The sequence below is a fragment of the Rhopalosiphum padi genome, chromosome 4 (genome assembly GCF_020882245.1).
Source record: "Rhopalosiphum padi isolate XX-2018 chromosome 4, ASM2088224v1, whole genome shotgun sequence".
Classification (NCBI taxonomy): Eukaryota; Metazoa; Arthropoda; class Insecta; order Hemiptera; family Aphididae; genus Rhopalosiphum; species Rhopalosiphum padi.
Genome location: NC_083600.1, coordinates 46,149,945 through 46,207,358, shown reverse-complemented (window position 1 = coordinate 46,207,358; position 57,414 = coordinate 46,149,945). Strand labels below are relative to the sequence as shown.

The 57,414-nt window shown below is 26.4% G+C and overlaps 3 protein-coding genes across 4 annotated transcripts; 2 read left to right on the top strand and 1 right to left on the bottom strand.

Moving 5' to 3' along the window:
- Positions 1–7,680: 7,680 nt before the first annotated feature.
- Positions 7,681–12,953, top strand: LOC132929887 (protein Lilipod). Its single transcript, XM_060995519.1, has 12 exons — positions 7,681–8,124; positions 8,215–8,339; positions 8,428–8,567; positions 8,642–8,745; positions 8,808–8,934; positions 9,026–9,094; positions 9,167–9,296; positions 9,419–9,594; positions 9,665–9,819; positions 9,963–10,194; positions 10,254–10,410; positions 12,219–12,953. The coding sequence occupies exons 1-12, from the start codon at positions 8,059–8,061 to the stop codon at positions 12,325–12,327; spliced, it is 1,590 nt and encodes a 529-aa protein (XP_060851502.1). The 5' UTR covers positions 7,681–8,058; the 3' UTR covers positions 12,328–12,953.
- Positions 12,954–27,453: 14,500 nt separating this feature from the next.
- LOC132930965 (prominin-like protein) lies at positions 27,454–53,927 on the top strand. Of its 2 annotated transcripts, XM_060997091.1 has the most exons (19): positions 27,454–28,538; positions 45,235–45,505; positions 46,605–46,725; positions 46,839–46,905; positions 46,980–47,144; positions 47,220–47,344; positions 47,446–47,469; positions 47,763–48,055; positions 48,121–48,276; positions 48,358–48,603; positions 48,689–48,926; positions 48,999–49,088; positions 49,160–49,387; positions 49,565–49,723; positions 50,301–50,422; positions 50,488–50,538; positions 50,608–50,865; positions 51,694–51,804; positions 52,654–53,927. In XM_060997091.1, the coding sequence occupies exons 1-19, from the start codon at positions 28,241–28,243 to the stop codon at positions 52,679–52,681; spliced, it is 3,051 nt and encodes a 1,016-aa protein (XP_060853074.1). In that variant the 5' UTR covers positions 27,454–28,240; the 3' UTR covers positions 52,682–53,927. The 2 variants fall into 2 exon arrangements, with proteins under 2 accessions (XP_060853074.1, XP_060853077.1); XM_060997094.1 differs by lacking the exon at positions 47,446–47,469 and having other exon boundaries at positions 27,455–28,538.
- LOC132930966 (glycerol kinase-like) lies at positions 31,084–33,539 on the bottom strand. Its single transcript, XM_060997095.1, has one exon. It carries the CDS (start codon positions 32,830–32,832, stop codon positions 31,231–31,233), a length of 1,602 nt encoding a protein of 533 aa, XP_060853078.1. The 5' UTR covers positions 32,833–33,539; the 3' UTR covers positions 31,084–31,230.
- Positions 53,928–57,414: the final 3,487 nt, after the last annotated feature.

Genomic DNA, 57,414 nt, shown 5'->3' with positions numbered 1-57,414 from the left:
ATGCATTTTATGGTCGTTGAACTTATATGTATTTGTATTCAAATCATTTTAACTTTTAACTAAGTAGATCATAAAAATAATTATTATACACACACATTTTTATAAAAATGTATACAATTTTAAAACTAAATAAACTACTTTTTTTTTTATATACTAATTATACGAACATTTATTTGCAAATAAATTCTTAAGTTGTTAAATTATATACTTACTGCTCCTAATATGATCATATTATACTTACAACAGACCAAGTAGATTGGGAAAAGTCTGTTAGTGAGCTATTAAAGAATCTGGGAGTAAGAGGAACTTTTGATCAAATGTGTAGTTAATATTTCATAAGTATCTTGAAGTTTTTAAGCATAAATGAAAATTACGATGTATTTATCAATAGAAAAACGTAATTAATATTAAATATATTACCAATGTACATAAATAAGTAGTTATAACAAACTTACAGTTTCCAATATTATTCTTATATAATATGCACTGTTTATTTAACTCTTCTTTGGGCTGTAATTCTAACTGACAAACTTTTATAATAAAACAATCTTTATTATTATTATTATTTTAAATATGTTTTAGTACTTAGTTTCTATACATAATTATAGGAAATATTATCTTTATAATATATTGAATATGTAAAGTTTTATTATAATATTTTCAAAGTGTTTAAAAAAATAACTTTGCTTAGTTTATATTTCTTCAAGAGTATATTATACAGCATAATAATAAGTAGCCAAGTAGGTATGGGAAAATTGGATAAATGCCGGGTAAGAACGAAAGTATACGCAGTTGTAGAAAATATAGGTACATAGGCACTGCTGCAGACAATAAATGTCTAGATAGTAAATACTATAAGTATAGTTTTAAAGAATAAACATTTTTAAAACAATGAAATTTACATATTAAATTGTAAATATAGGTATATTATATAATTTCGAACATTAATTAGCATGAACTTATATAGATATATTATGTTTATACAGATAACTGGATGATCAAATAAAAAACACACTCATTCTTTCAATAAAACAGTAACACAAAAACACGATTTTGAAAACCCTTATTTTGTATAATTTTAATTCGTCACAAATAACATTTTTGGAAAAAATTATGTATTTTACAATTTTTATCGTTATCATTTTTTAAATTGTTTACTAATTTTTACCCATAGTACTTCGTTGTACAAAAATCGAATTTTGTATTATATATAAATGAGTAAGTTTTTATGAGTGGAGAGGTACACAGGAGTGCCCTGCATGCCAAAATGTTGGTTCACTACTTCGCTTGTCAAAACGTTTAATACTTATAACAGTTATAACTAATAAATTGATTGTCCGAAATTACATTTTTATAGATAAAATAAAACCAAATAATATTCAGCCGGAATAAAGTGTAAAAAATTTAAAACCCATACCAATAAAAATATCATTTATTTTACAAAAACATTGGTATTTTCAAAAATAATGAGTATCTTACGTTAAATGGATCACACAATTTAATACTCCATATTTAACCTGTTTTTATACTATAAGATATAAGTAGCCAAGAAATAAATTTCATTTAATATGATAACATTATAATAATAAATAATACAATCTCACTCAAAAATATAATGCATTAACTCATAATATACTTGAAAAAGTTAAAGTAATAAAAATACTGAACTATTGAGCTGTATAAAACTTTAACAACGAAGTTTTCAAGACTACTCAAATCTCGATTAAGACACATAATAAAACACTCCTTTTATTGAATTCTATATAGATCCACAAATCCTTCGAAAGGATCTTTATCGTAGTTTATGAAAATTTAGAATATTTTATTTTCTTTAGTAATAAAAAAAAACTCATACTTAAACTCATAACTCACAAAACAATACAGTTTCAGTGTAGGTAATCGAACTCAGCGTAAATATTACAATTACCTATATCCTTTATATTGATTGTGTAAATACTAGAAACTTGAAACATTACACTATATAACTTAAATTACCATTTTCTATACGCAATGAAATTTTCAAAATAATACAAAGACTAATAATTGATTATAAGCTATTTATAGCCTAGATATTTGAAACATTTTATATTACATTATTTTTTATTCTAGTCTTCTATAAAATGTTGATAAAAATTGTATGCTCGATCAAATATTTTAAAAATTTAAAACGAAATCACTTATAAGTTTTGATCATAGCAATTTAAAAATATCATATCACGAACATTTCCAAACTTATAAAAATGTATAATTTCAATTTTATTAATTTAAGTTTAAAAATTTGCTACATAGTTCCTCTCATTAATTTTCTTAAAAAACTTAAGAATCTCTCTCAAAAATAAATATGCACATTGCATATATTTTTATAAAATGTTTAGTTATTTTCTTGTAATTCTAAAAATATTTTTCATAAGGACTACAAATTTACGTCGGTATTGACTTAAAAGATAAAATAATATTAAATAGTTAGTAATGTCACAACTTACAATATTAAATAAATAATATTATAATATGCGATTTGTATTTTGGAAAAATTAGGTCAGGCCACCGTATACCTACATAAGTAAACATCTCTTTGAATATCATGAATTGGTTCCGACTGTATCACTTGTCCCAGTACAGATATTATAATATTTGTTCCTAAATAATTAAATAGATATCTCGTAGGCCATAATATCAAACAAATAAAATATGTTGGTATAAGTAATTGTTACTATTCGGTATAAATTTTCACACTGCGCTTAATTTACTTTACCCAATCGAATCAGGGCAGTGTACACGTTACACAGACACTATTATACAATGCCCGGTCAATATATGAAAAATTGGAGTATTAAAAAAAAAAATTTACATTAGCCAAAATATTCAGACATTGTGCATATGCATTTTTAATATTCTTAGTTATTTACTATAAGTTGACTTATTAGTTATTAGTTTATTACTAATGGGAAAAAATATGATTCATTATTAGTAAATTGAATAAATGCACAAATCGTATTTAATATTTATTCAACGTAACTGTTTTTAGAACATAACTCTGTACAGTGTACATAATATCATAAAAATGATTTATTATGTCTAGCTCCTACTTTAATTATATTTATTCCTGAATTTTTGGCTGTTAGACATTATATTTCATGTATATTTATATTTTACATTATTTAAATCTTATATAATAAGTAATAACTGACGTTTTTGTTTTTAGTTTTCAGGGAATAAACACAATACTATTTATTTTATTATAAGATATTAATATATTATACCATATTTTCTGGATTTATCATGATATGTTTGAATACATTTTTTACCCAAAATAATTTTATCTTAATTAATTATAGTGTTTTATCTTTTATAATTTACAAAAATATAAAACAATTGATTGATTCTATGAAACTGAGCCACAAATATACATGATAATAAAATTAAAACTACAAGCACGAGAAAAATAATATCGTTGGGATTTTTTTTCGACATCAAATGGGTTAGAATTAAGTAACCTTTAACTAAGTATGCACTCGGGACAAAAAAGAATAAAATATTTGAATTTTTATACCGTAAACAGCTAGTGATGTATAATGATGCAACACCTGAAAACTATTTAAAATCTTGCGTATACATGTATTAATCTTTATAAAATATATAATTTTTATACCTACACAATTTAATTAAATGACAATCTTTTAAGGATTTGTAAATTACTAGAAAATATTATGTTCATTTAGAGACGATAAATAATAATATAACACAATAGTTATTTTGTGGTAGTCGCATAATATGAATAATATGATGTTAGTACAGTATAACAAAGCCAATAACCTAAGGACGAATAGCACTACAATGTATATCAAGTATATTAGTATCTTCTGTATATCGTGCTATCGTACATACCATATATCATTATAGACAGTGACATAGCAAACGATAATTTCAGAGGCAAATGCCCAAATGATCTTTTTTTTTAATAGAAGAATCTAGAGGGGGGTAGTGGTTGATGGGTTCCCTAATTGTAAATATAATATATGATACTCAATAGGTAGTCAGTAGTCAATACTGATATAATTAGTTATATTATATTAGTATACGTTAATTATATCAATTTATGTTAGACATACTCTCCCCACTATTATTGCATCTATAGTGGTGGGTAGATTCTTAATATAATTTTCTTTAACTCTGGAAAATTTTCATTTCGCCATGCCATAGAATAGATATACTGTATATTTTAGAAGTACTTACTTACTTACTTAATATAACATATTTTTTTACTTTTAAACAAACGTATTTATCTTATTAAAGGTGCCCAACTTATTCCAATCGGATGTCACGTGACTAAAAGCGTCCCCGGACAAGTTGAAATTATTTACAATGAATAGTGATGTTGATATAAAATCAACATCACTATTGTGTAGTAAGAAAAGAGATCTCCTTTTAAAAACCATTGTAATCCGAGTTAAATAATTCAAAAACGACAAAAACTATTCGTTCGTATTTTGGTTTTGGTATGTCAGAAATCAGATTTTTCATTAAAATGTAGGCATGTCGCATGTACTTAAACTGATATAAGAAACATTGATCTAATGTATGGATAATTATTAACGCAGAAAATTTCACAAAATACATATTAGTAAACCATATTACAACTTTGTAAACTATTTAGAATTTAAATAATAAATGTACAACTAAACTATAATACTAAGTAATTAATCAAACAAGCTAACCACCATTTCAGTGGCGTTATTGCCGGTGGGAGGTCGTACTCCCTCCATAAACTTTTTTTTAAAGACTGGTTAATTCCATTTATTTACTGACTCAATACATATTATTGAATATTTTGTAATTATTTGTTTCCGTGTGGCCCGTGTCACATGTGTACATTAATTTATTATACTGAAAGACGAGATGCTTATGATTAGAAGGAACGGATTTAAATGAAAAATGAATTTTTTCTGAATATCCTATAGTATTGCTTTCCAACCACTAATTTCATTTCATCTAACAATGAATTAAAAAATTTAACTTTTTTTTTGCATTTTTTGATATTTTTAGTGCATTTTTTATGTTTTTAAGTAATTTTTATTAAGGAATTGATAAAATTCGATAAAAATTAAGCAATGCCTGATTATACAGTGCTTTTATGACAAAAGTAAAACGAATGTATCTATATAAATTATAAATTAATTTTTTGGAGTTTTTTTCCAGAGTAAAAGGAAGATAGGAAAACCTGAAGATGATGAAAATGCTACGAATAATTAATACCTAATAATAAAATTTTGTATAATTAAACAAATTTTTTGAATGTCTAAAATAATTTTAAAAGTATTTCCACAAACATGACCAAATTACGTCACTACACAGAGTAATGAATATGTATTGATTTTACAGTAATGTGTGTTTTTTTTTTTGTGTCTATTATCACATTTTGGAGTATTAATAATGCTTTGATTTTTAACTTCAGTCCCTCTTTGAAAAGGAAAATGAATCTAGTTAGTACTTTGAGGGAGTCAAAAGTAAAAAAATTCCAGTAGTTTTCTAAAGTGTCAGGGAAAATTCTAAAAAAATAACGGAAAAACGGGAATTTTTATGCATAACCATTTTTTAACAAAATCGATTTTTTTTTTATTTTGCTGTAACTCAAAATCTAATCATTATAAATTCTTGAAATTTTCGCCAGATGTTTAAATTCGCGTTATCTATTTAAGATTAAATTTTCAAAATATTTTGACTTTTTTAAGCTATTTGCAGACAATTGACATTTTCGATTTTTTTAAATTTTTTTTCTTGAAATCCCGATAAAAAAAATTGGTTTTCAAAAAATCTTTAAAATTTAATAGAAGGTTTATTATAAGTTGTATTTGTTGTAGTAAAAAAAATCAAAAATCGTTAATCACAATTTTTATATATAAGCATTTAAAATTCAAATTTTTACGAAATATGTCAAAATTGCGAAAATTTGCAACTAATTTTGAAGTTAAAAATTCGTAACATTTTTGTGATTTATACCTAAGGTTATAAAAAACTCAATACAAAGTTGTCCATAACTTTTTCTTCAAATAACTCAACAAAAAAATTCTAGCGCGTCAATATAGAAAAAATTTTATGAGCGCATAAAATTTAATTTTTTATGAAATCGTGTAATATATTACAATTTAATTATATAGGTAATAATATAATATATCCTACTAATTTATCCTAGACTGACAAATTATCTCTGTTCAGAATCGTTTTTTGTATACAATGATACCTATCTATCATTGCAATCAAATTAAACAATTCCATTATAGTGACCTACTCTCCATATTTCTACTATACAGCAGAACAATACCCACTTGCTCACCATTTTTTTTATTTTAGCTTACACCTTAGGTTTGGGTGAGCGTATTAATTTTTAAAATGTTTTTTTTTTAGTGTGCCTATCTATATAAACTGGTGTTTAAATACCATTTTTTTGACAAAATCTAGTCTTGGTATTTTATTATTTTGAAATTGTTTTATATTGTCTTCGATGTATGAAATTTTCTTGCATATACCTACCTATTTATTCCTTTTTGTTTTCTTGTTTTTTTTCTTTGTGGACGTTTGAATTGCTACTTTACTGAATTTTTTTTAATATTTCCAAAAATGTATATATATATATATATATAGATTGTGTTAATAAAAAATAGGTACCTATGGTATGCTGTGAACCGAAGACACCCTCTGGTTATTCAATATAATTTGTCGATAATACTGCGGGCGCAGCCGAGCTATGAAAAAGGTAAAAATTCAAAACAAGACGCAACTGGAGTAGGTACACGGAATATCCCCTCATTTTGTATACCATTATTAAAACAGTCTAGTATGTCGTAACAAACGTATTCTTTTCAAAAGAAAAACCTCCTTTTTCGTTTTAAATTATTAATAAGATTATTTTTTGAAAAATTGTATGTATCTAAATCGATATTCAAATTTCAAATTCAATTAGTTTTTGAGATATTTAAATTTTTTACCTAATACACAATTACTAAGGAATAAGGATAATAAATCCTTGGTAAAACCATGATCTGCTTAACAAATTACAATAACCAAAAAGAGATGTTACTATAATCATCGAGATAAAAATAGTATCTCTCCAAATATAAAATAAGGGCTATTCTAATTTGAAAAAAAAGACATTCTTTTAATAGTATAAAATAATAATTATAGTTGTTATATTACCTACTATTTTAGAGCATTTTAACTTTCAATTAACTCATTTCAAATTTGGCATTTGATTATTTCAAATTTAACAGTTGTCTTATCCGTTTTTTGAAATTGAAGCTCTCATTGAAATCTTGAAAGAATTTTTAAAATTGACTCTAATAACTTCAAGTTCTCCGTGATACAGCTTATAACTTACATGATATTGTACAATACTGATAATACGTCATCATGAAGATGTATTTAATTTCGATGACTGTATCTAATTTGCAATATAAAATAAAACTACCATGATATGTTTAAGCACTTAGGTCAGACCTAATTACAAATTATTACTTCTAAAAGTATTATCCGAAAATTCAAAATAATATGAAACAAAAAGTGAAAACACCGAGAAGAATAAAAATGTGTTTGTATACGTGTCACGTCATCTAGTGGCCTAAATACATTAACCCGGTATCAAGTTTCATTAGATATCTGTGTTTACTGTTAACTGTATATTGTGGTCGTTTACTCGTATAGGTAGTCGTTTCAGATTTAGTCATACATCGTCATCTACTGCAGAACCTTGTGTTGTGGAAATTGTTTATTTGATTTGTCGTTATTAATATTGTCAGTTTTCTAACGATCTGTTTATTTTTGTAAATAACTGAATAATTTTCGCCGTGTCACCACCAAGGCTGTTCTAAATAGTATTCATAATTATTATTGACTGTTTTTGTATCAATCATTTTGTGACTAAATTTGCGTACCAAAACCTACTAATGAAAATTTCCATCACGTATTCGACAACGACAAATCAAGATTAGATTGGTGAGCATGAACCACACACAGTACACCGACAGCAGTGTGCAAATATTGTACGCAACATAATTATTACAAAGTATGGACGATGTAGATGAGCCAGATGAACGAGAAGAACTGTTCTATAATAATGTTAGGGAAAAAATAGTGAGTACTACCCCATTTTTTTTTTTATTATTTTTTTTTTTAAAGAAAATTCATAAAAATCCTAGCTTTATTTTAATTTTTTGATTTCAGATTTTTCTCTTGCTGTTTGTTTTGTTGCTAGCGCTCAGTTACGCCATTATTAATCAATACAGAAAACGAGACAATATTGCCGTGTCTGTTCAAGATGAGGATGATATTACAGTTTATAAATATAGGTGTGCATTCTGAGTGATGTTACTTGCTAAAATGATTTATATAAAGTGATATCTGTTATATACCAACTTTTATTTTTTTAATTTTCAGTTTGTTACTTTGCACTATCGCACTGGCAGTTGCTGTTGGAGCAGCCCTATTATTACCTATTTCAATAGCTAGTAATGAAGTGCTGTCTTTGTATCCTTCTAGTTATTATGTTCAGTGGTTAAATCATTCACTTATACACGGTAAATTATTTAACTATTGCTTAATATTTGTTTATTATTATTAATGGAATTTTGTACTTATTCTTTTAATTTAGGTCTATGGAGTTTGGTATTTTTATTTTCAAATCTATCTTTATTTGTGTTCTTGCCATTTGCGTTTCTATTCATTGAATCTGAAGGATTCCCTGGTCATCGAAAAGTAATTACAACTACTATTTTTTAAAACAATGTTAAATATATTAAAGAAATATTTTTCCACAGTGTTTAAAAGCCAGAGTATATGAAACATGTACGGTGCTTTTATTACTTTCGATATTTGTTCTTGTGTTAACATATTTGCTGTACACAATTTTTTATACTGAGCAATCTCTTTTTTACATGCTGTTTAGTAAGTTCATATTTATGTGTACTATACAGTAGGTGTTTCACATTTATTATTTTTATGATTGTATTATTATTTTATGACTTTTATCTTACAGATTTATGGAACAACTATTTACCATTCTTATATTCTTGCATTTCATTCATCGGTGTACTTATGTTATTAAGTAATTATATTTTTTTAATCTTAGATTCATTTTATTTTGTTAATATTTTTCAATATTGTTACTCTGATTTAGTATGTACTCCAGTTGGATTTGCTACATTATTTACCATTTTAAGTCGGTTCATGATTAAACCACAACTACAAAAAACTACAGATGAAGAAATTAGCATTTTAAGACTTGAAGTAGATTGTCTTGCTAGAAGGTCTTTACATGTTTTTGAATAGATAATTCTTTATTTTTTTGCATAACTTTTAGGTTAATATATTTAAGTTTTGTTAAAGAAATTTCATAAAAACATCAACAAAAAAATTAAACATTGTTTAGATTGGACCAAGTTACTATAAATGGTTTAACATACATGTCACCAGAACCCATGTTAGAAGGAAAGAAACAAAATATAACTCATACCGAAAAGGAGTTATGGACATTGCAAAATGGAAAGCTAAAACGTGGACTAACTGATAGATTGTCAATTTATCAAGAAAGACTTAGTGTACTTGGTAATTTTTTTTTTACAAATCCTAGTTTTACATGTGTATATAGTATATATTATTTGATTATATATTATAGAAAAACAAAGGAAAGTATCGGTATTCCGTAAGTTATTTTTATATCCAACATTCATGCTATTGTTGTTAGCACTTACTGTTGTCACAGTTTTATTAGTTGTCCAAAACTTGCTTTTGATACTCATTGGCATAAAAGCATTACCTCTTAATACTAGAGTAAGTAGATAATTTTAATATTAATAATTCATCTAAATAAATCCAATTAAATAAAATTAAATTGAATAATAAATGAATTGATTCACAACATTAAAAAAAAATTTTTGTTTTTGTTGATTTAAAAATGTTTATCTTTTCCCTAGCAATTTACTTTAGGTGTGAGTTCACTATCCAAATTAGGACCATTTGGGGCTGGTTTGGAAATAGTCATTATTTTATATATGTTAGTGGCCTCAAGTGTTGGTTTATATTCATTGCCTGTAGTGTCTACATACCGTCCACATATTAAACAAACACCATTGACACACATAGTAGGCAATTGTACTTTGTTGCTTATATTAAGCTCTGCATTACCATTATTATCTAGAATTCTAGGTAAGTATTATCAATATTTAAGATAATAAATATAATAACTTTTTTAATGGTTTATTTAGGAATTACAGACTTTGATTTATTAGCTGATTATGGAAGAATTGAATGGCTTGGAAATTTCACAATTGTTGCTTTGTACAATTTTGTATTTGCTTCTGCTGCCACACTTTGTTTATTTAACAAATTTACTTCAGCTGTACGAAAAGAATTATTATCAAGGTAACATATTAAAATGTATTGAAATAATACACAAGTGTTGGGCATTAATTCTACTATGTTCATCTTAATGCAAAATTATGGTCTTATTTATGAAATCATAACATTCAAAATAAAACTTGGTTTACTAAACTGTTTATATATATACATAATATACATATTACAAAATTAATTTAATGTAAAACAAAATATATTAATGTATTTAATATGCTAGAAAATTATGAATATTAGATATACAAATAGTATTTAACAAAATACAAAACTTAATTGCAATTTTTGTCATAAAATCTAAAACAAATATTTTTGAAAAAAAAAAATAAAAATTGAGTATTTTAAATGTTAAATAAATGAAATTACAACTCATTTAGGTTTTTCCAATCTTCTATAAAACTACTTTTATAACAAAAATAAAAATTATGCATTCATAAATAATATATACATATAAAATATACTTTAGCTTAAGTGGCGGTCAAATGATTTTATAATAGGTGTGAGGGGAACTAATTTTTTAACATGCACTATTTGATCATTTAAAACCTAATTTATGGTTAAGCAACATTTATAAGCATTAAATTAACATTCCAAACATGATTATGATTTAACTATAAAAGAAATAAACAAAACCTAAAAGTTATAATTTCAATCTCAAATATAGTGTTTTATGTTAGAACTGTTAATTTAAAACTTATTCCAATTTTAAAAATATTTACTTCCAATAATAAGTATAAGTAGTATACTTACCTTTATTATAGTATTTCTTAAATATGATTTCAACCATTCTATGTATGAATACTTAGCTTAATAGCATTAAATAATGCTTTTAGAGATTATATGCAAAAGTTTTGTTTTCCATAGTCATTTTCACTTTTACAATTTGAATATGGTTGGAAGGAAGGTGTTGTTTTTGAACATTCTCCATTATCAAACAGAATAATTCCTATATATGAGTTTAAATAATAATATATTATACAATATACACAGTTACATAATGTACAAGAATATAGTCATAAAAATATATTTTGTGAACATTTACTATAGTTGATTATTTATGTTATTAGAAAAAGAAAATTTGAACAAAATTTAATACATTACATAATATACATATTATAAGTACTGTATTGAAAAAAAAAGTGCATTTGGGAGATCTATGACTAAATACTAAATAAATAGGTATGAATGTAAGATCATACCAATACATGTTCTTATCCATTTTATCGTACTATGCCTACTGACTACTGTAGTTCTCGTTATTTCATTGGTCGTAGTAATTTTGACACTAATATTTTATACGTGAATATTGCATAATACTGTGATGTACCATCACAATATATTTACATCTTTCATTTTTTTATTTAACATTGTAACTTTTTTCCTTTTTTTTATATCAATTATAATCGCTTTTGTTGACTTGATAATGCTTCAATGCATCAGCAAATCGCTGATGCACTGTTTTATAAATTGTCTTAGTGGAAATAAAAATATCAAGGAAACTACTGTTAAACGACCTAATACACTACATCGATTTCCAAAAGACCCCCTTTTTTATAAATCATATCATAAGAAAAAATAATTCAAAAATAAAAATTTTTAAAAATATGATCTATTGTTGATAATATGAATAGCCAATGAGAAGCCGAAAACTGAATAATAGGCTGAGTCTAAAGAGGAATGTGCGTAACAATAAAAATGTGATCATACATATCTTTAATCATGAGGAGATATATCCCTCTATTCGGCCGTCATTGTACAACTTTCTCAGCTTAAAAATAAAAATATTTTTTTATTAAAATTTAATTTTTTTTTTTTTTTAGACTCAAAAGTTTTTGGAAATGGATAATGGGACGTGACTACAGTATTACACACATTAATTCTAGTTTTTCAGTAGAAAATTCACCTACTATTTCTAAAAAAAACAGTTAAGTCATTTTATTCCACTTTAAATTATTTGTCATTTACACTGCTGTTTTATTTTTTAATTGTTTTGATATTTTTAAAAAAAAAAAAATAATCTATAATGTCTAATAAATTTACTAAATTTTACCTTTGTGAATACTAATTAGTAATATACATCATCAATTACAATTTATCTATATTAGATATAAATTACAACTGACTGATGCGAATTAATGAATGCTGATTGACAGACTGATGATAAGTTTATACTTTTTGTTTCATAAACAAAAAATAAATACTTTAAAAAATGTTGAAGCGTTGATTTTTAATGTTTTTAAACAACTAAGGATAATTGAAAAAAAAGCAACTGACAAAAAAGCAATACATTAAATATGAAAAACAACAATTTGATTTAATTGTTCAATATAATACAATATTTTTTTTTTAGTTTTTACTAAATCATCTTTAATAAAAATTCTTTTAGATTATACACAAGTTATTAAAATGCACATTTAGTTATTTTGTGACTTAGCATGGGGAAGGGAGGCATTTCTGTTTGAAAACTACTATTTTTTTTCCACTTGAAATTTAGAATGTATATAAAAATATCCTAAAAAATATTGAATGTACTATCAAACTGAGGGGCTTAATAATAGATTTTCAAAGTTGGTTAGTCATAAACAACATATTTTGAACTTCATAAAAAATGGTACTAGAATTTGAAGTTGACGAAACAAAATTTCTTCGACGATTATTAGGAACTATTTAATGAAAAAATTAAGGAATAAAGAGTCAACATATAAACTACCTAAATTTTTACTAGCTATATCTTATATTATCATAATATTCAGATAACCAAGTGCAACATAGTTACCAATAACATGATTTTGTTTTTTAATTAATTAAATAAATCTTGACTATAATAAAATAAAAAAAAATAAAAATAATAAATAATAATAATAAAATAATTAAATCTTTTTCAATTTTAAAGATGATAAACATGACCTATCTCATTTTTATTAGCTTTATCTGTATTGCTCTTTTGTCATTTGCTATTTTTCCTTTTATTTTTTTTTCCTAAATTTCAACTATAAGTAACTTAAAACCCAATTTATATTTTAAAATAATATTATGCTGCATTTATAACAAAAATGAATGGTCCATTATTAAAAATTAAGCATTCCATGAATGGATATTAAACATTATGTTTTTATAATTTAGAATGTGAGTAATGTGACCCGATTATTTTTTGTATTTTATTACTGAAATTATATTTCTCTTTATTTCCCAATTTATTTTCTGACAATTGTATGCTTTAATTAGTCATAAATCGTAATCAATCAATTAATAGTAAGTGATTAATAGTCAATTTTCATGTGTTATTGAGAAGCACAAAGTATTATGTCTGAACCAAATATAGTGCTTGAATATTTTACATGTATAATAAGTCCAAAAAGTTTAAAATTCTTTCCAAAGAAAATTATTCTATTTATTTATTAGTTTGCTTGGAATTGTCAATTGAGTACCTATTATTTTTATTTATTTATTCACTAGATCAAAATCAAATGTATTAATAATAATAATCCAATATTGAATGTTATTAATTTTTAAATAAATTTGTGATACTTAGTACTAAAATTATGTATACTGATATATTTAATGATGAATTAAGAAAGTATTTATTGTAATTTTTTTTTTCGTGTAGATGGTGATTTTGTTAAAGTTAAATTGGGAAATATTTGTTTGTTCTCCCAAAAAAAATTTAAGATACTTACTCTAAATTATTTTTTAATTAAAAAATATCCCGGTTCCTTATTTGAAATAACAGTAAAGAACCAATTGGCAATCTTTAATTTTAATTTTAAAAATCTATAAACAAAATAATATGCTTATCTATTAATTATTAAATATCTAAAAAGCTACAATCTATTAATAGTACTTTATTTAAGAATTTAATATTTGATTGTTTCCTTAAAATTTAGATTGCTATTTGTTAAGATAAACTGTATACTGTCAAAAAACAAGGTAGAATGATAATTGTAAAAAATACAATTATTATTATATATAAGTATTTCTCAAGATATGATCTTTAAATATTACCCGGTTTAACTTTCACACAAAATGTTGTATATTTGTCTTTCTAAGGTTCCTATGTTCTTGTGAATTTTTTTCTAATTAGAACTTTATTTAAAACTTTTTGGACATTTGCTGTTAATGTTTTATTTTTATGCCATTTGTTTTGTTTTTATATTTTTTTTCCTTTTGTTTTTCATTTATTTTATGTTTAATTAATCAACAAATAAAAAAAATGTCGATAAAAAAAATTGTTATTTTTTTAATTTATACCTATTTGTTTTTTATTTAATATTATGTTTACAAAAATGATATATTAAAATAAAATATTAAATATTATATATATCATAATATTATGTATATTGTACATATATTTATGCTCTATTTAAGATTTAACCATTTAAGTTTACTTTTCAATACCTTTTAAGTTTTAACTTAATAAAAATTGTACTCGATATCAATGATAGTAAAATTCTTTTTAAATTATTTCTTCAGATACTTTAAATTTATTATTTTTTTCACAATATAGCTATGCACATTACACACTCCCTCTAACAGTATCTATCCCAGATTTCCAAAACTTGTTAAGAAAAGGTCAAGCTCAAAAATTGTATTAGATAATCATAATTTATATTAAAAATTATTCATAAAGAAAATGATTATATAAAAATAAGTTAATAAACTGTAAAGCGAAAGTAATAAACATTGTTTTAGAAATATCATTATTCATTATTTAATTTATTTAATGTCTAAAATGTGTAAAGTGACCCTTATACAATTGTTCATTAGCAAAAAAAGTTTCTAAAATCAAGGGGGTCTGTGGCCTATCAAAAGTTCTCTTAAGTGATGTCTCTAGTGATAATCTCTAAAAGATTGGGAAATACTGTTCTTGAATGATAGTTATTACTTTCTAATAAATATAATTTTATTAAATGTCATTTTCCAATAAAACGGATAATGATTATTTACATTTTTCTGTATATTATTATAACTAACAGTATCTATAGTGTGGCCAGCAAAACTATAAGTGTGACCGTCACGCTCCCGATGACCATTTTTTATTAGGGTTTCGAAGAATGCTTTCCGCGTAAAATAATTTCAAACACGCGTTAAATAGGCCCGTTTATAACCAGAAATATTCAAAGACCCTGGTTTTCACGAAAATGGTCATTAGGTGTGTGACGATCACACTTCTAGTTTCGTTGGCCTCACTATAGATTATTGAACCATTGTTAAAATACAATATGTATGGATAATCTTCAAGATGGGGTAAAAATGTTTAAACTGAAAAAGTGAGTACCGTTTCGCTGTATATTATTATTATATTAGAGTGGGTTGCTATTATTATAGGTGTGTTAAATTTGAATTCAATGATCATTAATTGTATATAGGAAAACAGTTCTGAGCGAATATGGTCAATCAGCTTATATCATCAAGTGATATATTTTTTTTATATTTTAATAATATTAGCTATTAAGTATTAACTATTAAGTTCATTTATTTTACCTTTAATATTACAGTAACAGAAGGTTGGTATAATTTTTTCGAAAAAAATTGCATTTAACATACCTATATTGGCTATTGTTAGTAGGTACTCAATTAATAATTTTAACTCAAAATGTAATAGCATCTTCCTGTAAATACCGTAAAACAGATCCGTAAAAATAAATTCATAGTACTTATAAATAAATAGTATTTTAAAATAAATCAAGAATATTATATGACGTAGTAAAGTTCCCGCGAATATTATTTTTAAATTAACATATCGTTATTTATCGTTTAAATAATTTCATCCTTATTAGAATTTAAAATATCTATTAAAAAAGCAACTGTCTTTATACATTTTTTAGATTTAATTGTTTCATTATGAAGAATCTTGTATTAAATTTAAAATACAAAAAGATAAGTTTTTATAAATATTTAACTACATATTGAAAACTAATATTTTAAAAACAATTTTAAATGTCTTATGCTGTCTATAAATAGCTCAGAAATAATCGAGATAACTTAACCTAACCTTTGAAAATTTTATCGTAAATAAACCTAACCAAACGATGACATTTGGTGAATATGTCAAGTTTCTACAGTTATTCGTTTTCGAGTTACATCAAAAAAACAAAATCGGTTAATTTATTGAATTTGTGTAAAAAATCACGTTTTTTTTTTTAATTTTTACCGATTTTAATCAGGAATTTTTAAATTTGATCTCTCCAAATATAAACTAGATCTAATTTGATATCCAAAACCGCACCAATTTTTGAAAATCGAAACATTTTATCGACAACTTATTGTGTACTCGTCCACAAAAAAAAACACATCACTGTAAAATCAATACATCCATCGCTTCGCGCAGAATCTAAAAGAAAAATAAATTACATTAAATATTACCATTGATTATAAATAGTAATTGTAATCAATGATATTACTTACTTTTAATACAACTGTAACAAAATATATTACAATATGTATATGAAGAAGAACCAAGGAGTAGAAAATATTTTTTCATAAGAATAATGCTAATGATACCTAATTAATTATAATAAATAATAATATTATTAATATCTATTTTTTGAAATTATTTTTTTTTACGTACTATTTATAATTGAACAGAATATTTTTATAATAATAAATATGAAATTACGATGATGTTATAATATTAGACAATAATATTTTTTAGATTCTCAGTGAGACGATTAATATATTAATATTTTACAACCATGTGTTTTTTTTATTTTTATGTCTGTCGTTGCCGTTTGGGGCAAGAAAAATACTTTGATTTTCAAATTAAAGGATAATATTATAGTAAAAGTAATTACTAATAAGTTATTACTTATACACTATAGCAAATAGATAATGAAGATAGGAATAGTATGTATTTAACTGGGTGGCTAGATCGTATATCGTATATTTAGATTTGTTACATTATGACAATATGAGTAATATGACATTATATTTTGTTATATATCCTCATCCATGAAATAATTAAAAATATAAATATCTAATAGGTAGGTATGTTGATAGTTGTTATTTGGTAGTTACCAGTTGGTACATACTACACACAAGGCCGAATTAAGATATTTTGCGCCCCGGGGCAAACCTACCAAAAATTAAGAACTACTTTTTTATAAACATAACATTGTTTTACTATAATTTGGCATTTATTAAATAATATTAGAAATATATTGAAATGATATGTTAACAATCTTTTTAATATTACTATATACCTAAACAATAAACAATGTAAATACATTTATTAAAATAACAATTTTGTAAACACGATTTAATTTAATTTTAAAAATATTAAAATGATATTTAAAATACTGGGATTAATTATGTGAGTAAATTATTTTATTTTTATTATTTATAATATTTTTATAAAAACGCTTTTGTTGATTTCTGTTTAGCGAATTGGTCAATACATTCATCCCATGACATAGATTCAAGTAAAACATTTTAAATATTAAGAATAGCAAATGAATTTAATTTTTCTCTTGAAAGAGTAGATCGCAAATAGCTCTTGACCCTTTTTAATGCCGAAAACTATACGTATCTATACGTTTGAATAATCGGTCGAAGTTGTCGGTGGAAATGTTATCTATATTATATTGTCGTTTAATTATTATTATTACGTTGACACTGTGACTGTAGTTATTACTTGTAATTCCTCAGATATCGGTAAATTCATAGAAACGCGTATGTGAGTTTGCGCGCCGTGTATACACTGTCGTAATCGCTAATAGTTTTTTCACTCTAAATGGTACCTACAATATTTCAAAACTTTGAGCCTTTAAAATCTTGCGCTCGGCGGCAGATGCCCCCTCTGCCCCCCCCCTTTAATCCGGCTCTGACTACACATATATCTAATAATTAACTGATAAAAGTACTTTATTAACTTAGTACTTAGTAACTTTACTATTGTCTTGAGAAGACACCACAATCTTATGATGATGTATATTTTATGGTTTTTTTTGTCGTTCGTTAAGCATTATACATTTTTGCTATTTGCATTTCTTATTATATATTTTTTTAAATTGCATGTTAATATTTCAACTATTTACTTATGTTTGAACGTTGACTGGAGCTACCAGTCCGTACTTTCAATAAATAAATAATTATTAATTACTGATTGAAATGTTTGCGTATTCGGCTATTCGAGGACTCGAGGTTATTACAAATAGATACATTATCTAACTGTGAAGAGGAAACAATTTTCATTGTCATTTAGGCTATCGTCTATACTGTACATTATTATAATACACGCGTACACTATACAGATTGTGTTGTTCAATGCTGTTTTTTGTTTGATATTGACCTTAGAATAAATGCTTTTTAGTCATGACTTTCAATTGATTGACATACAAATTATTTGAACCCTATTTGAAAATCATTACCTAATGACTATAGACTGGCTATATTCATTATTATACATATTAATACCTATATTATTATAATTACTTACCTATAAGAAAGTTCGTGTAACTTTTATTACGTATACGACGTTGATTGTTGATACCTACCTAGAACCTAATTTTAACCACATAAACTACATATATTGGCATATCATTATGTTATATTTCTTACTATATAAATGTTCGCACAATATTTCAATTTTACCAGTGTGTATAGGTGCTTCCGTCCCGATATATCGGGCCTGTCACCGATATTGAGCTCTTCTGTCCTGACATCCCGACGAAAGACCAAAATGTCCCGATTGAAACTGTGTATTGCAAATTATATAATAGAAAACAATATAATATACTTAAATTTCTCTCTGTACCTATTATATATAGGTTAGCCCGGTATAGGTAATTAAGAACTATCTCAAAAATGCCCATGCTAGTTGTTACATAATCCTGTATCAGTTAAATTTATATTATCGCCATTTGCATTATGTATTATTGTAACTGTTCAAACAAACAGTTAAATTAAATAACTTAATTAACATTTAAGAAATTATTAAAAAGTCCTACAATTATTATATTATATCATTATAATGATGAATGTGTATATGAATAATGACTATAATAAGGTATTAACTAGTGACGATATCGTCCATATTATTCAATATCATATATAATAATTATTATTATTAATTAATATTTATATAGCTTGTAGTGTTAAATAATATTATATTTTGTTTTTGTTGGACTATATGCCTACATAACCGTTTCTATGTATGGTGGATTATATTTAAAGTTCCTAGAATATCGAGAAAATGATTATAGGCTATAGCCAACGAACCGCGGAAAAAATACGGTCGATAAAAAAAAACCAAATTCGTACATTTTATTAGATATTAGTTCTAGTTAAAAATTCAATTATAATCGTAATTAAAATTATAATTTTATTTTTTTTCGTAAAAATTGCCTATATTAGTAAGATTTTCGGTGTTAGAAAATTCTATAGGTATACCTACTACCTAGTAATTAGTATGCTAGGTAATTTGATAATGTGCGTGCATGTGTAAAAATGATTGACATCTTATATCTTTGTATACATAATATAGGTGATATTTTATATACTATATAACTTGAACTATACGTTATTCATTACATTATTGTATATAATAGTATTATAGTATAATACCTTTGTATGTAATGACTAATGAATACATGAATGGCATACGTAATATTGACAATTTCTTGACTGCATAATATGCAATAAAATATCGGTAATATTAGAGTGATACTATAAGAAAAATAATGACCTAAATATACTATAAAAGCAAAATAAATGATAAAACATATAATATTTTATAACAATTAATAACTTATATTGAATAAAGAAGTGTATTTTTTTTATAAAATTTGGTTTGCTTTCCGGGCGGCGGGCCGCGGGCACCATAACCAACGTCTACTGTCAATCTATTTACCTAAATATAAATCAGTGTGGTTGGTAAATCTTTTTAAAGGAGGAACAAAAACAAAATGTTCTAAATAATACTACAGGAGCTGGGTACATGCGAACGTGACAGGACATCATTTTGAGTAAGTAAATTTGAGTTGGATATTCATTATGAATAAATCTCATAATATTCGCTTTCAAAAACGATTCTGAGCAAACAACTTTTTTAGACTTTTTTCATATTTTCCACGGGTCATTATCGTTAATTTCCCATTGTCCTAAAGCGGGAAACTTCTGAAAAAGTCGAAAGATAACTTCATTATCTAATGATACTAATACTACACTGTGTCACTGTATACACCACTTACGATATCGATAACCATAATTATTTTCTACTTAAAATAATAGTCATCGCAGAAAAAAAGTACGATAAAAAAACCATCATAATTATTAAATTATGTAAGTCTAATATTATAATAATATTATAATTTATAATTTATAATGTTAACTATCCATTCCGAACGCATCGTATTATATTATTTCATGTTAGACATTTACACCTTAAATATATTAAGTAAGGCACCTAATGTTATCGTTATCTTTGAATACAAAATAATATGATAAACCGTTAAGGCGATAACCTGATGAAGTGTATGAAATAGGTAGGTGTTTTGTGGTAGGTAGGCCTACAGGCTTTAGTAATATAATTATTATTTATTAACTATACATGCATTTTAATAGATAATATAATAATATTATATACATATACACTATACGTCTATACATCATCATATTCAGGTATTTTACTTTCTAATAATACATGTAATACTTACCTATAATATTGGAGTAAAATAAATAATGTACCGCGTCCATACACAGTTTTAAGTAGGTATTTCATTTATATAAATAATTCTAAAAGTCTAAAGCAAATTCAACTGATATTATTAAATAAACATTTTCACATTGACATTTTAATAAGCAATACAGTTGTTTTTTGACTGATTATTATAAGTTATAAGGTAACACCGATATTTTCCGGTTCTGATATAAAGTTTATTGTATACAAACATGATTGGTTATAACTAACTATATTATGACATTGTTACACTGAATTATTTTTATAAAATTATTTTCAAGATCAAATAACAAAGTAGGATACCGTACAACAGGAATTCAATACAAAAAAAAAATAATAATAACTGTAATACTGATACTGAATAATACTATAATTGACCGTATACATTTTTTTTTCATTATTAAATGTCTTCGTTTTTGTATAAAATAAATACGTAACTATGCGGTATAATCTCAGTGTATTTATATTTTTTATAATAAACATAGAAAATATTGCTTTATAGGTTTGTCTGATTTGCCAGTTTATGCAGAACAGATTCTTACTTAATATAGACAATAGACATGTATAATTATAGTGGAAAACATGTGAATTGTGATTTGTGATTACCTGTATATGAATTAAAACGGTTTAATAATTTTGTATATATACAAACATAATATATATGTACAATTTATTACCTACGGTATACCTGCATATTATTACGTATAGTAATACATATTTTATGGCTTTTATGCGATACAAATGTTTTTATAAATAAAACTTTTTTTTAAGACTTTTAATATGAGAGTTAATATTAATACTTATTGACACTGATTTAATTCTTCATAAGACTACAAAATATATTTTTTCTCGATGAGACCTATATCGGGTTACATTGATTTAACTTATATAGTTAGGTACAGTGGCGTAGCCAAAAGGGGACTAAAGGGGCTAAAGCCTCCCCCATTGGCCGTATTTTTCTATTGTTTTGTAATATTTAAATTTAAATATTGAAATTTTCTTACAAATTTTAAAATAGTAAATACATTAACGGCAAATTAACGTTAATATATATCTTTTTTTTTTTTTTTTTTTTTAACATTTATTTGAAAATATACAATCTGTAAGGTTATTTACAATAGGCATATATGCGGTATTTATAATTTTAACGTGAGTTGACATGATTCTAAGGAACTACCCAACAGTAGTACTTATGGCTTGAGGGAATATATATCTAATCAGTATTTTTGTTTTGTTTTGTTTTTGATTTTCAATAATTCAACTATTCAAGTTAAAAGTATTTAGCCCTCCCCATAAAAAAATCCTGGCTAGGTACGCCTCTGGTTAGGTAAGTATACCTGCAGTCCTATACCTTTGAAAACATAATGTCAACGATTTTATTTAAAAAAATAATAAACATATTACACTTAAATTTATTAAAATATTTACAAAGTTATTAATTTATTATTGTTATAAAAAGTAATTTCCTATTACCAATATATTATAAATGACACTATGACAAAGTTGATCAACTAAATTATTTAGCCTTGAACATTCATTAATATCTAGGTATTTAATATATTTTTATTAATAATAATAATGCATATCACAATTCAAAGAACTGTATAGATTGACATTTAAATATATTAGTAAGCAATGTTAATAAATTTCAGTTGTTATGTCTTATGTACTATATATAATATGCCATCATATCGATGCGCATGTAAAAAATAAAATAATAAACGCATCATTATATAAATTATAATTTATGTAAATATAATTATTAATAATAATTAATAAACCTACTTAGAATGCTGTAATATCCTAGTATTGATATATATATATATATGTGTGTGTGTGTGTATGTTTGTGTGTGTGTGTGTGTGTGTGTGTGTGTGTGTGTGTGTGTGTGTGTGTGTGTGATGATAATAAAGTAAAAAAAAAACAATTCTTGATCATTTTTGTCTAAACATTATAATATTATTAAAAGCTATATATTATCAGTCTTTGTAAAAATATGATCATAGTTCAAAAGACGTTTTCAAGGACATTTTATATTATATGAAGTAGTTTTATGTATTTGGCTTCTTTGTCTTTATTATCAACATCAAACGTCCTGACACAATAGTACAAATAATATAATAGATAGATTTCTTTGACACGAACAATAGTATATGGTGGACATGCTATAGATGTAGAATCGTTTTATCATAACTTGAAATTAGTGGTGTCAGTGGTGTCACTAATATCCGGATTCCAATACTATTCAAACAATCCGGAAATCCAAATCCAAATCATATGACAGATAAAATCCAAATTATTCGATATCCAAAAATCCGCATTTTTGACATCACTACGTTGAAACCTAAACATTTAGATTCAGATTAAAGCTGGAATGCTACATGACAACTATGAATTAGGTTGTATTATATTCAAATTCAAAATTATCTTTAATATAATAATAGTAACTAAAAGTACATTTTAATAAGCACACTAAAGAGAAGCACTCAATTCTAAAAAAAATAATGTCTTTAAATTTAAAATAATTAAATTATAAATAATTTGTTCGTTAAGCAAATTCAATGCTGGCCGTTCTTATTTTACGAACAAATCCCTATTTTTTGTTTAATTAACTATTTTTAATTCGTTCTGGCTTAAGAAATTTACTTAATCAAAAGTCATTTGACTTTTTAACTTTTATCCTACCTTTAAAAGTTTAATTTTATTAAAAAAAAAATAAAATTTGATGAATTTTTAATAATGATATTGAAGTAGACATTAGAATTGAAAAAAATAATGGGATGATCGATTTAAAATAAACTTCATTAGTCAAGACGATTTTAAATATGTTTCCGATTTCTTATAACATTACCGTCATAACTATTTTTTTCTAAATAGTACAGGCTTTTTTCTTTTTTAGTCAAAAATATTAGGTACTCGAGTACCTCGTTAACCACATATACAGATTGAAGACATATGTGTATTGTGTATGCATGTGTTATTTTTGTCTACACTACTAAGAGTCACTTAGTCAATAGTACATTTAATTTTCACATAAATGTTAATTTTATCATTTATAGGTAAGTACTATACGCGTGTGCTTAGAAAATTACCTATATTGAACTTCTAAAAAATGGTTGGTATCAAATCTTTTTGGCAGTAATTTACAGCCGTAAAAGATTAATATATTAAGATACATATAATATGAGTGGTATAAACTACTATAGGTATACGGTATGTCGGACTATTGTCGGTATAAATATATAATAAAGTATTATTATTTTTAATTCATAATACACTCGACAATCTATTACATACAGAGCCATTTTTATCCTGAAGCAGAACTCTAGTAATGCATCACCTGGATGAGGGGGGGGGGGGGGGTAACACACTCGCAGTTTTTAATATTATTCTTTATAAATAATAAGAGTAGGAAATATCTGAAAATTAGAAATTAGGTTTCGAGCAAAACAAGAAATGCAATTTTTAGCCACAAGTACCTATGTAATTCTCAACATTATATCTACGGATCGGTGGAAAATTTTTAATTTATTGTCAATAATATTTTTTCTTAAGTTAATCATTTAATATTTTTACGCCTCCCCCCCCCCAACATCAGACGCCCAAGGCAAGCGCCTCGCTCACCTCACCCTAGTTACGGTTCTGATTAGATATAAGTTACATTTAGTGTAAGTGCATTTACAGTGCGATTATATTTTTAAACAATGGCCTCCCTGAACATCTGGGCCCGATGAGTATTACTGCAACTTCTGATCCCCTTTAGTTACGCCACAGTTGATATGATAAGGTTATATAAGAGGGAGTGAAGAAGACGAAATCAATAATTCAAGGATAAGAGATTTTTAAGTAAATGTCGAGACCCGCAGTGATGCCTAGTCACCTAGGCCTAAATATGTAGCGAATGCATTACGTGGTTGGCAAAGTTTGTTAGTGTACCTAGTAGGTAAACATTTTTCTTTCCTAAGAATTAAGGTGCGGTACATGGATTTAGGCTCGTTTATTTTCACTTCCTATCATTCCTTGTACCGTTTTTCGTAACGGAAGATTTATTCTGCATTTCTGCGAAGATATAATGTGCGAAGAAGCAATACAAATAGTTGCAGGATTATGATTTATTGACCATAAGAGTATTTTTTTCTCGATAAAGTTACCTTATTGGTGAATATATATAGTCTTATATTGACTATATTGTGTAGCGTGTGTTGATCGGATATAAAAATATAAAACAGTAACCTTGAGGAAATTCTACGTTAGTTGGTTTTGGCGAAGAAATGGGTAAACCGTAACGTATAATAACTTCAATTTATTAAACTGTTTCATGTTTAATAATTAGCTTTAAATATAGGTAACTTGATGAATTATATAATGAAACAATTTTTATTTTAAAAATATCTTACAAGACACTAATAATATTTTTTTATATACATTTTCGTGGTAAATTATTTAATATTTAAAATTTAAATAGATATCAATGACTCAATATATATTATATAACATTTAACGATTTAAGTCGTTGATACATAAACTGAATATTGAAATTATTGTAGCCTGTGGAGTGTGGAGTACAATTTATTGTAGAAATAAATCAGGGATGAGCAAATCTTTCTCCTTCTCGGCTCCTCCATAACATCTGTCTAAGTTAGGATTAATAACTTAAAACTTAGTCCTAACTTCCTAAGACCTAAGTATTAATACGTCAATACGTGTACCGCGTACTTATTGGTGTATTAATTATATACATGTTTAGAAGTATGAAATATATATATATATACCTACAAATACATTGTTATGACATTAATTATCAATTTCTTGATGGTTCACTAGCAGTTTGAAAGTTAAATTCGATATATTATTTTGTTAAAAAATTATAATAATGTATGATTATGAATTATATTATGAAGTAAAAAACAATGCAGTATTATAAAAAGTTTAATTTATAATGAAATAGTCATTTTTTATTATCGTGGTTACCTAATTGTTATTTTTTGTAATTGTACATGTTTAGATGTAACATATTACTACAGAATGTTCGAATAGTAAATATTTAAAAATATATATTTTATTATGACTATGTCGTATTTATATAGATATATAGTATAGCAAGTATATTAGTAAACTATATGGTAATATGGTATTAGTAAATACCATATTCGTGTCCTACTGTCCTATAACTACTTTAATAAAACACTACCTAAACCTAATTTGCATTTGTATATAGTTATTGCCGCATAGTACGCATAACTCACGCATATATTATAGTACATTATTATTATATTAATTGTCATGTTACCGGTGAAGCAGTTTAAATTAAGTAGGTAATGTGTGAAAATTATATTTTATGTTTTTACTTACACATATTATAATGCTATTGCAATACAGTAACGTCCAATTGTGTGGTGGGGACTAGGGGAGGGTGGCGTGTTACCGATTAAACGCGTTTATGTACCTGTTGTGTAATGTATCATATAAATTATAATAATTATAATAGCTTTTATTTATACTAAGCTTACTTGGATTTTTTATTAAACAGACATGTTTTTTTATATCCCTATATAGGTTGCTGTTATCTATATTGAAATTAGAATTGCAAGAGGGCGAGCAGGGGCTTTACACCAATAATTAATATGTATTATTGAACTTTAAGTCAGCGGACATCCCTGCGCAGGGTGCTAATGTGCTATGCAGATTTAAAACGGTGCACTTGGGCAAAACTCGTACATTGTGTACTCGGTCGGTGGCCTACTGCTGCAGGCAGTCGAATAGGATATGAGTGATTGGGATTTGGGAAGTAGGATAGTAAATATATATAGTTAATATTATCGTGTGTCGTAGGTATGCGCGCGAACGTACGTTTCTAAATTCTTCGGATTGGCCCAGATCGTACGAGGGGGACACGCATTTGGACACACAGGTAGAGTTGTAGGTACATGTATTACAATATACGCGCGCGCATCATCGATTGCATCCGACAAGTACGACGACGTAGACGACTGAAACATAGTTGGTTAGTATATATATATATATATTTGAAGTCGGGTCGACCTGCGTGCGCCTCGCGCTCCCGATTCGCGAGACCCGTGAAAGCGTCGGCGGGGTGTGCGTGTGGGCTACGGGAGAAAAACACGATCCTCCGGTCTCAGTGCTCCTGTACGCGGACGACGACAGCAATAATAATACAACCTTGGCCCATTTCGCACGGCCAAGACCGCGCGCGTGTGTGTAGTCGGCCGAGGGGGAAATTCGGCCGTCGGTGAGACTGCGGGTCGTGTACCCGTTTGACGGCGGCGGCTGACCGCTACGCGGCGCTCCGGTCGTGCGTATCGATCTGGGGGGGCCCTCCTCATCCCTACCAGACGACCGCCGACAACCTGTTCCGCAGCGGCGACGTCGGGCGTACCGCGTACGGGTAACCGGGGGACACGGCTGTGCTATAGACCTTATTGTCGTCGGCCCCGTCGTTCGATTGCTTGACGCTTCCGTCGTCGTACAGTACACGGTACGCACAGCGTACGCGATTCGCCGCCGTAGTGCCCCGTACAACGTGCCACTGTGCCAGCGTACGCCGCGCGCCATTGCAGCAGTGTTGTGTACGATCGTGTCTGGAAACCGGCGAAACGTTATTTTCAAAACTCGTCAATCGTTTTCCGTCTACGACACTGACGTTTTTTTTCATTAGTTTTAAACAATTTCAATATTGATACTAGGTGGCGGTGTCGTTGTTGTTGCTGTTCAAATACAAAAATAATATAAATCCGTCGGCTCCCGCGCGGTGTCCGCTAGAGTGCGTGTAACATAATTCCTTTGTTTACCTGTTTACCTGTTCGCTATCCCCTGCCGACCCTGCAAGCCGGAGCCCTCAGCAGCTGATATCCCAGGAGTTTGTGATTTGTATCAATATTTTGCCAATAATAACTAATAATAATATTCGAAAATATAATAATTTGAGACGTTTAAGCGCGCACCTAAATCTGCGGCATATAATCAACGGCCGGGGTCTCATCCTCCGACCACCACGGTCCGTGTACTCGCGTGAGTCGTAGGCAGACAGAGACAACTCCTCGAACTCGACGTCGTCGGTCCGACATGTATCCGCTAGTGTAACGACCGACGGGGATACCCGCGAGTATATCTTCGTAGCGCGTGTGTCTGTCGTGTTCGTCGGCCACGATGTCCGTTGGCGGCCGGTGGGTGGTGTGCGTGGCCCTGCTATTGCAGTTGGCCGCGCGGTCCGAGGGCAACTGGCTCAAGAACTTTGCCAAGCCAAAGCCGCAGCTCAGGCTCATGGAAGGCGTCACCGAACATTTGCACAACGTCATGCCGTACGAACAGGTGCAGTTCAGTAGCCCCAACGTGTCTACAGCGTACGTCAGCTCCACCAAGTTCCAAGCGGCCGGCATGGGACATTTGTACTTCATCACCAACAAGTTTATCCAGTACATACTGAGCGACCAGGCTTTCCCCGAAGGTATGTTTTACTTGGTCGCCATCAACACCGCCTTAACGTAAAGCCAGGTTCATCACACCGAGTTGTTGTGTCGTGTAGAGATAAATAATCTATGCGACTTGTAGGCGGGTAACTCGATACCAACGTTGTAGGTATTGCCCGTCTACATATCTGTCTATGCATTAAAAATAAAACAGAACACGACACGACTTGATGGTTGCGTGAACCTGGTTCATCTGTTTGTCTTTTCTGTCCGTCGATCAAATTTATTTAAGCACATTTAAAATGTTTTCAAAAAATTAAGTGATACTTATATTGTTTATGTATACAGAACTGTTGTCTTACACTTATCTGAAGTGCAATCTTAAAACTTTGTGGGGGAGGGGGAATAAGATAAAGTCTGCCAAGAATAACTATCCAATGGTCAATGAAAGTCTACAATATTACCAACGGAATTAAATGTTTACATTTTTTATACTATATGTCTATATGTTATAAATGACAAGAGTATTAAAATTAATAATTCTGTATTGTATTAGCTTAGATTAGAATTCTAGCACTTATACAGTTAAAAGTCATTACTTAAATAACATATTTTTATATGTAAGTAGTTGTTAGAACTGTAAAAGATCATAGTTTCTTACTGTAAATGTTATCAAAAAATTAAAAAATAGAATATATTCATTATAACATTATTTGACAAATGATTGAGTTGTGTTTCATTAGCTTTATTAAATATGTATTTATTAGAATTTATTCAAGTATCTAGTTATTGAACCATTAATAATATTAAGTTGGTGTTTTCATACTGATGAAGCCCACATAAAAATGTACAGCCACAAAAGACATATTTTATTAAAATCATTCAAATTTACTAAAAAATATTTAACTAAGTATGTTTAGAATCTGTACAGAAATATCTCTAGAAATATGTTGTAAAATAAGTACCTAAATTCAATTAATTAAATATAATATATTATAGCTACAGCGTAGGTATTGCTATTTAAGTACCTTGGAGATATTAATATTATCATTTTTTTATGAACTCCTCAGAACAGAAATAATTGAAATATGATACAGTATCAGTTTACATAACATTAATTTTATGGTTGAGAAATTACTATGGTCGTCTGAACTAGACCTTGGCATTACTTCTTTTTTTAATAACATTTATAAATCAAAATCTTTATTTTAATTATTATTTATACTTTGTATTAAAATACCAAGTAAATAAACAAGTAGTAGGTATGTCATATTAATTAAAAATTGAAAAAAAGAATTATTTTAATACGTACCTTATTTTGATACTTCTTGATGAATCATAGTAAAAGTAGGTTAGGTAGGTTTAATGTTTATTTATTATATTATTTAGATATGTATTTTTTATTTTTTTTATTATAATACTCGCAAGATAATTAGGTTTAAAATTAAGGTTTTTTAAATAAAAAATCTTAATAAATGTAATTAAAAATAATTAGATTAGGTTCTTAAACCTACTTTTTAGACATTTTGATATCTGATTATTAAACTATTTCATATTGTATTATTTAAGTATAGTAGGTATTATACAAAATTTTACAGTATTTTTATACTTACAAATTCTATGCACTGTAATCTATATTCCTAAAAGACAAATATTAGAAGTATGTAAATAATATGATTCCTGAATTTCCGTGTCATTATTTGATAATTATATATATTTAGGTTGATCATGTTTAAATTTTTTTTCTTGTAAATATGCCTATCATTATTTTGATTAACAAAAGTATACAGTCCTCATTATGTGATATTATATAAAACATATTTTTTACTTGTATGCTTACTATAATTACTGCTCCAACTAATTTTTGTTATTGATTAAAAAAAATGATTAAATTACTTGATTTTAGAAATTTTTCAAAATGAATTATTTTTTGGTTATTATCAGTATAATACTATTATACAACATCGATTAAATATTTTGGTTGATACTATCTTTAACAATAGCTGATGCACACTGGCTAGTAATTTACCCATTTTCAAATCAAGCAGTTATAGCATAACTGCGAGATAACTGTTCTGTTACTAGTTTAATAATACATATTAATAGTATAACAATATTAATTATATCATTTCAGTGTCTACTGTACAGTAATTTGTTATGAACTACAGTTATAAATGTATTAAACTTATAACTGAAAAGTAGATAGTGAAACTAAAGATTATTCAAATAATTAAATATATGATTGTGGTATTTGTATTCTATGGATAAAAAAAAGTATTTTTTTTTCAATTTTCTAAAGAAGTAGTATATATTACATTATTTACATTTCACATTTTTTTTAATTTTATCTACATTATACATTATACAAGCTAATTAAGTATAATTGTATTACTATTTTTTATAATATTACAATGGCTTTTAAATTTAAATAACAATTAATTAATAGTAATTTAAAATGTATTATAATATAATTTGTGTACTACCACCTACATTTAACATATATTTCTATTTACACTATTTAATTTACTATGATATATAATATAATATATACTATATATTTTGTATTTTTTTGTACATTAAAAATATTCTAAAATAAATAAGTACATATTATCAAAATTTAATCTACTAAAGGTATTCACTAAAATATAATAGTTTTAATACAATAGTTCATATTTAGGTAACTTCATTTGCTTTTATATCAATAATCGAAACTTTTTTTTAAATAATATATCAGTTCTTATCAGAAAAAACCATCATACCCATCATAGCTATTAAGTATGCTGTAGATAAAAAGTTTGAACTAAAATTATTATAATTATCAGCTATTGTTTGATTTGGTTGTGGTTTTGTTATCCCAGTACTACGTCTTATAGCTTTTAACCATTTTGAATACCGATTTTTTTGTTCTTCTTCTGTCGTTGTTGGTTTTGAAATGTTAAGTGACCACTCATGACTTCCAAGTTCAATATTTATGACTTTTGCTGCTGCTTTAGCTGAGCCATATATAGCCATGTCGTCAGTCATTTGTGAGCTTATTACATCTATTCCCATGATATCAGCTTGATAACTTAATATATTATTATAAATAGAATAAAGACCATCTACAAACAACTGAGATGGAACTATATTTGTGTCCTTTTCAAATGCAACACATACATCTTTGGTATGAAAGCAAAATGCTTCTAATGCAGCTCGAAGTATATGTTTTTTGTTAGTAAAATGAGTCATACCACATATTATACCCTTGGCATCTGGTTTCCAATGTGGTGCTGCTAATCCGTTAAAAGCTGGGACAAAATATACATCACTTGCATCTATGTTTAATAATTCTATTTTTTCATCACTGTCTACAATTTTCATATTATTCTTTAGCCATTCTATTGCTTTTCCGCCGACTGATGTCCAACCTTCAAAAGCATAAACTGCTGGTTCTTTATCAATTTTGTATGCTACTGTTGTGATTAATCCATTATTAGATCTTTTAAATTCTGTTCCTATTATACAAGACACTGCACAACTATCACCATAATTACTCATTATTTGACCAGGTTTATCAAAATGTAATCCATAAAGTGCAGCTTGATGATCAGCAAATATTGATCCAATTGATATACCTTTTAAATTTGTTTCTTCTATAGTTCCATAATATTCAGAAGAACTTTTAATTGTTGGCAATAATGAAATTGGAACATCAAAAAATTGACAAGCATCTGGAGACCACTCCAAAGTTTTTAAATTCATTAATAATGTCCGAGAAGCATTGGTAATGTCTGTCACATATAGATTACCTTTAGTAAGCTTCCAAACTATCCAAGTATCCAATGTTCCAAATTTAATATTTTCCATTGAAGCCGGTTGTTTTATAATATATTTATTATTAATTATCCATTTTAATTTAATTCCACTGAACATTGATGTTACTTTTGAGCCAGTTGCATCTTCAATGTTATCAAGTGCTTTTGGACAATTTTGTATACAGTCTTGAATGATTTTGTCTGTACGAGTATCGGTGTAATGAATTGCATTACAAAGTGGTTTACTTGATTCTAAATCCCATGCTAATACAGTATCTCTTTCATTTATAATCCCAATTATCTTAATGTTATCTTTAGATAAATTTTCTAACTCTAGTTTAACTATTACCTCATTAATAGTTATACATACCGCATTCCAAATATTTTCAGCATCTACTTCAACCCAACCAGGGTATGGTTTTATGAGTTCGATAGGCCTGTATGAATCCAACAAAATATTTCCACTATGATTGAGTACGGAGAATTTGACTATTTCGGATTCAACATCAATTACTCCAATTAATTGTTCATTCGTCATTTTGGCTGTGTGAGATGAATGAGATGATGTCTTCTTCAAAGCTAATAGTTGACTACACTCCACAAATTTTTGTATCACTATTATATAGGTACAATTTTCTACTGATTATACGGATACAGCTGATATCTGTTCTAACTAATGGGTTGAATAGGTCGTATTGTGCAATATTATTTATATATTTCTAAAGTTATTTGGTTAAAAATTGTGTTAATTAACAGTGCTATACTCTATTTGTTTGATTTTATATATTGAAAGTTTATTTTATTCTTTTTTTTTTGAACTTTAGACTTCCATTACAACAGAAAATAAGAATAAAAATTGCTTAAAATAACTCGAATAAAGTTCACAGTGTTATGAAAATGCGCTGATATCGTTGTTGTGTGATATTAGTAATACCAAAGATTATATCTGAATTCTGGACTATATTAGTAATTTATAAAATACGATTATCTACATTTACTGACCTATTTCTTATATTATATTATATTATATTATGAAAAACAATGGCAGTCAAAATAACTCGTAAAAAACTAAATAATATTATTAAATTGATAAAGGCGGGGTTGAAAATGTGTTGCGTATGTTGCGATTTTATTTGTATGTTGATAAGAATTTTACTCATAAATTGCGTAATAGATAAACATAATTAAAACAATTATAAATCAATTTGAATAAAAAAAACTTATTATCAGACTGCGGATAAATAATTTATCAGTAATAAATAATGATAATGATCCACTGGAAATGTAATTTTCAAAACGTTGCCACGTCGGAACTCGGAATGGAATCATAAGAATGATGACCGTACGTCATCAGTTTCGTACGAATCTGACTTGGTGTGTTTATAATATATGCTTACTGGTAACACTGCGAGGAAAATTATCCACGATAAAATATAGACGCCGACCTTTGCAACTTGATTTTGTCTAAAAAGATTTTATAAAAATGTTATATGACCGTTTTGTTGTTTAGCCGAAGTCAATAAAGCCGATAAAGGTCAAAGGATAACAGATAATGTGTAATATTTCAATATTGTATGAAACTAAAAAAATTAACCATGGAATCAACATCGGATGTGTTGCCTTTATGATTTATGATCAAATTATTTGAATGACCATCCATAAATTTTAAAATTTTCATTTTAATTTGATCGTTGAATCGATGAATCGTTCTAATTTAAATTTCATATTACTGTGTATACGAATAGAACTACTTATGGTATACGTGCGTCATTTTCTATAGATACAATTGTAAAAGAAAAAGCCGGACAGGATATGGTGAACAGGTATTGGGCACTGGTCCCGCTTCACTCACCTCGCCACAGTATCGTGCATTCGTGATGTATTATTATCATCGAAAAAATTGAAAGCAATGATGCAAATCACCGAGACACCGAGTTCGAAAAACGATTCCGAATAAAGCTAGCTGACTCGTTAGTTTAAATCCGCGCTTGTTATTGACATTTAAAACAATAACAAAAATTTAATATATTATAATAGGTTTTCTGTATTCTTAATTAACACTTTGGGAAATTACTATAGAAAATTGAATAATTGTCCCTTTCAGGTATCTTAAATTTATTAATTTTTCATTTATATATAGCAGGCTGTACAAAAATGTTGATATACGGAAAAAAACAAAAATAATTAAATCTGAATAATTATAATTTATAATAACTAATAAGGTACACTCGTACACTATAAACAATATGTAATACAATCAAATACATTTTTATAATAAAACTTAGTACACAATACATCATTCTTTATTTAAAATATATTTCATTCAGATTGTTTAAATATATAGTTTAAACTTCAAATAATCAATAATTTATGTAAAACCCACTAATACTTGTAAAATCTTAAAGGAAAAATAAGAGTAATAATTATAATTTAAAATACTAAGAGGACCTGTATTCGAGTGCGTGTTGTCTCAGTGTAACTAAATCATAACATTAATTTTACATTCAAATGAATACATTTTACTGATTTTTTTTTTAAATTGTCAATTTTTAAGGTAAGAATATTATCCAAGTCCATGTCTATATTATAATTTAAAGGAAAGTTATGATTTTAAAATTGTATATTTATTTGAAAACAATTTTAGTATAGGCAATAGGCGCATAAGATGTTTGTAATTGTTTAAAGCTTTATATTCCACTTACCTAATATAATAATATTATAATTATTGGTATTACATCTTACGATGATCTTTCATAGATAATTAATTGATCGTCAACATTTTATTTTATTTTTTTTTAGTTAAATATTAATATTATTAGAAATAACATTATTTTTTATTAACTTATTACGCGTATTTAAACAAATAAATTAAATTTGTTTACGTCATCTTCATCGTGAATCTAATATGACGTCATACACAAGCTAAAGACGTCTCTATCTCACGTGTATTTAATTAAATGGATATGCGTGTTTTAAGAAAACCTTGTAAAAGTTAAGACCGTGTAAAATAAACAAAATAAAAAATGAACTTTAAACTTCTTGTACCCGTGCGTATTTGCACCCATTTGTCACTTGTGAACCCATGTATCAAATATTAATTGCGTTCATATTTATATATATATACATTTCCGGTTATATTTCCTTATTATTTATTATTTACTCTCGATAAGTTATTTAAACATAACTATGCTATCAATGAATGGATATTTTTCATGTTATTTCTACTACTGTAAATGTACAGAAATCAAATCTGTGCTGTGGCTTCGCTATTATATGACTGAAACTGCACCGTAGAATCATTTATTTATTTTTTACTTCAATACAGTATTAAAACTTTTTATAGCCCACCCACAATGTTTTGGACTGCAGATTGATTGATTTGTGTAGTTGACTTTCTAACGAATATTTTCCATAACTCGACTGCCTTATATTTTAAATTGTTGTATCTATAGAATCAAAAAATGAAACAACTTAATTAACAATAGAAAAACGTAACATTTTAAAATACTTAATTTTTAACTGAACTTTAAGTATAATTTAAAAAATTAAATATTGTCTGCTGAACATTTTTGTTTATACTTGTTTACGATCCATGAGTTAAAACCAAATCATGCGTTGGCCCCCCTTCAAAATAATTATAACCAATTTAGATTGTATAGTTGAATTCTATTTAATGTATCTGCAGTAAATGTATAATATGCAATTATAAATACTTTTGAAGTTATGAATTGTGTCAATTGTAATAATAATTACAATTGTTTTTTGTTTATTAATTTTTGAAAATTACTGTATATTATGTTTCGTTTAAATAAACAGATATACCTTATAAATAAATTCAACCAATAACAGTACATTTAAAAAAAAAAAATGGTTAAATAGGTTTTATTAAAAACGTATTATTTATTCAACTTTTTAAATGATTTTTTTACAGCTTTCAAATAGGTATATCTAAATAATTTAGATTATATTATTGTATAGACGTTATACGCTAGAATTAAGTAATAAACTAATAAATATAATTATGTATTTACGATTCAGTTTGATACTTTGATATAACACAATATGATCTTGTTAAAAAAATGAATAGTTAAAAAATATGTACGTAGTTATTATTGTAAATGTAACTATTTAAATTATAGACCTAAATAATATAAGTGAAATTCTCATTATTGTTTCCTAAAAATCTTGTCTTTTCACACGCCAAGTGTATACAGACAATGCGAATGATGATGACTAATGATAATACGTTTGTTCCAATCTGTTAATGATAAGCAACAGGTCGGTAGTAAAAATATTGCGTTGTCACAGATTTACACAAGACTATGGTAAATTTTCTATGTCATGAATAGGGTTTGATTTATTTTTTACTTTTACTAGGATTATCACAGTACATTTAACTAGACTTGCTGATAAATTGTAATTGTAATGTTTCGATTACTATTTACCACGTTCGTCTGCTTTCAACAATATTGTCATACAAATACCTAAGTAAATAGTAAATACTCGAAATTATTTAATTTTCAATATGCCGGTCGTTAATTTTACATGTATCTTATTTATGTATATAATAGATAAATAATTAATCTTCTTCCTATAATATTAAAATATTACGAATAACGATAGTGTTCAAAATTAAATAACGATAAACATTTCTAGATTCCTGTAATTTATTGATTAAATTATTATTCATTAAGGCCGGGAATCTAACTTCTGTTTTCTGTTTATATACATTAACATTATTATAGCTTTTCAATCTTTTCATGTGATTATCTTATTTCATATAGGACATGTAGTTTATATTATGTACAGTATCGGTAGCGCGTATGTTTAGAAAACCGGATTTGCCCGACACGACCAATTTATAACAGCAGACAACTATAATAATATTATACTCTTGACATGTTATTTTTTGCCTCGTTTATCAATTGAACTCGTTTAACGAAAGAAAATCACGTACGGTACCAGCTGCAGCAGCCGTCACTATTCGCTATGCTAACAATACATAGCTATATAATCGCTCGATTTTTCCACGTATATAACACCACCGAGAACAAAAACTAATATATATGCAGCAAGCATTTTCTATTTGTTTTTCATTTTGTCCCACTAAAGTCGTATGTCACTACGAACAATTGTTTCGCAACAATATATCATTACAAATATTACTATTACTATTACATATTTGCACGAGTATAAATACCTACATATTGCAATTCGTATATTATTATTTATATTCATTCACTTCGTTCGTGTCTATCGTCATAAAACCATATCTAAAAATATCGAAAAGCCTGGTGATGTTCTCTTTGTTCTCCCTGACTCCCTCTAATGTTTTGCTATCCCTTTTTAATTAGAAAACATTTATTAACGACATACCTACTATTTAATAGTCATATAGGTATGTTTTTTTACTTTATCTTCTATAGTATGATGTGATATAAGTAGTATCCGATATTTAAGTACAAATAAAACTCTTTATGACATATCGTTTATAGGTTAATATTTTTTTATGACAATTTGATCTTATCGTCATGAGTTTATGACCTACTTATTGCTATAGTGCAATTATTTAGTTACAAAATGAAATCATAATTTCTACACATCAATGATGTATTTGTATTATTTATAACAATTACATTGTGATTATCCTAAAAAATATACTTTATGAAATTACTATGGACAAAACTACATATATACATGCTAGTATGCTACTATTTTACTTAACACAGTGTCATTAATTTATACTTTATTACCATATGGATGAATGTTGCTCGTTTACTAGGTTAACCTTTCAAATGTGAACTTTAAAGATGAATGATAAGCATGATTTTTTTCTTTAAACTATTTTACTTATGCAGTTATGCTTTGTTTAATTTGTGTATGTGTGAGTTTGTGGATTTTGAACGCAGTAAAATAATTTATCTAGCTATTGGCGGTGACTATACAAATAATACTACATAATGTTATAGAATAGAAGAGACTGGCTTGTACTTGTAACGGGTCGTTGGAGTTATCAAATGACTCATCGGGTATAACGAACTCCATTTCTTTGTATCGCACTGGGCAATCATATACAAAGTATTATTATTACTACTATTAATGCAATCTTTATTTCTATTATATTTACATATTGCGCCAAATAGTACTACCATTATAGTTGCAATTGTTTCTTAAATATTTCATTTTGATAATATGTTTGATATCGTTTTATCATCAATTGCAATCTTAATTATTAAAAATGATTATAATATAGTTACATAGTTGTTTATTCAACGAATTATCAAAACAATATTATTCCTGTCTATTTATTCCAGATATTATTTAATATTTTCTAAAAACTGCATTTTGAAAAATTAACTAGTATATAACTTTATTTTTTTTACATTTAATTTAAGTATTTATTGCTATATTTGGATATAATGCAATATAATTACCACCGAAAACGTTAAACCAACAATAAAACCAAAAAAAAAAAAAAAATTAAAATTTGATTTGGAATCTACTATATTCAGATTACAGATAATATTTTCCATGGCCTGCATGTATTTCCAATGACGTGCCAAATAATTATGAAAAGATTGCTTATATTTTTGTATAAACATGACCTTGTCATTGATCTATCAATCTGAAAAATGAAAAATGAATATCTATCAATACCTAGAATCAGATAAATGTTTTTATCGGCCAATATCGAAGATAATAATGAATAACATTTTTATTTTATTTATTTTAAGCTTACAATACGGGCATGAGTCCAATTTACATTTAATATTGATACAATTAAAAATTAAAATTACAAGTGTGATATAACAGTGAAGTAAAGTCATTGAAAGTACTTGGTTAGTTTTGTGTGATTGAAATATTATAGATAACAGAATTTAAAATGCTATGTATTTTATTATAACATAATATTATAAACATGTTCTGGTGCTGATACAAGCATTTTTTTTCTCATCGATTCATCGATTAATAAATTCGTTACATTTAGACTATGCCCACTATTATTATTATTATTATTTTTTAGTCAACATTTCCTAAGGCTACTCCTAGCATCCGATTCATCATTATATAATCATATATTATGTGACAATATTATATAGTATCACAATTATTGAATTATCATTACTTTAAAAGAATCTGTATGATTCAATATTTTGGCGCGCAATGGAGAACCCTACGGACTCATTTTCGTCAATGTGAAACAAATTATTCTAATACTCATAATTCTATATAATAATATATTCTAGTATATTACTTAACGTACAATGGTACAATCATCTTTAGTTAAATTCTATTATTTTTAAATATTTTTATATTCACGCACATCATATTATACAAATAGTTTAACATAAAACATTGTGTCTTTTTTTATTTATATATATAACAAAAAATATATATTATTTATATAATATATATATATATATATATATCATCTGGGATTTGGCTTACTTGAATTGTGTTCAAACCTGTTATTCGTATTTCAATAAAAACCTATGACTCATTTAAATATTTCCATATTAAGTGTCATGACTAAAGTTTGAAAACTATATTTCAAATCATGATGCAATTTAAAATAATATTTTCAGGTTCTCTAATGTTATTCATATTTGTATATCGTTCAAATGAAAGTTAGGTGGTAATCACTATTTCATAATAAATAAACCGTATGTAAATCCAGCTTGATATTATTTTGTCTCACAAAAATATAGAGAACTATAACTTAAGTATAATCATTGTTAATATCACAAACTTTTATCACCTCATTTTCATATTCACAATATTGTTTTTCTTTATTTTAATTTTATAGTTATATTTCTGATATTTTGTTAAGGTAAGATTTTTCTATACTACTACTTATCGAAGGGTGTTGACGCGTTTTTAATAAGTAAATAAATAAAATATTTTATAATTAAACGTGAACATTAAATGTATTTAAATTAATTTACAAATTTAACATAACTACCAACTAGTATAGCAATATATAGTATAGCTGCTTGACTGAGAATAACTAAATTTCTTTACTATGATCTTATAAAATAAAACTCTTGAGTATATTCATATTTAACATTTATTGTTTGGAGTTTTTAAAAATTTAAAATGTACATAGATAATTATTTAAATTAATAAAAAATAATTGTTTTTACTATACCTGTAAGTGTATTTACACGTTATCTTTTACTTGAATATTTTTAAATGTTTAAGTATACCATATTTATTATTTTTCTATATTGTTTAAATTTCTTAATGATATAATGATACCTAATTAAATTATAAATGTAAACATTGCCATGTATATTATGGTTTTGTGTTACATAACTCGAATAACAGTTATTCATTTTTCGTTTAAATATAAAAAATAAATCTTGATCGATTATATGAATATTAGATATTATGTAGTATTATTTAACAAACAAAAAGGTTTTCGCATTGTACCTTTTAGATTGTTTTTAAGTGCATATTTTGTTTATCGTACACATTTAAAATATATTAGAGTATTATTACTTAGAGTGTTATTACTTATCAAAAAATAATTATTTCGACAAATTAAATCTAGACTAGTGCTATTGCGATGTACATACTTTATGCGCAGATTTAAGAGAATTATTTATTGTCGAACATCATAAAAATTGTATTTTTAGGGTGAATTTTAGTTTTTCTTGCAGCACAGCGCTATTGTTGTTTCTTCTGTTTGGTAATTATGTAATTATTTTTTTATAAAATAATTTTTAAAACCTTTTTGGCGTATTGTTGAGTTCAAATACCTTTCTGGGCAGAATAGTTTTCTCACTTGCTGGAGCGGCGGTAGTAATTTTTTTTTCATCATGGCGTTTATACGTGCGTTGCAAATTTACCCGTGACTGTTATTTGCATGACAAAATAACGTAATTTTCGAATGGATAATTCAGTTAATTGTATGTTGTTGTTTTTTTTTTTTTGTGCACAATCTCTCGCACATACAAACCCACCGACACCGATCCACAGGTATTATTGTATATAGGAAGTTAGGTTGGGCCGTTCGTTTAACCATATCTATGGTCATATCATGTCCATCATATTATCATCATAACTTATAGAGAGTATAAATATATATATATAATATAGACGTATAGGGAAAAACTATATGTATTAACTCAGGTGATTAATCGTAATAACAATATGCAAAGCGTTTCCCGGGCAAATCGATTTTCTGCTTACCGATATACGTTTTTTATCAACTTTCACGATTGTATTTGTGGTAGTGGTGCGCCCTCGACAGGAACAAAATGTTTAATCGATCCGATTCTAGTAAAATGTGATACGCGTGGGACGATCAACGACAGTTACGTGTACAGGGGATGATTGGAGGGTTTTAAATTTTTCAATTATCCCCACACATTCCGAAATGTTATTTTTAATTAAATTATTAAATTTTGGAACATACAATATAATGTTATAGTATTTCTAGAAAATTACGATTTTACAGTTATCCTGTACAATTGTATATTGTACAGTTACATTATATCTGAATACAGAATAACCGTATGTTATCATTTTATTTTTTGTGCAATGACCACGGTTGTTAGCATGACGAAGAGGATATAATCAAATAGCGGTCATCTCTGATTCTTTTAAGGGGTGATGAGTAGGTAAATAATGAGCAATATGATTAATGAGTAATAATTTAGTATTAAATATATTACCTATGATATTTTAGTGATTATTGCTATACGTCTATAGACTATAATTTACATATATGGCAGTAAATAAATCTTAATCGGATTTTGGATGGATAGATGGAAGATAAGACTTGTCTCTAAAAAATGTCAAGTTCACCAAGCCACTAGTTATAAATTACGATTGGCTAAATATAATTGATAATGAATAAAAAAATATAATCATAGGGCTTATATAAGCAACATTAATTATTGTTGTCTTGACATACAATCTTGTATTCTCGTATAACATTGAAAATTTACGTTCAACAATTCACGTTTAGTTTCGTTAATTTTAATATTAGAGTGAATTGCCCTATTCTTAAATTTATAGGTAACAATGTTATCTGTGTTCTTTAGTAGAATTGTTCTAATATTTAATTTCTTAAGTGAGTTAGGTGTATTAAAAAAAAATCTATTCATAATATATAACAAACTTTAAATTCAACTTAAAATTAAAAATTTCGAAAAAATTCTATAGATAATGTTGTTGCCTACATTTCATAATAGGTCAACTGGTCAAGTTTATCAAAATTACAAATTTCCTTTCTAAATACAAGTTATTGGTCAAGTAGCCAACTGATTAATGTGCCTATTTAATGCTCCAGGGTAACAATATATATGAGTATAGTGTAAAAAATATTCTCATATAGTAGGTATATTCTTTTTAAATATTTGAAAAATTTCATGATAAGGAATGATACAGTTGTCCTGATAATATGTTATAATAATAATGTAAACTCTACAAAATGGCTATCTTTAATTTTTTGAAAATAATTAAATAAAAAATATATTTTTTAAATTTTTTACCAAAATATTTAAAGAAATCAAAACATGATATGTTTGTAGTTTTTGTCACTGTGAATCTTATTTAAAAACCAGAATTATGATTACGCAATGGGTAAATCCTTACGGGACATTCTGTATATAATATATACAATATTGAATACCGTGATACCCATTCTGCAGTTCGTCTTCTGTACGAATAGTAATGGAAATTCCCGTTTGAAATACAAATCGTTTGGAGAAAGATATAATAAACTCTAAGAGGGTAGGAGGTAGGACTGTGAGTACACCAAGTATAATCTATAGTTGTAGTATACTATATAAGACAATATTTTAAAATTTACTGTGGTTTTTGATAGTACTGACTTTTTTTCAAATAAACAACCCTCACGTTGTTTAAATGTAAATCATTAACGGCAGATATTAGTTTGTAACCAAATCAGATTTCTAATTAGTTTATGTGTTATATCAAAGTTTATGTGCCAATATTGTGGCTAATTAGCCAATAATAGGATAACATGATCTATGATTTATCATTTATACATGTATGTAATGTAGGTTCAAAAGATATTACCTAAACACATTTCTTATACGATTGTAACTAACTATGTAATAATGATAATAGATCAGTGTTGATTAATGATTAGTATAATTTTCATTCATGTCTAACGTTATGTTATGTTTAACATTTGTATTTTGCTATAGTTGGTGGCGTAAATAATTATTGTTCAATGACGTTATTTAGCGTAGTCGTGAATGAATTATAAATAACGAATAAATAATTAATGAAAAAAAACACCCATAGCAATCAAATACCAGTATCTATATTGAATATCGATAGGTTTATGCGTCGGAGCATACATCCTGGATTTTTTCGTAAGTCTGTCGTGTGTGTTGTGTGTATTCAGTGTGACAAAACGAGAGTAAAATAAAATAATGAGCCGTGTGCGTTCGTTGCAAGGTTACAGCATTTGATATTCTGCTCTGTTGTGTAGAATTAGCACATTAATCGTATTCGTATTACACCTTTATAATAGCAGGTACTTGTGGATTAAAAAAACAATACGATTTGTTAAATATGCTCATTCTTTTTTTCTTTCTCAATAATGCAGTGAAAATGTGATTTTTGGAATTATTTTATATGCTCAAAGACGACCCCAGTCACGCCTATGGCGATGACAAATTAATCTATTGTATATGTGTAGTATTAGTATAAAAACTATAAATAAAATTGATATTATCATTATGAGATGTGCCTGATGTCTCTCCAAAACCCACATTCCGTACGATATACGTTGTAAGGTATTTGCAATAATAATAATTCTAAAAATATAATATGACTACGTGCAATAAATTGTACATTACAATAATTCTATAGCTAAAAGAAAATTCAAATCGAAAAACTTTACATAAAAACATCATCCACCGTTTACTTTTATGTCCAATGTCCTTACAATCGAGATTGTAACTTTTATCTCCCCTCCCCTCTATCTAGATAGTTTTACCGCCAACTTTAAGAAACTGATCTACATTGTATTATGTAGTATTAACTTACTATACCGATAAAATTGCATTATAGAATTAGAAAACTTATTATCAATTTATTAAAACTATTTGTCTAAACTCTATTTCTTAAAATAGACATTTGTACGGGACTATTCAAATCAAAGAAATACAATTAGAAAACAATACTGACGTTTCAACGTTTCAAGGTTAACTAAAATAAACAAATACACGTGTATTGTTTCGTATACTGCGTTGTTGTTATAATGATTAAAAATTAATGTATTCTGTATTGTTTTTCAATTTGAATTGTCGTGTCAAATTATTTTAATGGCAATTTGTTTATTTGATGGCCTATGAAATAGGTTTTCCAAGTTAAATAAATTAGGCGTTTGGGGTAATTATATTTAACAGCGAGGAATGTGAATTATCAGTTAGATGCACAATATCATCAAACGGCATTATTTGAGTAGTTTTAATTAAAAATTACAAAACTTTAAAAGCTTGCATTTCAAATAGTTGTAAAAGAGTTTGTTTACATTAAGTATACACACCATAAATCATCGTTCATACTTTTAATTTTAGTGGGTGCCCCAAGTTATTTTAGTCAGTTTCGAAGTAGTCATAACATTTTTAAATCAAATTCTTCGCAATGAAAAAAAAAAAAATTTTGTGATTCAATTACCTACGATTGTTAAATGTACACCCTTGATGCAAGGAATCTCCAAAACACATTTTGTGGGCAAATATTTCAATATAGACGATGGGGCATGAACAACAAGATGTCATTAGAACCAGTATCGTGTTTTCGTGTTTAACAGTTTAACAGTTCTAACAATTATCTTTTTTATTGTATGTAGCACGTCACACATGTATAATATGTCGATTGTTGACATTTAAAACTTAAGTTTTTTTAAACATATTATATAGAATTTTAGTAATATAATGTTTATTTTCAGGATTCATTGATGTGGAAGGTGATAATACGATTCAAATAGATTATTTGTCTCATGAATGGCCGATATTGGTAAGCCATTACTGGGCAAGTGCTACTGTGTTAGTTGCTGGACTAGTGTTTGCTGTTTTAATGCCACTTATTGGACTGACGTTATGCTGTTGTCGTTGTACTGGAGGTTGTGGCTCTCGGTCTCAACCATTTGACGCCAAATACGATTCATGCAAGAGACAGTTTTATGGCATAATACTAGCTGGGCTTACTATATTAATATCGTGAGTCCGCATACTTTATTCCTATAACATGTTACATATTTATTATTCATCATCCTATATTGGTAATGCAAAGTATATATATATCTTAATTTTATAATTATTATGTGATTAGAGTCTATAAATATACATAAACATCTTTTTTTTTGATTATGAGCGGAACGATGATTTTTATTGATTTTAAGGGTGGATTTTGATAGTGAATTGGGTCCAGTTGTTACTCAGTCATGTATATAATAATGTATTTCTAAAAATAATCGGGAGAAAAAGAATATGAAAAAACGTGAATTTTTATAATAAACTAGTTTTCGATAAAACCGATATTGTTTATTTGTAGTAATTAAATATGATGTATAAATGATAATTAAAAGTGATAAATAATAACAAAATTTAGGCTATTAATAGGCATTTGACATCAATTTATTTTTCTACACATGATTATAAAAAACAATTATGCTTAACCAAAAAGCTTAAAAGTTTTCAACAGTAAAAATATTGATCATAATTTTATATGAGCATTTAAAGTTACGACAATTTATCAACGTCGCAAAAATTATTGAATTTTTTGTAGTAAACATTTTTATAAAATTTTTAATTTTAATAGCTAAGCCTTGAAAATTTATTTCAATATTCCTTGTTAATTGTTAACAGAAACCTAAAATTCTGATTAATAAAATACTAATACATAAAAAAAAAAATGCTATTTGCTTTTGGCAAACAATAGTTAAACCTACCTTATTACTTGTAGAAAAATAAATTACTCATAGCAATATAAATATTCAACTTAATATCCTTAAAAATATAGGCTGACTGTCTTGCTCAGAATCATTTTAAATCAAATACAATGATTTTATCATTGAATTCAAATTTAGTTCATACATATAGACATAATATAGTGACTTACATACTTATAGTAGTGACCTACTATACAGCTTTGAATTTTTTTTTTATTATCTGTTTTTTCATTTTTAATTAGCATAAATCAAAATAAATAATTTATAATACTTTTACCAATGATATATTCTTTCTAAATAATTATACAATTAATTGTCTAATTTAAATATATTTATACTTAATTATTAATAAATTTATTTTATTTTAGATTTGGCGTTGTTTGTACATTTGTGAGTAATGAATATTTGGAAGACGGTGTTAAGGAGTTACCATTAAATGTTAAGAAATCTTTAAATGATACCAGACTGTTTATAAATAATACAAAAAAAGTAAGAAATACCTCTTTATTCTTAAAAACTAATATAAGTATTTTATTTATATAAATATGAAATACTTATGTACTGTACATTTGTAATATATTATTAATTGTCTAAATTTTTAGGAAGTTGATAATTTATTAGTTGTAAACTTTGATGAATTGGAAGAAACACTTTCAAATATATTGGAAGGTAAAAAAATAGTTTTTAAAATAATTAAACAATAATTAAATTTTGATTATAAAATTAATAAACATATATTACAGCTAGTGGTGAAATTGTTAAAAAAAAACTTGGTGATGTTTCTAAAGCATCAGTTTTATCTAATTTAACTGCTGTTGTAAATGGACTGGGGCTCATCAAACAAGATCTATCTAATGTAGATTTATTGACTCGTCAATTACAGGAAACAGCTCTGCAATTAGATGCTGGTATGATCCTTTATTATTTTAATTATTATCACTTGAAAAAAAGTCCATTATGAATGATTATTTAATTTTTTTTAGCCTTAAAGGAATGCCGATCAATAATAATGAAAAAATTGGAGTCGTGTCGATTTGAACGTACTTGTCGTGATATTTTAAATCGATTCAATATTCAAGATCTTTCTTTAGAAGCAAATTTTAGCCAGGTAAACAAATATTGTGATGTATAAAAAATATTATTATTATTATTATTATTTTTAACCACTAAATGTTTCAATCTAAAATTTTGTTTGCTTACCATGGATAGATATTAGACAATGATCTTCCAAAGGTAGGTTATACAATTCATGGTATTTGTAATATGTCTGTTATCATATATTTTAGAAAAATTGAATAACATGTTATTCATATCATAAATATCTATATTGTTCTATAATAATGTACTATAATATTTATTAGTATAGTGAAACCTCTATTAATAGACACCTCTCAATAGTGGACATTTTTTAATTCCCCGTGGCTGTCCACTACATAGTGGTTTCACTATATTATTATAGTTTTATATTTAACTAAATACTTAACTATTATTTATTGCTAATATGAAATTCAAATTTGTCTTTATAGCTGCCAAATGTAACAGCTACGTTGAAGAATATATCTGATTTTATTACTGCTGATATTGAGGAAGAGGTAATGAAGGGTCAGCAACAATTTGAAAAAGTAAAAACTATTATACAGAATGCTGTTAATGACAATATCCCAGAAATAAAACTGAATATTCGAAAAGTGGGAAATGCTATTAAAGAAAATTGTGTAAAAGTGGATAGAGTTCTAGATCGTGTAGATTCTACAATTGCTAATTCATATTCCCCGACAGAACAAGGAGAAGGCCTATTAAAAGAATTTTCACCTTATCGGTAATTAATTTATAGTTTTATACCTGGAATATTACAAATTTATTTAATTACTTTTTTTTTTGTAGGTATTATGTTTGTTTGGGTGTAGCAATTACACTGTTTTTGATTTTGATTTGTCTAACTCTTGGACTATTCTGTGGATTTTGTGGTAGTCGACCAGAAGGAGGATATCGAGATGATGATTGTTGCAATAAAGGAACAGGCGCCTCATACTTGATGATGTATGTCACCTTAATAATATCACCTTGGTTTTGTTTAAACGTAACAATAAATATATTGATTGTCTTAATATTATGTTATAGGGCTGTATGGTTAATGTTTTTGTCATCAGCATTTTTGATGATCATCGCTTTGTTTTATTTTGTTACTGGTGTCACTACAGATCGTATCATATGTGAACCATTGCAAAACCCTACACCTTCAAGGGTTTTGAACATAGTAAACCGTTTATATGATGTATCTGCGATTCATAAATTAGATAATCAACATCAGCCTTATTCAAGACCAACACCAATCAATAATGATTTTAATATTAGTTCTATAATTCGGTAAATAAAATTTCTAAGTACTAATTAACCTGCATTTGAGTGTTGTAATATTTTATATTTTAAAAATAATATTGTTTATTTACAGAGATTGCCATCGTAACATGAGTTTATTCCAAGTTTTAAAAATGGAGAGACTTATTGATCTTAACAAAGTTTTGGAATATCCCACTTCTTTTGGTATTGATGAACATATTGATCAATTAGTATCAAAAATAAAATTAGAAGGAGAAATAGTAATCTTAACACCTGAGGCAGAGAAACAATTAATAAAATTATCTAAATCACCTCTATCCAGTATTAATTTCCCAGCATACACGCATATTGTAAGTTTTTATTGAAGTTTTTTTTTTAATTCTCTTTGATCCTAAAATTTAACATTATTTGTCGGACTATAGCTTGGTGAGAAAATAACATCAATCGATTTGATCCAACTTGCTGATGCATTAAATCAAACAGCATCTCAATTGCCAATGTCAAAATCAGAAGTATGTAATTTTTATTAAATAATTAAATTTGATAAAATATTAACTCTAATAATCATAACATTTTATTTTAGGTTAAATTTTCACTTACAAATCAAGCTATGTACTTAAAGGTACATCAGGCACAACAAGTGGCATTAATGTTAGATATAAGTCAACGGTTAGAATCCACTGCTAATCAGCTTCAAGAACATTTACGTTTTAATCATTCTTCATTGCGCCATGCAGTTGAACATCTTCTAATTGAGGTCGAACAAGCTCAAAAGTATTTATATAATGAAGGGCCAACAATAGTGACCAAAGTAAGTAATACTAACTATGTTAACTTGATTACTGTTTTATTATATATTTTAATTTAACTAATATTTATGAACTTTAACTTAAATTGTAAAGATTTGTGTTTTTATTTTATTAAAATATCTTCAAATACTAAATTATAAATACTGTTATTAGTAGTAATATATACTGATGTTTTCCAGCTGGCAAAAGAATTTGGAGAAGAATTTAACAAACATATAGATCAATATTTACAAAGAATTGTTAACCAAATTAGAGAAGATGTTGGTAAATGCTGGCCCATGTCACAGGCTTACAATGCCTCTATTGTTGCTGGATGCCAAAAAATACTTAATCCTTATGTGAGTATGAAACGATCATAGAAATATATACAATTCAAATTTTTAGTTATAGACAACTAATATAAAATTTACGATCTCACATTATTTTACTTAGTAATGGCATAATATTAAATTCTTAAATAGAATAAATGGCTATGAGAGACATTATTTATATTTTAAAAGGATATTATTAGGTACTAGGTAGCAGATAAATATTCTATAATAAGCTTAGAAATGTATTCTAAAAATGTAAATTATAAAAAAATATCATCTATTTTTTACACATAATAATAATTTACATAAATCTATCAAACATAATTTATTAAGTGAGTATAAAAAATATTAATATAAATTAATTTATCTATAAATTGTATATAAATCATTATTTTTCAAAATTTTTTAATAAATAATATTCAAAATATTTATTTGATTTATTTTAATATTGGAGTACATTTACCTATTATTAATCTCCTTTAAATAGCTGCTGTTATTGATAAATAATTTCATTTTTGGAATGTTTCACTGAATACAATTTTTAAAACTCGGTTTAATTATTAATTATAATATTATTTATTTATTTATTTCAATATTATTATAGAATGGTTTTTGGATGAGCGTTGGTATTTGTTCAATACTCTTCATGCCCATTATAATTCTTTGTGTGAAATTGGCTTCTCTCTACCAGAAGTCAGATCCCTATCCGGGTCCATTAGTTGAAGCGTAAGTGTTGGTGTTGTATCCTTAAACTTATTTTAATTTTAATTATGTTTGTTTTGATATTATAGAGAATACTTGTATGATGCATATACGGACCGTGAGAATATTCCATTAGCAAGGTAAAGTATTTTATTTTTTAAATTTGCTTAATTTATTTCACATTAAATAATATATTATTGTTTTTTTAGTTCAAACAACAAGAAAAAAAATGCACGGAATAAACCACGTAAAAAAGTGACTACTGCTCCATGTGGAAATCGATCATCAAGTATACCTATAGGCTATGAGAATATGTCCAACCCAGAAATTGCTGTTAACACATCAGCTACTGAGAGTCGTCATCCTGGACATGGGGGTTCAGTTGATTATAGTGCTCATCTTGGACGAGCCAATATTGTAGTGCCTACTACAAGCCCTTCAGGTGGTTTACCTGAAGCACAACCAAAGTATGTTGTATAGTAAAAGATTCTGCTAAATTATTTTGTTCAAAAAGATGTTGTGCTTGTATTTTTTATGTATTTCACAAACACAACAAATAAATTTAATTCAAATCAATTGATACAGTTTAATAATTAATGCTTTTGGAGTAAATTGACCTATTACAAATTACCAAATTTAAGAACTATATTAATGACTAGGTTGTCTAGTTAGTTTTTTCAATATTTAATTTTAATTTTAAAAGATCCTTTTTAACCTAACCTATAGAGTTAATTATAAGTGTAAAAATATTTAAAAAAAAATTAACTTTAATGAGGTAATTGCTGTAGTAGCTATAAGTGAATTTGGAATAAGGAAAGAAATATCATTGATGGACTGATTATTGAGTTTAAATTTAAAATTAAATGTGATAAAATATAAGAAGTACATTGAAAGTGCTAGAGATTTTTTTTTTGCTCAGATAACAATAAAAGTATTTGTAAAAAAACTGATAAGAAAACTTAAATTTTTAATTTGTTAATAAATCAACATATGACTTAAACTAAAAACTGTATTGATTGTGTGAAACATAAATCTATATTATGCATAAACAAGATAAAATCATCAATATTCAATATTGAATAGTTTTATAATATTTATTAATTTGTTTAAAGTGTTTCAATACCACTAGTATTTAAACCTAATTATAAATTGTAATCTTGTAGCCACAATACGTTAAATACGTAAAGCTGTTTGGCTACACTATGTATGTAACAACTAATATTTGTATATGTCTTTTTTAACAAAACTTTTCCAATAATAAGTTGCAATAATTATTTATGTAATTATATTTTAAGGCCTACCTGGGACTTCCCAAATGGTGGACCACCTCATTATCAAAACCCGATCTCATCTGAGTATGAACGCCCTCCGCCATATTACTATCCTGGCCCTTCTGGACCACCAGGGTAAGTAATTTATTTTACTTTACTGTCACAATAGACACAATGATAAAAAAAATTGTTTTTTTTTTTCACAATTTGTATGTTAAACATTGCTTAGACATTGCCAACATTTATCTCGCACCATATTAATTAAAAATCTTTGTAAATAATAAATTCACAAACCTAAGGAACACAATTTTTCAATTATTTAAATAAAATATTATAACTGTGAAAGTTACAGTTCAAAAATTGTTTAATAGCAATCTGTTATTTTGTTAATCAAATACATAAATAAAACATGTATACTTAATATACTCAGAAGTTTTAATGCTTAAAAAAATGTTTCATTATTGATTTGATGTGCCTTTAAAAACACTTTGTGTATCTGCTATAAAAGCACCAAATGTTTAAATTTTAAATACTTTTAAATTTGCATAAAATATATTAATTGATTTTAAGCAGTCATCAACAGTATTTGACATTCAAAATAAAATAATTGATTAAATGTAAGTCACTCATAATAGCGCTTGAATAATGATTGTCTCACATTAAATAAAAAATAAGACACCCTTTTATGTATTTTCAAATTATGTATTTTATGTATTAAAGTTTAAAAATTTGTGTCGAGAACACTTGTTGTTTTTACTTCAAAATTTGATTATTTCTACTAAGAATAGATAAATATATTAAAAATATGATTTATAAAAGAGTATAAAATTCTAAATTACCATAATTTTATTTCATGGATGAACAAATACAATTTTTTCCTTACTTATATTATTACCCTAAGTTTTAAATAATAATGTTGGAGAAAGTTTTTCTATTCAATATTATCATAATATGTGTATAAATATATATATTTTTTAATTACAGAGCTCCACCTGAATCTCAGTCATCATAAACTCATCAATTATACAAAACTTAATCCATTACAATAAAAACCTTTTAAATTGAGAACTGACTACAATTGAAGAGTTGTGACCCTATTTTTGTTTAATATAAAAATTAAAATTCATATCTGACTTTTGAATATTGACTCCGAATGTATTAACTTAGTTGATTGCTCTCTTTATCATTAAAATAAGATTTTTTTTATTAAATACAAATATTTATTAAAATTAAAATTAAAACACATTTACTTTTGCCATTGCGCTCAAAACCAAAAAAAAAAAAAAAAGAACACATCTATATTGTATCATTCCTTCATAATACTGCCTTATTTATTTATTGTGATCAATTATTTTTTTTATGTTTAATAAATAATTTTTTTATTCCCAGTTATTCTAAGTTATAAAGTAGTTTGAAATTGTTATTTAAAGACTAGATAATAGCTCATAGATACATTATTATGTTTCAATTAGCTTCATAAAATTCCTTGTAAATATAAATAGAATAACTCATTTAGCAATTTATTATTTTTTTTGTAAATATTTTAAATTACTATTTTAATTATTTAACCGATAAAATTAAGAAAAAAATAGATTTAATACGATTATTCTTGAAGAATAATGTTCAGTTTAAATCTGAACATCGTTTTTTTGGTTACAAAAATCGTTAATTATATTATATTTTTTTTATTATTTTTGTGGCAATATAAAGTTAAACTAGTCATCGTGTGACAGATAAACATCATATTATGACGTAGACTGTATAGATCTTATAAACAAGTACTGCTATTATTTGTCCTCAAATATTTTTAATTATAAAGAATAAATATTATTATAATAAATTGTACAATATTCAATTATATTCAATAAGATTTATCATATCTATACGTCTAAACATTTTATAGTGGATATCATATTATATTCAATATATTAGATTAGAAATAAATTCTTCACAACTTACTAAATTAATTAAAATCAATGAAGACATTTAAAATTATATTGATATTATGTGATCTTACTCAGCTACTAACATTAAAAAAATCATGTGTGATTTATTATTCCTTTGAAAAGCCTGATTTTTTTTAATTATTTATTTAATAACATAGTAGTATTGTTAAAAAAAATACGTAATATTATACATATATATTTTTTTTTTATTGTATGTTTCGTATTCTCTGTTGATGTGTAACTATTGACTTGAATGAGCATTAATTATCATGTAATTAACTAATAAACGTGAGTATTTATGTCTGATTATAATTATGTGTTTTATTTAAGTATTGTGCATACACATTATGTTGATTAAATGTTGACAATTATTTAATCTCCGATTCCTTTGTGATCAGCTTCTAATAAAACTGATTCTCCAGCCCTGTATTATTGCTTATTAGTTTTAAAATTTATCAATGTAAAACGATAATTTTCACCTACTACCTTTACTATTCCAATATCCACCACCAATTACATTTTAAACGTCCAAAGACCTTAGGGCTTAGACAATGTTGCCTCTTCATTTTCTGTTAAAAAAAACAACTAAATAATGTATATACTATAATAAGATCAACAGGCCAAAATCAACCTGGTGAACTACCTAGAAAATCTCAGTGATCCACTTTAAATCAGGACCTATAGACATTTTATAGGTACATTATAAACTATAATTATTATATAAACAATATATCTTATGAGTTTATGAGTTGTATATTGTAGCTAAATATTATGTATTATACTTAACTGATAAAATTGCAAGTACCTAAAACATAATAATAATTAATAACTAAAATCATTATAATATATTTTAATATTTAATTTCACTTAATTTTTTATTTATATTGCATAGTGTACGGTTCGAAAAGTTATAAATTATAATTATCTAATTATTTTATAGTTAATAATTCAAACTAATTTTTAATTTTAACAACACTTAAGGTTTGAAATGCAATCCAAGATTTCTCTTGAATATAATTAGGTAATTTTAACGTTTTCGAGCTAAGCAGTATAATACGATCATCGCGTACCTGCCTAGTAGATAATAAATTTAATTTCTACTAACGAATCGCAATTATTTTTAACCATGGTTAAATTTTTGCTAATTAAATAATATCAAGAAAGTTTCTATTTATTGTTTTAAAACCACTCCTGCAAGTGACTGTAATTTTTATGAATATTAGCAATTATAATATGAAGACCAATCAAATAAGTTAGGTGTAGACGTGTGGTTTTCATGCTAAACCATTTTTTTTTTCGAATAACTTCAGTGGCACGGTACTACGGTAGCACTATCCATTAATTTTTAAGTAAATAAAATTACAATATTATTATCAAAAGATGACGTTAGATGGAAAATTTAACTGAATATTGAGATGCCACAGCAAATTATATGTACAGATATCACTTGAGGGGAATGATAATTTTTACCCACTTCCCTGTCCATTTTCCATAATATATTTAAAACAATACGCATAACACATAATACAATTCCAATAAAATATAACTGTTAAAACTGTAAAATTACGCATGCATAATAATACAATATATATTACATACATATAAACATAAGTATTTGTTTATGAGTGTCATTTCTCTATATAAATAATGCAACACGCCAATACCTATATTGTTTTGTGTAAAATAATATTTGAGAATAAATTGATCACTGTGTATCTGCGGGTTAAGTTAGGTTACATTCATCATAATCATTTGCAAACATATTATAATAATGAATATTATTGTAATTTATTATTTACTGATTATTGAACGTACGGAAAGTATAATTACAAACCTACGACCAATGATAGAATATTTGTATTAGTTGTATTTACTTATCCCCGGCCACGTATGTAAGTACATAATATTATATAAAATCGTTCAAATCAACATTTTATTTCTATGCCTACATTGACATTTATGTTTATGTTATCTAGGTCGATATACATTAAATATTAATAAGTGTTTATTTATTATAATATGTCTTCTTTTTTTTTCTCGTATTTCAAATCACATTTTTTTCCGAGCACCCGCATAATCATTGATAGAAATATGCTTAATCACAGAAGCGTTAGAAGCAGGCAATTCTAAGAAAATGTTTTCAGTTATACCTGATCATCGTTGAAATGCTAATTACCACTTATGGCGACGTCCTAAGAATATAATTAAAATTGATTTTGTTCTTGCATTGCTTCGCAACGAAGCATTTAAGTCATTTAAAGAATCACAATAATTCCTGTATATTGTATATTATAGTGGCATAGTGCACCAACTTTACAGAACAAGCCAAGAAAGGTTTGAAAAAATGTATTTCTGGCCCCTTTGGCCCTGTATGTAACTTTAATTTGATGGGGGTAAGAGTGATTTGTGAATTTCAAGACTAGTCTTACATGTAAGGGAACCATGTACATTATATTCGTTAAGCCATTGATTATAGAATAATATTTATTCTATAATCAATGGTTAAACTAATACTTCGAAAAAATCAACTTTTACTGAGAAAGACCTTGAAAAATCATAAATGTATTAGGCCAATTCATGTAATTTTTATTTGACAGGAATTAGAATTTAGAATGATATATGAATCTCAAAACTATAAAGCTGCGTGATCATAAAATATTGTCGTATTGGTATACATTATATTCTATGTCTATAACATTTTAAGATTTCGGAAATCCTAATTTTTACTTGGAAAACGAGAGGGTACCGTACTCCTGTGCGGTTCTGTTATTCTACTCGGCAACTAATTATAACAACTACCTAGTGTCCTAGTACCTATAATAGATACCAGTATATTGGTTTACATTTGATGTATTAAAATCTTCAATAAAAACTTGATGATATTGTTCAGTTTAAATCTGAACATCGTTTTTGGTACAAAAATCGTTAATTATATTATATTTTTTTTATTATTTTTGTGGCAATTTAAAGTTAAACTAGTCATCGTGTGACAGATAAACATATAAACATTAGATTATGACGTATAGATCTTACTAAAAATTTGATATTATATTTTTCATTATTTATTAAGAGTATATTTATGTACAATCTGTAAAATAAAACAATTATTATTTAGTATTTATAATAAGTATAATTTATTACTTTATTAGAGAATTCTTCGAGACGATATGGAAAACGTAAAAGAAAGCACCAGCACTCAGTGACATTAGGTATTTGGTCGAAATTGCTATTAATTTTTTTAATATAATTTATGTACTCTGTACATATATTTTTGGTGTATGATTTTAAAAATACAGATTAATGTTGTCATTTGTACAAACGTCATACGAAATAAAAATAGATTTTCACGCATATGTGTTTATATAATTTTCCAAACATTTTTAAAAGTTAATACTTTTTAGGACAACGAGATTTTACCGTTTATAGTTTTAAATTGTCAAACAATTTATCCAGTATACGCGGTACTTCATAAAATCATAACCACGGTTATCTACTAGTAGATAACCGTGATCATAACCCATACAGCCGTTCAAAATATACTTCATATACCTACTTGGTCTTGAAAGTTGTAGATATATATGCATATCATGTACAATATGTACATCGGTAAAAGTATAAAATAATAAACATTTATCCGTCTCGCGCGTGTAATATAATATAATACGTAAATACGTAATATTATTATAAAGGTATAGACGTACTATATTATGATGAAAAATCTATCGAGTTGGCCGCGGCGGAGGAGAGAAAAAAAAATCGGTAATAGATATTATTCGTATACCTATACACCGGAACGGGA

Excerpts from the sequence above, each read along its gene's own strand:
- LOC132929887 (XM_060995519.1), top strand. The coding sequence starts at position 8,059 with ATGGACGATGTAGATGAGCCAGATGAACGAGAAGAACTGTTCTATAAT. Across the intron at positions 8,340-8,427 it reads ATTACAGTTTATAAATATAG|TTTGTTACTTTGCACTATCG; the intron begins GTGTGCATTCTG and ends TTTAATTTTCAG. Across the intron at positions 10,411-12,218 it reads CGAAAAGAATTATTATCAAG|ACTCAAAAGTTTTTGGAAAT; the intron begins GTAACATATTAA and ends TTTTTTTTTTAG.
- LOC132930965 (XM_060997091.1), top strand. The coding sequence starts at position 28,241 with ATGTCCGTTGGCGGCCGGTGGGTGGTGTGCGTGGCCCTGCTATTGCAG. Across the intron at positions 46,906-46,979 it reads ACTTTCAAATATATTGGAAG|CTAGTGGTGAAATTGTTAAA; the intron begins GTAAAAAAATAG and ends CATATATTACAG. Across the intron at positions 49,089-49,159 it reads TGCCAATGTCAAAATCAGAA|GTTAAATTTTCACTTACAAA; the intron begins GTATGTAATTTT and ends ATTTTATTTTAG.
- LOC132930966 (XM_060997095.1), bottom strand. The coding sequence starts at position 32,832 with ATGACGAATGAACAATTAATTGGAGTAATTGATGTTGAATCCGAAATA.